This window comes from Oryx dammah, unplaced genomic scaffold (assembly GCF_014754425.2).
Source record: "Oryx dammah isolate SB20612 unplaced genomic scaffold, SCBI_Odam_1.1 HiC_scaffold_15, whole genome shotgun sequence".
Classification (NCBI taxonomy): Eukaryota; Metazoa; Chordata; class Mammalia; order Artiodactyla; family Bovidae; genus Oryx; species Oryx dammah.
In genome coordinates this window covers 42,804,912-42,872,529 of record NW_024070199.1, presented here as the reverse complement: position 1 = coordinate 42,872,529, position 67,618 = coordinate 42,804,912, and the positions used below count along the sequence as shown (strand labels likewise).

The 67,618-nt window shown below is 54.2% G+C and overlaps 6 protein-coding genes and 2 non-coding genes across 12 annotated transcripts; 7 read left to right on the top strand and 1 right to left on the bottom strand.

Annotated features, from left to right (window-relative positions):
- The first annotated feature begins 12,233 nt into the window (after positions 1–12,233).
- SLC29A2 (solute carrier family 29 member 2) lies at positions 12,234–21,213 on the top strand. 2 transcript variants are annotated; one of them, XM_040256368.1, is made up of 13 exons: positions 12,257–12,397; positions 12,724–12,926; positions 13,186–13,267; positions 15,059–15,219; positions 15,481–15,620; positions 15,983–16,117; positions 16,725–16,822; positions 17,038–17,122; positions 18,127–18,263; positions 18,530–18,635; positions 18,737–18,822; positions 19,566–19,765; positions 20,447–21,213. In XM_040256368.1, the coding sequence occupies exons 2-13, from the start codon at positions 12,898–12,900 to the stop codon at positions 20,556–20,558; spliced, it is 1,371 nt and encodes a 456-aa protein (XP_040112302.1). In that variant the 5' UTR covers positions 12,257–12,397; positions 12,724–12,897; the 3' UTR covers positions 20,559–21,213. The 2 variants fall into 2 exon arrangements, with proteins under 2 accessions (XP_040112301.1, XP_040112302.1); XM_040256367.1 differs by having other exon boundaries at positions 12,234–12,926.
- A 4,354-nt stretch (positions 21,214–25,567) lies between these two features.
- LOC120874735 (serine/threonine-protein kinase 24-like) lies at positions 25,568–27,289 on the top strand. The gene is given in 2 exon segments (XM_040256366.1): positions 25,568–26,712; positions 26,715–27,289. Coding segments are annotated over 2 exon segments (1,296 nt in total). The 5' UTR covers positions 25,568–25,671; the 3' UTR covers positions 26,970–27,289.
- Positions 27,290–28,833: 1,544 nt separating this feature from the next.
- LOC120874903 lies at positions 28,834–28,940 on the top strand. The gene has a single exon (XR_005723744.1). It is a non-coding gene; the product is annotated as a U6 spliceosomal RNA (small nuclear RNA).
- A 3,385-nt stretch (positions 28,941–32,325) lies between these two features.
- TRNAS-GCU lies at positions 32,326–32,407 on the bottom strand. Its single transcript has one exon. It is a non-coding gene; the product is annotated as a tRNA-Ser (tRNA).
- Positions 32,408–32,826: 419 nt separating this feature from the next.
- Positions 32,827–35,131, top strand: B4GAT1 (beta-1,4-glucuronyltransferase 1). The gene is made up of 2 exons (XM_040256361.1): positions 32,827–34,032; positions 34,259–35,131. The coding sequence occupies exons 1-2, from the start codon at positions 32,977–32,979 to the stop codon at positions 34,448–34,450; spliced, it is 1,248 nt and encodes a 415-aa protein (XP_040112295.1). The 5' UTR covers positions 32,827–32,976; the 3' UTR covers positions 34,451–35,131.
- A 268-nt stretch (positions 35,132–35,399) lies between these two features.
- BRMS1 (BRMS1 transcriptional repressor and anoikis regulator) lies at positions 35,400–42,478 on the top strand. Of its 4 annotated transcripts, XM_040256364.1 has the most exons (11): positions 35,434–35,704; positions 35,943–36,112; positions 38,266–38,411; positions 38,481–38,571; positions 38,728–38,855; positions 39,001–39,080; positions 39,156–39,252; positions 39,756–39,848; positions 41,023–41,087; positions 41,496–41,535; positions 41,933–42,474. In XM_040256364.1, the coding sequence occupies exons 3-11, from the start codon at positions 38,273–38,275 to the stop codon at positions 41,938–41,940; spliced, it is 741 nt and encodes a 246-aa protein (XP_040112298.1). In that variant the 5' UTR covers positions 35,434–35,704; positions 35,943–36,112; positions 38,266–38,272; the 3' UTR covers positions 41,941–42,474. The 4 variants fall into 4 exon arrangements, with proteins under 4 accessions (XP_040112296.1, XP_040112297.1, XP_040112298.1 ...); XM_040256362.1 differs by lacking the exon at positions 35,943–36,112 and having other exon boundaries at positions 35,400–35,704; positions 41,933–42,478; XM_040256363.1 differs by lacking the exon at positions 35,943–36,112 and having other exon boundaries at positions 35,402–35,536.
- Positions 42,479–42,541: 63 nt separating this feature from the next.
- RIN1 (Ras and Rab interactor 1) lies at positions 42,542–49,944 on the top strand. The gene is made up of 10 exons (XM_040256360.1): positions 42,542–43,548; positions 43,693–43,873; positions 43,972–44,086; positions 44,186–44,258; positions 44,404–44,495; positions 44,661–45,407; positions 45,692–45,997; positions 46,302–46,433; positions 46,560–46,711; positions 47,653–49,944. The coding sequence occupies exons 1-10, from the start codon at positions 43,463–43,465 to the stop codon at positions 48,133–48,135; spliced, it is 2,367 nt and encodes a 788-aa protein (XP_040112294.1). The 5' UTR covers positions 42,542–43,462; the 3' UTR covers positions 48,136–49,944.
- A 9,446-nt stretch (positions 49,945–59,390) lies between these two features.
- On the top strand, positions 59,391–62,023 carry CD248 (CD248 molecule). The gene has a single exon (XM_040256359.1). The coding sequence runs from the start codon at positions 59,424–59,426 to the stop codon at positions 61,743–61,745; it is 2,322 nt and encodes a 773-aa protein (XP_040112293.1). The 5' UTR covers positions 59,391–59,423; the 3' UTR covers positions 61,746–62,023.
- Positions 62,024–67,618: the final 5,595 nt, after the last annotated feature.

Here is a 67,618-nt window from a genome sequence, read left to right as displayed (position 1 = left end):
CAAGCAAGTACACCCTGTGGAAACCTTAGGCAAGGTGGAGGTCACCTTTTTAGGTAGCTGGCCAATGTAACAAGTCAGAACGCTTGATGTTGATGTCCACACAATTACCTGAAAGAATTTTTTCCTGTGTTTAAGGGAAAATGCTTTCGGAGTGACTCAGCCCTGGAGGACCCCCTAGGGTGTGAAAGCATACAACATTCCTGGCTCCTCGCCCTTCCTGCTTATGTCACAGCTGAGATCTGACCAGATTCCTAACAGCCGCTCAGACAGCCACTCCCCAAACGACAAATGCCACCTGGCTGGTTAACAGAAGGGCTTGTCAGGATCCATGGAACACAGACGAACACAGGCTGTCTCCTTAGGCAGAGCCTTATGCTAGTCTATATCATGGTGCCTGGTTCTTCAGAAAGAAAGAGCATAGAGAAAAAAAGAACTTGACTACCCAGACCCCCAAGACCTTAAAGATGCTTGTCTGGCAGGGCTGTGGACAGCTTGGAAAACAGCAGGAACTGTAGCCTCCTTAGATTCTGTGGGCCATGGATGCATGGGCACTGATGGATACCCTGGCAGGACCATCCTTCCCAAGGTAAAGCTGGGTCCTAAGCTAAATTTTTACTCATCTTTCTCCTTATCACACTGGAAAATTGTAGTAATGGGAGCGCAGTCTCAGGAACAAGACAGCCTGAGTGAAAGTCCTGGCACTTTCAACCTGTGCGATCACAGACAAGTGACCTCATTTCTCTATGCTTCACTTTCCTCATCAGGAAAATGGGGGCATTGACAGCATTTCTTTCTCTCATAACTGATTAAATGAGTGTAATAGAAACATACAAAGAGCTTACAGTAGTGACTGGCACATAGTAAATGCTCAACGAATGTTATTTTTAAGTCGTCAGGAGCCCACTCAGGCAGGATCTCTCGGACTGGGCACAGATTCAGCTGTCTCTGAGCACAGCAGGAAGCCATCCCGAAGCAGAAGCCGGAAATTGACATAATCCAATTTTCATTTTGAAAAGGTCACTTTAACTCTCAGTGCCTAGATCTTGGTTTCTAAATACCATTCTCCAGTAAAAGCAACAGGGCTCCTTGGGGGAATGACTAATTCAGGAACACAAACGTATGCATCCTCTGTTGTGTCGGACTCTTAGCAACCCTATAGATTGTAGCTCTCCAGGCTCTTCTGTCCATGGGGTTTCCCAGGCAAGACTACTGGAGCGGGTTGCTATTTCCTCCTCCAGGGGATCTTCCTGACCTAGGGATTGAACCTGTATCTCCCACATCTCCTGCACTGCAGGATTCTTTACCACTGAGCCACCAGGGAAGCCCCGATTCAGGGATAGGACAGGGAAAACACAAGCTGAATCTGGAGTATTGACTAGTATCAGAAAGCAGGGCAGTGCTCAGAGCGACAAAAGGATGGGGGCATCTCAAGGGGACACAGGAGGGGACTTCCCTGGTGGCCCAGTGGCTAAGACTCTGAGCTTCCAATGCTAGGGGTGTGGCTTTGCTCCCTGGTCAGGGAACTAAGAGCCCACATGCCACGTGGTGTAGCCAAAAAAGTATAAAAAACACAGAAAAACAGAACCCCCAAAGGGACATAGGAACCAACTTGAAAGAACTCCCAGTAGCTGAGCAACAAAGTAAATAACACAGTACTGGATTATAAATCAGAGTAAAAAGATATTGACTCATACCTGTGCATGAGTCTATAGTGATATAAATAAATCATGGGACAAGAGACAAATCTACCTTACAGAAGAATTCCAAATAACATATGTGGCTCCTCCCCCTTCCAAAAGGTAGAGCTTATCCCCACCTGTCTGTGGGCTGAGCTTGGTGTACTGGCTTCCAAAGAATCGAGTATGCAGGCACTGTGGAAACAGTAGTTTTACAGAGGATAGACCTGACAATGTGACCTCAACCAAGTGATCCAAGTTAACATCGCCAGCAATGTCTTGTTGATTTCCAGTACTCCTTGATATGTGGTGAGATGGCACTTCACTGCCAGGGTATTTTCCCCCAGAACATCAGTCTAGCTACAATCAAACAGAAAAACCCAATTTGGGGGACATTCTACAAAACTTCTGACAGTGCTCCTTGGAAGTGTCAAGGTCATGAAATAAGGAAAAATTGAGGCAGGGCCACAGGCCAGCAGAGGCCGGGGAATTTAGTTTATAGCACTGTACCAATGTCTGTTCTCAGTTTTGACAAATGCACTGTGGTGATGTAAGGTAACATTTTAGGTTGAGGGTATATAGGATTCTGCACTGTCTTAAAATAAAAGTTTTGATAGGACTTCCCTGGTGGTGCAGTGAATAAGAATCCACCTGCCAATACAGGGGACAAGGGTTCGATCCCTGGTCTGGGAAGATTCCACGTGCCTCGGAGCAACTAAGCCCGTGTGCCACAACTACTGAGCCTGTGTACCTAAAACCCAAGCTCTGAAACAAAAGAAGCCACCACGATGAGAAGCCTGTGCACCACAACGAAGAATAGCCCCTGCTCGCCTCAACCAGAGAAAATCTGAGTGCAGCAACAAAGGCCCAGCTCAGCCAAATAAAAAAAAAATTACTTTTATTAAAATGTTGATAAACAACAAGGTCTTACTGTATAGCACAGGGAACTATATTCAATATCCTGTGATAAAGCATAACAGAAAAGAATATGAAAAAGAATCTATATATATGTATAAAAATCACTTCGCTTTACAGCAGTAACACAATATTGTAATCAGCTATACTTCAATTAAAAATTTTGTGTTTTTTTAAGGTCACCTTGGCAACAAAATATAAAACACCTGAGGATAAAATTAACAAGAGGTGTGCATTATTTTATAAAGAAAATTTTTAAACTCTACTGCTGCTGCTAAGTCGCTTCAGTCGTGTCCGACTGTGTGCGACCCCATAGACGGCAAGCCCACCAGGCTCCCCTGTCCCTGGGATTCTCCAGGCAAGAGCATTGGAGTGGGTTGCCATTTCCTTCTCCAATGCGTGAAAGTGAAGACGCTCAGTTGGTTCCGACTCTTAGCGACCCCATGGACTGCAGTCTACAGACTCCTCCGTCCATAGGATTTTCCAGGCGAGAGTACTGGAGTGGAAAACTCTACTAAAAGACATTAAAAACAGACTTGAGCAAATAAAAGAGGCCAATCTTTCTTGGCTAGGAAGAGACAACATCATAAAAATGTCAATTCTCCAAAAATAATCTATACTTTGAACGTAATCCCAGTAAAAATACAAACAGGATTTAAAAAAAACTAAACAAGCTAATTCTGGAATTCAGTCGGAAAAATAAATAAACAAAAATATCAAGAATATTTCTTTTTCTTTCTTCTTATCTTTCTTGGCTGTGCTGGGTCTTCATTGTAGTGCCCAGGCTTTGTCTAGCTTTGGCAAGGTGCCTTGTCACATGCAGGATCTTAGTTCCTCAGCCAAGGATCAAACCCAGGTCCCCTGAGTTGACAAGGCAGATTCTTAACCACTGGACCACCAGGAAGTCCCAAGAATATTTCTGCTAAAGAAGAGAAGTCAGGAGGTAGTGTTCCTGCCAATGATTGATAAATGGAGTATAACCTATAAACATTTTGAATCACTATGTTGTACACTTGAAACTAACATAATGATATAAATCAACTATATCTCAAAAAACCACATATGGCATAGCCACAATAATGAAAATACAGTGGTGTTGGCACATTAGTAGACAGGTCAACGGACATATCAGAAAGCTTAAAAGCACACTCAGCTACATGTGAGAATTTAGTATGTAATATAAAGGGCATTTAATATTAGTAGGGTAAAATTGGGTGATTCACCAAACAGTGCTGGAACCCAACTGGAAAAGCATTTAGATTGGATCCTGTGATGGCCAGTTTCATGAATCAACTTGGCTTGGCTATCTTCCTGTTATTCAAGCAAACACTAACCCAGGTGTTGGCTGGGAAGATATTTTGTAGATGTGATTAGCATCCACAACAAACTGACTTTAAGTAAAGGAGATTAGGGCTCAGTGGTAAAGAATCCGCCTGCAATGCAGGAGAAGCAGGGGACGCCAGTTCCATCCCTGGGTCTGGAAGATCCCCTGGAGGAGGAAATGGCAACCCACTCCAGTAGTGGAAAAAATCCTGTGGACAAAGGACCCTGGTGGTCACAAAGAGTCAGACATGACTGAGCAACTGAACAGAACTGAACTGATCCAGTTAGTGGAAAGTCTTTAAGAACAGAACAAAGGGACTTTTCTGGTGGTCCAAGGCTAAGACTCTTCAACCCCAATGCAGGGGGCCCAGGTTTGATACCTTGTCAGGGAACTAGATCCCACCTGCCGTAACTAAAAGTCCGCATGCCACTTCTAAGACCCAGCACAGCCAAAAAAAAAAAAAAAGAACTGAAAGTTTCCCTGAGGAAGAAGTTCCTCCTATGAACTGCAGTGTTAGCTTCTGCTGGAGACTTCGATCCTGCCCTCCCTGATGGTCTGCTCTAACGGACTTACTATTTATCTAGCCAGGCCCCACAATTGTATAAGCCAGTTCTTTGCAATCAATTTATTAATCGGCTCTGTTTCTCTAATGGACCCTTGACTCATACAGAACCATACTTTATGCTTTATACCAGGATAAGTTCTGGATGATCAAAAATATCAATCTAAAACATCAAACTGTAAATGTCATGAGAAAATATGGGAGAATATTGAAAACTATTCTTAGAGTTCAGTTCAGTTCAGTTGCTCAGTTGTGTCCAACTCTTCGTGACCCCATGGACTGTAGCATGCCAGGCTTCCCTGTTCATCTTCATCCTTAGAGTGGGGAGAGTTTTTCTAAGTATGTTACAAAACTTAGGAGGAATAAAATAAAAGACTGATAAATTCAATTACATAACAAGTAAAAATATCTATTTGGAAAACCCACCATCTTGGGAATTTCCTGACAGTCCAGCAGTTAAGACTCTGAGCTGTAACTGCTAAGGGCACAGGTTCAGTTCCTGGTCAGGGAACTAAGATCTCACAAGCTGCTCTAGGAGGCAAATACAAACAAAAACAAACCACTATCATAAATCAAATGACAAATAACAAACTGGGACAATATTCACAACCTTGTGACAGACAACAGGTTAATTTCCTGCTAGTCATCATTAACAACAATACCAACCCAATAGAAAAAAGGGCAAAGAACATAAAGAAACAGCTCTCAGGGGGGAAAAAAGACCTTTAAATATATTAGCTCAAAGCATATGAAACTGACAATCCTGCCTGCTTTTGAGCTATAAAAATGGCAAGTTTATGTGATTAAATCCATAAAAAATACTAAACCACAAGAAGAAGATCAATGCCAATTAAAATCATATTAAGATACCATTTTTCACCTACAGTTTCTTTAAAACTGATAACATCCTGCCAACCAGAGTGGATGTAACAGGCACCAACATACAGTTGGCAGAAAAGTGTAAACTGGAAAGATTGCTCTGAAGGGTAATTTTGCAGCATCTATTAAAATTATAAGTGTATGTATCCTCAAAAGTAATTCTACTTCCAAGAATTCAATCTACAAATATGCTTTCAAAGGTTGTTCAGTGACACATTATTTAAACAGCAGAAGGTTGGAAACAATCACATCTGAATGTACACAGGAGAAGACTACTTAAAAATGGGTATTTGGTGTACAGTGAACAACTCTGCAGTTTTTGTGTTTTGTTTTTTTTCAAGGTTAAGGAGTCAGACAATATGATTCCAAGAAAACTGCTCCTGACATTGCACAAATAAAATCCTGGGGGAAATATAAAAGCATCTTTTTAAATGTGTTTATTTTTGGCCATGCTGGGTCTTTGTTTCTCAGTGGGCTTTTCTCTAGTTGTGTTGAGCGGGGCCTACTCTAGCTGCGGTGCTGGGCTTCTCATTGCAGTAGCTTCTCTTGTATAGGCTCTAGGGCACCCACCCGGGCGTCAGTAATTATGGCATGTGGGCTCAGTAGTTGCCGCTCCTGGGCTCCAGAGCACAGGCTCAATAGTTGTGGCTCATGGGCTTGGTCGCACTGTAGCACTTGGGGTCTTCCTGGATTAGAGATGGAACCTGAGTCTCCTGCATTGACAGGAGGATTCTTTACCACTGAGCTACCAGGAAAGCTCTAGAAACATCTTTTTGATGAATGGTTAAGCAATAGGAAAAGTAAGAAAAAAAGCTTATTTTTAAACTTTTTGGTTATAAAAAGTTTCAAACCTACAGAAAGATAGACAGGATAGCACAAAGAATATCCAGATACCCACAGTCTAGGTACAATTGTTGGTATTTTGCTACATTAAGACATTTATGCAGTAAAATAATATAAATATGTAATAAACTGTAATAAAGTCATGTCCGACTCTTTGTGATCCCATGGACTGCAGCCCGCCAGGTGTCTCTGTCCAGGCAACAATACTGGAGTGGGTTGCCATTCCCTTCTCCAAGGGATCTTCCCAACCCAGGGACCAAATCTAGATTTCTAACACTGCAGGCAGATTCCTTACTGTCTGAGCCACCTGATGGGACTAGATGCCTTGACCTTAGTTTTTTTAATATTGAGTTTTAAGCCGGCTTTTTCACTCTCCTCCTTCACCCTCATCAGGAAGCTCTTTAGTTCCTCTTCAATTTCTGCCATTAGAGTGGTATCATCCACGAATCTGAGGTTGTTGATATTTCTCCTGGCAATCTTGATTCTAGCTTGTAACTCATCTGGCCCACCTTTTAGCATGAGAGCTCTATGTATAAGTTAAATAAACAGGGTGACAATAAACAGCCTTGTCATACTCCTTTCTCAATCCTGAACCATCAGAAGTATGACAAGACTGTTTATTGTCACCCTGTTTATTTAACTTCTATGCTGAGCACATCATGTGAAAAGCCAAGCCGGATGAGTTATAAGTTAGAATCAAGATTGCCAGAGAAATATTAACAACCTCAGATGTATGGATGATAGCACTCTAATGGCAGAAATTGAAGAGGAACTAAAGAGCCTCTTGGTGAGGGTGAAGGAGGAGAGTGAAAAGCCAGCTCAAAATTCAATATTAAAAAACTAAAATCATGGCATCTGGTTCCATCTCTTCATGACAAATAGAAGAGGAAAAGGTAGAAGCAGTGACAGATTTCATATTCTTGGGCTCTGAAATCAGTGTGGATGGTGACTGTAGCCATGAAATTAGAAGACAATTGCTTCTTGGCAGGAAAGCTATGATTAACCTAGACAGTGTGTTAAAAAGCAAAGATGTCACTTTGCTGATAAAGGTCTGTATAGTCAAGGCTAGTCATGTATGAATGTGAGAGCTGGACAATAAAGAAGGCAGAGTGCTGAAGAATTGATGCTTTTGAACTGTTATGCTGGAGAAGACTCTTGAGAGTCCCTTGGGAAGACACTTGATCAAACCAGTCAGTGTTAAAGGAAATCAACCCTGAATGCTCTCTGGAAGGACTGATGCTAAAGCTGAAGCTCCAATACTTTGGCCATCTGATGCGAAGAGCCGTCTACTTGGAAAAGACCCTGACACTGGGAAAGACTGAGGGCAGGAGGAGAAGGGAGCCACAGAGGATGAGATGGTTGGATGGCATCACCAACTCAATGGACATGAGTGAGCAAATTTTGGAAAAGACAGAGGATCCTGGCGGGCCACAGTCCATGGGATCACACAAGAGTCGGACATGACTGGGTGACTGAACACCAAGCAATGTATATATTACTTATAAAAAATAAATGAAATAATGCCCTTTGCAACAACATGGATGGACCTAGAGACTATCATACTAAGTGAAGCAAGTCAGACAGAGAAAGACAGATATCATGATATCACTTATATGCAGAATCTAAACCAATGATACAAATGAACTCATCTACAAAACAAATCGACTGCTTTGTAAATAGAAAACAAACTTAAGGCTGCCAAATGACAGAGCAGGGGAGGGATAAATTAGGAGTTTGAGATTAACAGATATATATTCCCATACATAAAAAAAATAAACCACAAGGACCTCCTGTATAGCACAGGGAACTATATTTAATATTTTTTGATAAGCTATAATGGAAAAGATTTTGAAAAAAATATATATAGCTGTACTTCTGAAACTAACACAACACTGACAATCATCTATAATTTTAAAAAGAGGGCATTTGGTCCAACAGAACTGAGAACAAGGGCCTCAGAAAATCAGCTCTCCACTAGGGGCAGTTTTGCCCCAGGGCGCAGTTGGCGATATGGAAGACATTGATTATCATGCCTGGGAGAAGGTGCCACTGGCATCTAGTGAGTGTGGTCTCCGATAATGCTAAACATCCTCCAATGAACAGGACAGCTCCCACAACTACCCAGCCAAATATCTATAGCACTGAGGCTGAGAAACCCTGACCTATAGAAACTCGTGCACAAGTGCCCAGAAGACGTATGCAGTGCGTACAATACCACTCAGAGCCGTTGCTTAAACTAGCATAGAACTGGAAACAAGTCAAATGTGCGTGACATTTATCCACCAAGATAAACACCATGCTGCAGAATACTACACATCAGCGAACAGTGAGAGAACAACAGCCAAATGTATCATCATGAATGGATCTCAAAAACGTGTTGATTTTTTAAAAAGCAAATTGTGGAGTGTTTCGGTGTCCTGCAGCTTGGCCGGAAGTGTTGGCAGTTCAGCTTTTGGGAGACCAACTCCAGACGGATAAAAAAGGTTGAACAGTCTGCCTCCCATACTGAAAATTTCAAGCTTTGGACAGAACTGAACAGTGTGAACAAGTCTGGTGATGAAGCTCGGACTAAATTCTTAAAAGAATCTTAGTTTCACAGTCCCTTGTCCCATATAAATATATGAAGCACCAAAACTGGAGCCCAGGTCTGAACAGGTTATATAACAGCAAGAACTATAATTTAATCACATCATATCATATTACACTATGGAACATTCTATATTTGCCTGTTGATATGTAACATAATTGTGTTTATATGAAGTTCAAAACAAAGCTGAACAAAAATTAGTTTTGGATGGATGCCTCCAAAAGACTGTTAAAATTCAAAGCAACTGCAGTGACCTTTCAATAGCTTATTTGAACACCTTCCTCCTCTGTGTCCTATGTCAGGAGGAAATGATCCTTAGAAGGACAGTATTGACTCCTAGGGCATTTGAGGGCTTTTTTTTTTTTTTTTTTTGGTAGTCACAGGATGGTAATCAGTGGGTGAGGACAGGGATAATATTGAATAGTTATCTCCAAATGCACAAGACAGTCCCACACGAGGAAAACTTGCCTGTATCCTGCACAACTTGTAACTAACATCCTGGGCATTCATGTGGGTGAAAAAACACTTTTTATAGAAATTAGCTCAAAATAAATCTTAGATCAAAATGTAAAACACAAAGAGATAAAACATCTAGCTGAAAGTGTTTACCTACAACACCAAAAGAATGATCCATGAAAGAAAAAAATCAATAAGATGGACTGCATTATAATGAAAACCTCTGCTATGTGAAAGAAATTGCTGAAAGAATGAAGAGACAAGCCACAGAATGAGAGAGAATATTTGCAAGACATGTATCTGATAAAGGACTTATATCCAAAACACACCAAGAGCTCTCAAAACTCAACAATAAGAAAACAAACAACGCAACTCAGAACTGGGCCAAAGATCTGAACAAAGACCTCACCAAAGAAGGTCTACAGCTGGCAAATAAACATGTGAAAAGACAGTTATCATAACACATCATTAAGGAAGTGCAAGTTAAAACAATGAGAAACTACTACCTACCTACTGGAATGGCTACAACCTAAAACAAAGACAATATTAAATGCTGGCAAGGCTGTGGAGCAACAGGAATGCTCATTCATTGCTGACAGGAATACAAAATAGTATAGGCACTTGCAGGACAGTCTAGCAGTTTCTTACAATACTAAACATAACTATACCACATGACCCAACAATTGTGCTCCTGGGTGTTTACCCAGCTGAACTGAAAACTTATGGCCACACAGAACCTGAATGTGTGGCCATAAGAAACTTTATATGTGATCACCAAACACTGGAAGCAACCAATAGGTGAATAGAGAAACAAACTGGGAAAATCCAGAAGATGGAATAGTATTCAATGACAAAAAGAAATGAGCTATTAAGGCACAAAAGGACATGAGAAATCTCTAATGCATATTGCTACATGGAAGAAGATAGTCTGAAAAAACTATATACTATGTGATTTTAACTATATAGCATTTCAGAAAAGGCAAAACTATACTCACAGTAGAGATCAGTGGTTGCCAGGGGTTTGGGGGATGGAGGGGAGGGGTAAATATAAAGCACAGGGGTCTTTTAGGTCTGCAAAACTATTCTACATGAAACTGTAACGGTGGACACATGACACTATGCCCTTGCCAAAACCCATGGACTGAACAACACAGAGTGAATCTTAATGTGAACTACAGACTAGCTATATTAATATTAGTTCATCAGTTGTAACAAAGGTACCACACTAATACAAGATGTTAGTAATAGCAGAAATGGGGAATGAAATGCGAAAGTGAGTATGTGGAACTCTCTGTCCTATTGCTCAACTCTTCTGTGAATCTAAAACCGTACTAAAAATAAAACCTATTACTTAGTTTTAAAAATCATGTTTATAATTTTCTCTGCCTAGACTAACCACATTTTACATATGGATGCAATGTATTATTGGTAAGGTTCAAATATACACAGCACTTTTGGTAACACAGCTACTCTTTACGTAGAGGAGCAGCTGCACGTGGCTTTGTTTGGAACTTTGCCAAGACTTGGTCACCATTTCAGTAAATCACATCACCAAGAGCAAACTAGCAGTCTCGAAGTGGCTGGTTTGCCCACACTGTATGTACATTATAAAAACAGTAGCTATATAAAGAGGTGCCAGCATCAGATTGCTTCACTGTGCCTGCGCATTAACATATTCAAACATGTGTTCTTCCTTATCCGGGGTAGTACAATCAGGTATTTTATTGGCATTGATTTTTGTGTGTTTAGATAGGCTTTATGATAGGTGAATTTCATTGCAGGATAGTAACAGAATGCATATTAGGAGGATGACTGGACTTTCCTGGTGGTATAATGGATAAGAATCTGCCTGCCCATGCAGGGGACATGGGTTTGATCCCCGGTCCAGGAAGATCCCACATGCCTCTGGGCAACTAAGCCCAAGGATGGGCCACAGCTACTGAGTCTATGTTCTAGAGCCACAACTACCGAAGCCTACAGCTTGTGCTCCACAGCAAGAGAAGCCACCGTAATGAGAAGCCCGAGCACGACAACTGGCGAAAACTCATGCATAGCAACAAAGACCCAGTGTAGCCAAAAATAAATATGTAAATAAAATTTTTAAAAAAAAAGAATGACTGAGTCTGACTGCACGGAGAACTCCTCCTTTAAAATGAAATCCACACTCCTTACTCAGCACTCGGTTATAACTAGACCTGCTGTTGCAGAGGCTCTGTCCCCTCCTCCTGCCGTGCCTGCCAAAGGCATCTATTTGTATGTCCCTGAACGTGTTGGCATTCTCATGTCCATGACCTTGGTACGGGCTGTTCTCTTGGAGAAATGCCCTCATCGTCTTAGCTTACTGCCTCACAAATGCAGTGTTTCTCAAACCTCAGTTCTTCATGTCTTTCCATGGAAACCTGTCTCAGCTGTGCCCCCAAATGCAGCCCCAAACGGGGCTTCATTTTCTATAAATTGTCTATAAATGATTCATTTTTCATAAGTAAATTTATGTTAATTTATATTAAATGTATAAATGAATTCATCTTCAAGGAAAAGTATCTATTATAATAAATAGGAAACCAGCATAAGTAGCCCTAAAAATAAAGTAACTATAAAAACACAGAATGAAAGTTTTAATAAAATTTGTTAATCTCTATTTAGGTAAAATTGTCAGCAAAAGCTCTGAGGTCAGTTCTGTGTGTGTGTGTGTGTGAGAGAGAGAGAGATTACCTAAATAGAGATTAACAAGTGTTAAAACGTTGGCACCACAATTGAGACTTTCCTCTTTGTCATATTCTAAAAGGTTGAAAGCGAATTGAAGACACAGTAACTTTCTCAGTCACTGTAATTTAAAGCTGACTCTGTTCTCCGCTGTGCGCCCCAAAGTCCCGGCGATTCCCCAGGCACCCACTGCAGGAGAAGAGTTCATCTGTCTGTCTTCCAGATCTGCCCGCGGGCTCTGCCAGCTCCGACACCTGGCCCTCCCCTCTGCCTCCCAGGGGGGACCCAGCTCAGTGCAGCCAGCCAGGACCGCCGGCGACAGACGGTCTCTCTGGCTTCCCCCGGGGCTGGCCGCGCTCGGGTTACCACCCAGGGGTCTTGCACGTTAGCGAGCGCTAGCACCGCCACGGCACCACCTCCGTCTTGCCGGAGCCTGGAGAACTTCGCGCCAGGTTAGCTCCACAGCACTCCGTCGGGCAGGGGGCCGGGGCGGGGCGGACACCCCTACTACCTCCCCCCACCCGCCCGCACGGGTCGGGGCCGGGCGCCCGCAGATTCGGGGGAATCTTCCCGGATCACAGCCTCTCGGGGGGCACGGGGAGCGGTGGAGTCCGGGGACCAGGAGGTCAGACTCCAGGTGGGCTGGAGTCTGGAGTCCCTGGTCCTCGGGGGCCGGGAGGGGTGGGGCTCCCCACTGTCCCCGCCCCGGGGGCGGAGCCGAGGTCCGAGCCTGCGGTACTTGAGACCAGGCGAAACTGGCGTGGGGCTTCCTGCCTAGCTTCCGCCTTCCACTGCCCGGCCTCGGACCGTGGAAGACCCGACCCCGCTTCCCGTGTCCACCACCGGCCAGACCCAGCCTCCCGGGTCCCCGGCTTGGCCCACGGGCCCCGGGGCGGGTGCAGGTGCGGCGCCCGCCTCTTTCTCCCACCCCGGCTCATCCTGCCCGGCGGCCATGGCGCGAGGAGACGCCCCGCGGGACAGGCAAGTTGGGGACCATGTACGGTGCGGCGTATGGGGGCCGTGGGCAGCGCAGTGCCGCTCCCTTTGGGCTCTCTAAAGCGCAAAGAAGACTAATTGGAACTACAATTCCCGTCAGTCCCCTGCCTCGGGTGCCTGAGCCTGGGTGATGGGGGTTGTAGTCCGCTCTCCGAGCGGCGTGGGGGGAGGGTGCTGGTCTGGGAGGCGGAGGGGCCGCCAGAGAGGGAAGTCCTCCGAGTGACCTTCTGTCTGATCCTCACAGCTACCACCTGGTCGGGATCAGCTTCTTTATCCTCGGGCTGGGCACTCTCCTCCCCTGGAACTTCTTCATCACAGCCATCCCGGTGAGACTCGTGGCTGGAGTGATAGATCCAAGGCCACAACCACCAGCCGTCCCTCCAGCGGCCTTTCCCCACCACGCTGCCTGTGAGAGTCAGTCTCTCGGTCGGTCCAACTCTTTGCGACCGCAATGGACTGGAGCCGCACCGGGCTCCTCTGTCCATGGGATTTCCTAGGGAATTCTCATTGTGTCCCCTTTGTCGGCTGAAACAGAGGGCCGCAGAGAGGAGAGGACCCTCTCTCGTGGCTAGGATCCACAAGCTTTCAGGAATGCCCAGATCCTAGCACAAGGCCACCAGGTCAGGAGATCCTGTGGAGCCAGTGAGGAGCTACCCACCCAACTCCCCTTTGGCATTATTCCTGGGCTGGTCACTCCAAAAGTGGTTATCCAAGCCTTTGATTTTCTTTGAAATAGCATGAATTACATTCATTCATCCAATGTACACCTAGAGTTCCTGGCATTGGGGTTATAGGAGGAACTATAGCTGAGGAAGATTGCATCCTCACCGAGCTTACATTATTTCAAGGGAAGGCAGGAATCCGGGGCTAGTGTTCTCTTTGGTACGGGGTTATTCTTGTATATTAACAGCAACAATTTCCAGATGCCTCTTCAGTGCCTAGCTCTGTGCTGGGCCCTGGAAACCCAAAGATGAACCAGCCCCTGGTCTTGAGAGCAAGATAGGTGCCAAGGAAATGTTGGTAATGTAACATGACATGTGCCATCCCAAGCCTGGAGCAGAGTCCAGTGGGTCCCCAGGGGAGAGAGCAATTCTTTCTGATTAATAATAAGGTGATCTGTAACTTGGGAGAAGGGTAGGTAAAATATTTGTGTTGGGAATGTGAGTGGTCAGAGAGGGGAGGGCATTTCAAACAGAGCCAGCAGCCTAGTGAAGGCAACGAGAGGCAGAGAGTGCCAACCTGTACAGAGAAAGGGCCAGAGCTTGGGGTGCCTGGAGCTTAGCAGGATGGAATGAGAAATGGGCCACAAAACAGAAACTAGTTCGGAAAGGCCCCAAATGCTGTTCCATAACCTTAGGGCTTTGCCCTGCAGGCCACAAGGAGCCATGGGTGGGGAGAGGGGCAGTTAAGCAGAGTTGTGGCAGGATGTCCCCACTCCAGTGCTCTTGCCTGGAAAATCCCATGGATGGAGGAGCCTGGTGGGCTGCAGTCCATGGGGTCGCTTACAGCTGGACATGACTGTTGGACATGACTGAGCGACTTCACTTTCACTTTTCACTTTCATGCATTGGAGAAGGAAATGGCAACCCACTCCAGTGTTCTTGCCTGGAGAATCCCAGGGACGGAGGAGCCTGGTGGGCTGCCGTCTATGGGGTCACACAGAGTCGGACACGATTGAAGTGACTTAGCAGCAGCAGCAGCAGCAGTAGCAGGATGTGTGTTCCAGAGAGAAAGCAGTTGGTCAGCATCTGATCCAGAGCCTGGCTTACAGTCGGAGCTCCATAAATACCCAGGAATCTAGAAATTGCTGCAGGAGTGGGGGTGGGGGCCGCGACCAAGGCACGGGAGAGGAGGGGTGATCCAGAGATGGAGCACGGCCCAAGTTGGGGGCTCCTGGGCTTGGGCTCAGTCTCAGACTTCAGTTCAATTCCGTGCACGTTCATCAAGCTCCGACTACGTGCCAGGTACTGGGGACAGCGCAAGGACAGAGACAGTCCCGCAGAAGTTAACGGAGCGATCCCGGGTGTGGGAGGAGGCAGAGGAAGAAGGCTGGGGGGTTCCCGAGGGTAGGTAGGTTGTGGGGTAACCCTGTACCCTACCCCCTGGCCTCCTGACAGTACTTCCAAGGGCGGCTGGCGGGGGCCAACAGCACCGCCGAGACCCTGGGCACCAACCACACGAGCCCCGCAGATACCTTCAACTTCAACAACTGGGTGACGCTGCTGTCGCAGCTGCCGCTGCTGCTCTTCACACTCCTCAACTCCTTCCTGTACCAGTGGTGAGAGCCCCGCCCCGGGGCTCAGTCCCAGGCCCGCCCCCTGGGTCCCGCCCCCTTTGCTGAGGCAGCTCCATCTGGGCACTGGGCGGTGGGGGGCGCGGGGCGGGGCGGCGAGGGGGAAGCCCTCCCATCCTCCCTCCCCTCCCTCTGGGTCCTTCCCCGGCCCCCACTGTCCAGCGCTGGGATGAAACTCTTCGCCCTCCTCCCCTCACCTGGCCCGAGCCCAGCGATGCCCACTCTGCCCCTCCCGCTTCCAAACAGCATCCCTGAGATGGTGCGGATTCTGGGCAGCCTGCTGGTCATCCTGCTCCTCTTTACCCTGACGGCGGTGTTGGTCAAGGTGGACATGAGCCCCGGGCTCTTCTTCTCCATCACCATGGCCTCCGTCTGGTTCATCAACTGTGAGCACCTCCGCCCCTCCCCTGCCCCACCAGGGCTTCAGCCGAGCCTCTTGTAACTGAAAGGGCCCAAGGTATCGAAGGGAAGACAGAAGAAACATCACCCATATCCCCGAGGAGAAACCGAGGCTCAGAGGAGAAGAGAAGTCACTCGTCCCAGGCCCCGCAGTGACCTGAGAGCAGGTCTTCTGGCCCCCAGCCCCTCACTCCCAGGGCTGCACCCCGGAAGAGGGATGCCTGTGGGGTGTTACACCAGAGTGTCCAGCCTAGTCCAGAGTCCCCTGTGCACCCAGCTGACACCCTCTCCAGGGAGCCCTTGGGGCCTACCTAGCTGAGCAGCTGCCCCCAATCCTGTCCTTCCACAGCCTTCGGTGCAATTCTGCAAGGCAGCCTCTTCGGACAACTGGGCACCATGCCTTCCAAGTACAGCACCCTCTTCCTCAGTGGCCAGGGCCTGGCCGGGATCTTCGCTGCCCTTGCCATGCTCATATCCATGGCCAGTGAGTAGATTTGGGTGGCAGTCTGGGATTCTGGGGAGCAGAGCGTGTGCTAAGGATGAGATTTTGGGGCTGTGGTCGAGACAGAGGTGATGGGGTGATGGGGGAGCTGGGGATTGGGTGTGGGGCTCTTGAGTCCTACCATGAGAGAATGATGGGTGAGGACTGGGTTAACTTGGGGCCCAGGGCAGGATTCCTGAGGCCAGCCCTGGCCTGTGGCAGTGGTTGAGGTTGAGGCAAGGGGAGACAGGTGTGGGATTCAGAAAGACTTGGGCCTGAACTCCGGTTCCACTGTTCTCTAGCCAGGGGCATTGGATAAGGCACTTACCTGTGTTTGCTTCCCAACCTGAATGATTCTTACAGCTCCATACTCAGATTGTAAGAAGCATGCATTTATAATGAGCACATAGTAAGTGCTCAACAAAAATGACAGAGTGAGAGATGCGAAGGGCCAGGCTAGGGCCCCCTGCACAAGGGTCCTGAGTGTCAGTGGGAAGAATGGAAGAGGCTGGGAGGTGAATCTGAGATGTGTGTACTGCGAAGTAGGACAAGCTCCCTGCGGGAGCTGGTGGACAGTCACCTCCCTTCTGCAGCTGAAGTCTCTGCACAGGTGGTGTGGATGCCCAGACGTCCGCCCTGGGGTACTTCATCACGCCCTGTGTGGGCACCGTCATGTCCATCGTGTGCTACCTGAGCCTGCCCCACCTGGTGAGCCTGGTATTGGGCTCGAGGCCCACTTTGGAGCATCACAGATACCTCCCTGAGTCTGAGGCCCTGAGAGAAGCCAAAGGAGGCAGAGGGGCCCAGTCCTGATCCCCAAAGGAGTCAGCCACTGGGGGACCCCAGCCTCTAAGTCAGCAGGGTGGGGAGGGATCCAGGCACCTCAGCCCAAGCCAGGCAGGGACAACGCTTTCCTTCTGCAGAAGTTTGCCCGCTACTATCTGGCCAAGAAACCATCGAAGGCGCAAGGTCAGGAGCTGGAGACCAAAGCTGAGCTTCTCCAGTCTGGTGAGCCCGGGACCCTGCCGGGGAAGTGGAAGAGCCAGGGGAGGCTGGAGCCATCTCCACAGGGAAGCATTTCACCTCTGTCCCCAACTAGACCCCTCATCTCTAGGAGCCTCAAGTGAGCAGAGGCAGACGATCTTGAAGGGAAGTCACTGGGATTGAAGTCATCCCTTCAATTGCCCTTTGGGCCTCAGTTTCCTCCTCCATAAAATGGGGAGGCAGCAGAGCTTCAGGCCTGCAGGTCCTAGATCCAGGTGTATCTGAGTTTAAATCCTAGCTTCAAGACATCCAAGCTGTGTGACCTCAGTCCAGTCACATAACCCCTCTGAGCCTCAGGGGTTTTTTTGTTTTTGTTTTTTATAAAGCAGTGGTGGTGTAATAATCCCTCTAAGGTGTTTAACTGTGCCTGGTACATGTAGAAAGTGAAGTCGCTCAACCGTGTCCGACTCTTTGCGACCCCCCTGGACTGTAGCCCACCAGGCTGCTCTGTCCATGGGATTCTCCAGGCAAGAATACTGGAGTGGGTTGCCATTTCCTTCTCCAGGGGATCTTCCCGACCCAGGGATCGAACCCAGGTCTTCCGCATTGCAGGCAGACACTTTAACCTCTGAGCCGCCAAGGAAGCATGTATGTACTTAATAAACAGTGAAGGTGAAAGTGTTAGTTGCTCAGTCGTGTCTGACTCTTTGCAACACCATGGACTGTAGCCCACCAGGCTCCTCTGTCCATGGATTCTCCAGGCAAGAATACTGGAGAGGGTTGCCATTAGGGAAGACCCAGGGGATCTTCCTGACCCAGGGATTGAACCTGGGTCTCCTGCATTGCAGGCAGTTCTTTACCAACTGAGCCACCAGGGAAGCCTAATAAATAGTAGGTTGGCATATTTCCATTAATTCTCTTGGCCTGCACCAGGGCTGGTGGAGGGTCACTTGTTTTAACTGCTTGGAATCTCCCCTCCTCCGGCCTGGTTGTCACAGGCATGACCCTGCCCTCTCCTCTTGCCCCAGATGAGAAGAATGGGATTCCCAACAGCCCCCAGAGGGCAGCCCTGACTCTGGATCTTGACCTTGAGAAGGAGACAGAGGTGGAACCAGAGGAACCCCAGAAGCCAGAAAAACCTTCAGTTTTCATTGTCCTCCGGAAGGTTTGGCTTGGATACAACGCCCAACCCTCATCCCTGGGGAAGAGAGAGCTGCTCTCTCCAGCCTACCCCAGAGACTCTTAGAATGGACTAAGACCTTAGTACTCAGCTTGTCCACCCCGAGGTGACAGGGTCATGGTGGGTCAGGGACACGCTGGGCCAGGCTCCAGCGTCCCGCTCCCGGGGCCAAGGCTTGGGTGGAGGGGTTGTGGCCACATGTTGGGCTCCGAGTCTGGCCGCCCCCTCACACCCCTTCCTCTGGCTCCCAGATCTGGCTGACGGCACTGTGCCTCGTGTTGGTCTTCACAGTCACCCTGTCCGTCTTCCCGGCCATCACAGCCATGGTGACCAGCTCCACCGGTCCTGGGAAGTGGAGTGAGTAGTGGGAAGCGGCAGAGGACAGGGCAATGGGGGTGGAGGGGAGGGAGGGGAGCGGGCAGCCTGGACCAGGGTGAGCCCCTCTGTCCCTGACCCAGGTCAGTTCTTCAACCCCATCTGCTGCTTCCTCCTCTTCAACGTCATGGACTGTCTGGGACGGAGCCTAACCTCTTACTTCCTGTGGGTGAGCACGTCTACTGGGGTGATTGGATGTTTGGAGAAGCGGTCAAGGATCAGAGAGCGTGAAAAAGCGCAGAAGGGTGACTTCCCAACACTGACTGGCCCTGGTCTGGGTTTGGTAATGGAACAGCCAATTAGCACAGAGCACCAGCCCCTGGAGGCATGCAAGCCAGGGCTTGGACTAAATTCTCCGAAAGCAGAAGCCATGTCCAGTTGACCTCTGTCTCCAGCATCCAGCTGAGGGCCCAGCCCCTGGTACGTGGAGAGTGTTTACACAGAGGTTCCTGCACCATGTGAGAGGTCAGGCAGGATTCCTAGCATTTGGATTGTTTTTCGCCACGATGCTGCTTCTTTCAATGAAATCTTCCAAGGACACACAACAAATATAGTAGATCAAAGAGGAGCTGCTCTGATCGGGTCTGGGTCCCCAGTTTCCAATCCCATCAGCCCCAAAGGGTTCTTTGGAACCCCCAGGGGTGCTCAGTGCAACCACCTTTGAAAACCGGAGACGTTCTTCTAGTTCTGCCACTGAAAGAGCACAGACTGGCTCTCAGGAGAGGCAGAGGCTGGGTGCTTATGGGCGGGGTGGCCTTGGCCCTGCCCCTCGCTCTCCAGAGGTCCCCATGCTGGGTCCTCCCTGGCTCACGTGGGGTAGGTCGGGGGAAGTGATAGTGGAATCTCTCGAGGGCGGCCCAGAGCAGAGGCGCTGCTCCTGGGGACCGCCCTCACCCCCGCCTTCCGCTGCAGCCTGACGAGGACAGCCGGCTGCTGCCCCTGCTGGTCTGCCTGCGCGTCCTGTTTGTGCCGCTCTTCATGCTGTGCCACGTGCCCGAGAGGTCCCGACTGCCCATCCTCTTCCCCCAGGACGCCTACTTCATCACCTTCATGCTGCTGTTCGCTGTCTCAAATGGTTACCTGGTGTCCCTCACCATGTGCCTGGCGCCCAGGTCCAGGGGATGGGAAGGCCAGGGGAGGGCTTGGGAGCAGGCAGGTGGGCTCACTCTTGAAGAGGGACAGCCGCCAAGAGTTCGGCTTCTGGCCAGCCCGGCCCGAGCTGTTTCTCCAGGCCTCACTGGTGCCCTGCCGTCAGGCCAGGCCCTCACTGATGAACTGGCCCCAGGCCAGGAGCTGAGGAGCAGGGGACTCAGCTGGGAGGTTCCTACCTAGTCAGGCAGCCCAGGCCGATTCTGGGGCCTCGGCTCTGGTCCTCAGTTTCCCCCTCTGGGAGCAAGCAGGTTGCACTGTCATTCCTTAGGGCCCAGCTATTCTCCCACATTCTCAGTTGCAGGGGACCCAAGGTTGAGGTCACAAGCAGAGTTCCTGGGCTGCTCACCCTGGGGACAAGGGAGCGTAGAGAGGATAGGAAGACCAGGTAGGGGACACTTTGCCAAGAAGGAAGGCAGGGGCATCTGGACCCCAGGGGCGTGAGAGACATCCGTGTCCAGTGGCCCCATTTTACAGATCAGGAAACTGGAGTCCAGAGGGAAGGGCCTCATTACAGTGGCCCAGAAGTTGGGCCAGCCCAGACTAGAAATCTTCTGTCCTGTTGTTAGAGGGGCAGAGGGCAGGGGGCTGGGTCCAGGGTGGGCCCCACATTTTTCTCAGAGGTCCTCTCCTGTGTGTTCCAGGCAGGTGCTGCCACAGGAGAGGGAGGTGACCGGCACCCTCATGACCTTCTTCCTGGCGCTGGGGCTCTCTTGTGGCGCCTCCCTTTCCTTCCTCTTCAAGGCGCTGCTCTGAAGCGCTCCGTCAAGGGCTCTCCCAGCGTGTCTCTTCAGAGCTGAGGCCCAGCACTGGGGGAATGACGGGCCAGGCTCAAGCCTCCACCGGGCCGGGTGGGCGGGGGCCCTGTGGCCTGAGGGCTCCAGCAAGAGGTGGGCACAGCTCTCCTTCCAGGGCTGGCGGCCACCGGGAGTGCTGCTAGGAAGAATTCACCGCCTGCCATTCCAGCCCTCACCCAGGAGTGGAGCTGACGCACTGTCTGGATGCACATAAAACCTCACTGAAAGGGTGATCATCAGGGAAAAGAGGGCCGAGGACCATGGCCCATCCTCACCGTCAGGACTGCGTTCGTTAATCTCTACAAACCCACTGGCGAGTCGCCAGGACTCAGAGGCCACAGGTGGAGTCTTGCCAACCGTGTGGCTGGTGTGGACGCGGCCTCAGAGTCCGTGTGGGGCTGGGGGCCAGTCCAGGGCAGGACCTCCTCTTCTCTCCAGGCCTCAGCGACCCCTTGGTCGGGTCTCTCGAACTTCAAGAACAGAGGAATCCAGGGAGATTGAGGGGACGGGGGAGAATGAGTTAGGGATCTGAGGGATTTCAAAGGACCCTCCAGGCCTCAAACAATGTCTACGTCGCCAGTGCTCACTGTGTCCCCTCCCCGGAGCCCAGTTGGGCCCGGGTCCCGGAACTGCAGTTAGCCTGCAGGCATGAGCTGCATTTTACAGTCTGCAAAACTCTTCCGACCTTGCCCTTTCACTGAAGCCACATTGAGGCCCTTGGAGGGAGGCTGGCAGGGACTGTGCCCCTCTCTGTACAGGTGAGGAAACCCAGTCCCGAGGTAATGACCAGTTCTTGGCAGAGCCAGAACCCAGTCCCCACCTCCCTGTAGGTGCTCTTCTTCCTGCCTGCTTCCCCTTTCCTCCAGGGGTTCAAGGCAAGAGCCCTGAAGACTACACGTTTTTTTGCTTGTGTTTCCCTCAGACCCTGCTCCTGTGTCTAATAACAACCGTCTTCATTTGTACAATGATCTCACTGAATCTTTATTTCCAAAGCGCTTTCAGTTCTGTTTACTTTGATGAGCTGGGTGAGGTGGGGATGATTGTACCCATTGGACAGATGGGATGACCGAGGCCCTGAGAAGGGAAGGGATTTGTGGGCATCCCTGGGCTGGGCCTTCCTGGCCACATGATGGCCAAGGGGTACTGGCTTGCAAGGAGCCCTGTGCTCCCAGACAGACTGCCTGGTTGCATGGATCACTATGATTCTCTCCCCGCACCAGCATCCTCTGCCTCCCCAGGCTCCTGCCTTCTCAGAAATGGAGCCTCAGAGATACAGTCAGCCAGTTCTATAGAGGGATAGAGGAAAAGCCTGCTTGGCCACACATCTGTGCCACCCTGCCCAGGGCAGGGAAGAGCAGAGTGTTTGAGATTACCAGCACAGACCTTTCTGCCCATTTGCCCTCCTGCCTCCCATGGCCACTCAATGAACAACTGTTATATACCAGGTGATGAGTCAGTGCCAGGCCCTGCTCAGAAGCCAGAGGCTGTTTTGCAACCAAAGAGGAAAGTGAGGCAAGATATGACCTTGGGGACCTCCCCAGTGGTCCAGTGGTTAAGAGTCTACCTTGCGATACAGGGGATGCTGGTTTGAATCCTGGTCGGGGAGCTAAGATCCCACATGCCCAAAGGCAACTAAGCTCATGCTACAGCTAGAGAGCCTGAGTGTCACAGTGAAAGATCTGGCATACCGCAATGAAGATCCAGAGCAGCCACACACACACACAAAAGACAGGATCTTGGGAACCGAAATAAAGACACAGGCCAACTCCAAGTGAGGATTCATTCCTTCGACCATTAGTCACTGTGCCAGGTTCTGGGTGGTCTGACGGCCCTGAAACAAAGGAGCTATGACCCTGCTCCTAAGGCCATGGGAAATAGAATGTAACATGTGATAGGGCTTGTGAGGACCCTGCAGAATGTGTAATATGAGATGCTAGAGGAGGGGGCCATTGATCTTACTGGAAAGTTCAGGCAGGCATCCCTGAGGTGGTGTCCTCTGAACTGGGCATTGAGGGATGAATATGAGTTTGCTGGGCTGAGTTGGGGGTGGGGGAGCAACCCAGGCAGATGTACCAGAAAATGCAAAGCATGGATGGATATGGAATATTCAGGGAACAGTGGGGACTTCTGGTAGCAGGGCAGGGGGTGTGGGGAGTCCTAGGGTGTGAGAGAGGGGGAGGGGAGAGGATAAGGCTGGGGCAGTGGGCTGCAGACAAATGCTGAAGGGCCTTAGGGGTGAGGCCTAACTAGGGAATTAGAGAGAGGAGGAGACATAAAGGAGAAGAGGCGGCTCCCTCTACAGAAGCCATTTGACTTGGTGATTTAATTGCATGTCCCCTGACCCAGAGTCCTGGGTTTGAAGTCAGGCTCTTTCCCAGCATGGGGAATAGGGATTCCTGAAGACTGGAGTCCTGGAGAAAGCGCTGGAGTACAGGTTGACATTTTCTAAATGGTAGCTGTAGTCCTGGGAATATTTTGTACAGACCACTAAGCCTAACTGTACCCTTTGGCTGGGACTGGTGGGAGCAGGACCCCAATACTTCCTAGGCCCCCTTCTCTTCTTCACCTTCAGGGACTATTGTCTGTTGTACTCAAAAGCTCCCTAGACCTGCCAAACCCAGCCATCCCCAGGAACCCAGTCGTGCTGGTCCATGGCCACCTGGTGCAATCCCAGGTGGGGCTGAGCAGTGGAGGATCGGTCCAGAAAGAGAACACCCACCCCTCAGGTGCCCTTATGATATCACAACCTGGAATTCCTTCTGCCGGTCCTCCTCCCCAGTATACTCAGCCCAACTTTCTCGTCAGATCAGGATGCAGCTGGGTTTAAGGTTAGAGACAAATACTTGAAAATTTTTAAAAAATAAAATAAAAGGGTACTTCTCTGGTGGCCCAGTGGCTAAGACTCTGCGCCCCCAATGCAGGGGACCTGGGTTTGATCCCTGGTCAAGGAACTAGATCCCACATGCTGCAACTAAATGCCTGTGTGCCACAACTAGGACCCAGGGCAGTCAAATAAATAATAAAACCTACTTTTAAAAAAAGAAACAAATACTTGGGCTGAGGGGCTACCCTTGCTGGTTCCTCTGCTGATGCCCAGCACTACCCCCCTACCCAGCCACTGCCACCTCCCCAGCCTGACACAGCTCTGCCAACAGGCCTGGTTTCCCTTAGAAGCAGCCAGTGTCCACGAGCAAACAGTTGGAGAGGGCTCTAAGTAGCGGGCACTGAGACAGGCTCATGGAAGGACGCAAACATTGGAAGGCCAGTCTTTATCCTCAAGCTGCTCACCTTTTCATGAGATGGACACTTCCTGGTTTTGTAAATGGATTTGGCTCTCCAATTAAAAGTCAGAGATTGGACTTTTAATGTGAAAAGCATTGGCCGGTGGTTGAGAATCAGCCGGCCATTGAAGGGGACACAGGTTAGATCCCTGGCCTAGGAAGATTCCACTTGCCATGGGGCAACTAAGCCCGTGGGCCACAACTACTGAACCCCGAGCACCCAGAGGCTGTGCTCGGCAACAAGAGAAGCCACTACAATGAGAAGCCTGAGTAAACTAGAGAAAAGCCCACAAAGCCAGAAATAAATCAATTTTATTAAAAAGGAGTCAGAGATTGCCAGAACGGATTTTTTAATGATTCAACTACATGCTGTCTACCACTTTAGAGTCAAAAACACAAATAGATTGAAAGTGAAAGGATGGAAAAAAGGTATTGTGTGCAAACGTAAACAAACGAAGGTTCAGGTGGATATGCTAATATCAGAAAAACAAAAAGACTAATTCAAAAATCATTCAAGAGATAAAGAAGGATGTTATATATTTATAAAAGAGTAAGTCCACCAAGAAGATATAATAATTATATACATACCTAAAAACGAAGTCCTAAAAAATATGCAGCAAAAAATGACAAAATTGAAGGAGAAATAGACATTTATACAATAATAGAGACTTCAAGATTCCACTTTCAATAAAGGATAGAACAACTAGAGAGAAGATCAACAAGGAAAACAGAGGACTTGAGCACACATGAACCAAATAGGCCAAAGAGACCTATACACACAACCCTTGACCTAAAAACAGCAGAATATACCTTCTTCCCAAGTGCACATGGAACATTCCCCAGGAGAGATCATATATTAGGCCACAAAACAAAGCTGCAATAACTTTTAAAAGAGTAAAATCACACAAAGCATCTTTTCCACTCACAGTGGAACGAAACTAGAAACCAATAATAGGAAAACTGGAAACTTCACAAATACGTGGAAATTAAACAACATTCCCCTAAACAACTAATTGGTTAAAAAAGAAATCAAAAGATAAGTTAGAAAATGCTTTGAGACAAATGGAAATGGAAACAACACACTAAATTTTATGGGATGCAGCAAGAGCCAGGCTGAGAGGAAACTTAGAGGTCTCAATGCCCAGATTAAAAAGAAGAAGGAGCTCAGGCAAATTAAATCCAGAACTAACAGAAGGAAGGAGATGCTAAAGATTAGAGAGGAGATGAACAAAATGGGGATAGAAAAACAACAGAGAAAAATCAATGAACCCAAATGTTGGTTCTTCGAAACAACCAATAAAATTGACACACTTTTGAGTTGTTTAAGAAAAAAAGAGAGCTTAAAATTACTAAAATCACAAATGAAAGGGGTCATTACTATTGGTTGTACAAAAATAAAAAGCTTTATAAGAGAATCCTATCACTCCAGCTCCAGGCGCCAGCGCGGGGGCCCAGGCCGCCCGGTTCCAGTCCAGCAGCTGCGGCGGCGGCGGCAGCAGCAGCAGCAGCAGCAGGGCGGCCGCTAGCGGGGAGGCCCCGCGCTTCTCTCAGCCCCTCCCCCGCGCGGTGCTTGGAGACGAGGCCCGCCGCCCGGCCCAGGACCCACGGGGGGCTAGGGTGGCCTCGGGCTCCGGCCCGGGGGCTAGGGTGGCCTCGGGCTCCGGCCGGCCGGCCTCCCATCCCCGCCTCCGGCCGCCCGAGGAGGGCTGCGCGCGGCCCGCGGGCCTCGTCGCCCGCGCGGATCGCCGCGGCCCGGCCGTCCCGTCCCGGGAAGTGGCCCTCCTGACCGCCATGGCTCACTCCCTGGTGCAGTCGGGCCTGCCCGGCATGCAGAACCTAAAAGCAGATCCAGAAGAGCTTTTTACCAAACTGGAGAAAATCGGGAAGGGCTCCTTCGGCGAGGTGTTCAAAGGCATTGACAATCGGACTCAGAAAGTGGTCGCCATAAAAATCATTGACCTGGAGGAGGCAGAAGATGAGATCGAGGACACTCAGCAGGAAATCACAGTGCTGAGTCAGTGCGACAGTCCCTACGTAAGCAAATATTATGGATCCTACCTAAAGGACACTAAATTGTGGATAATAATGGAATATCTTGGCGGGGGCTCTGCACTGGACCTTTTAGAACCTGGCCCTTTAGATGAAACCCAGATCGCTACTATATTAAGAGAAATACTGAAAGGACTTGATTATTTGCATTCGGAGAAGAAAATTCACAGAGATATTAAAGCTGCCAACGTCCTGTTCTCTGAACACGGGGAGGTGAAGCTGGCGGACTTTGGAGTGGCGGGCCAGCTGACAGACACCCAGATAAAGAGAAACACCTTTGTGGGCACCCCTTTCTGGATGGTGCCCGAAGTCATCAAGCAGTCAGCCTACGACTCAAAGGCAGACATCTGGTCTTTGGGCATCACGGCCATCGAGCTTGCCAAGGGGGAGCCGCCGCATTCCGAGCTGCATCCCATGAAGGTCCTATTCCTTATCCCAAAGAACAACCTCCCGACCCTGGAAGGGAACTACAGCAAACCCCTCAAGGAGTTCGTGGAGGCCTGTTTGAACAAGGAGCCGAGGTTTAGACTCACCGCTAAGCAGTTACTGAAGCACAAGTTCATAATCCGCAATGCTAACAAAACCTCCTACTTGACCGAGCTTATCGACAGGTACAAGAGGTAGAAGGCCGAGCAGAGCCACGAAGACTCCAGCTCGGAAGACTCAGACACGGAGACGGACACAGACGGCCAGGCTTCCGGAGGCAGCGACTCGGGGGAGTGGATCTTCACGATCCGGGAGAAGGATCCAAAGAGTCTGGAGAACGGAGCTCTCCAGCCGTCGGATCTGGAAACAAGATGAAAGACATCCCAAAGAGGCCTTTCTCTCAGTGTTTATCTACAATTATTTCTCCGCTCTTTGCAGAGCTGAAGGAGAAGAGCCAGGCGTGCGGAGGAAACCTGGGTTCCATCGAGGAGCTGCGCGGGGCCATCTACCTGGCGGAGGAGGCCTGCCCCAGCATCTCGGACACCATGGTGGCCCAGCTGGTGCAGCGGCTGCAGAGATATTCTCTAAGTGGTGGAGGAACTTCATCCCATTGAAATCCCTTTGGCATTTGGGGTTTTGTTTTTCCTTTTATTTTTTTCCTTCTTCACCCTCTTCCTTTTCAAAACTCAACGAGAGCCTTTGCTGATTCCGCTGAAGAGGCGCACCATCGGGGGGCCGTTCCTGCCACAGGGTCGCCTGTCCAGGGCCCCACAGCTGTTCGCTGCTGGCCTGGGGCCTGATGGACTCCGGATGGGGTGGGGGAAGGCCAGCTCCTCCAAGCGATTATTTTATTATTCTCGTTTTTAATTTTAACCGTAGTGCACATATCAAGGAAAGTGTCTTTGAAAACAAAAATAAACCCTGAAATGTAAAAAAAAAAGAGAGAATCCTATGAACACTTGTATGCCAACAAATGAGAAACCTAGATGAAATGGACAAATTCTTAGAAATATACAAACTATCAAAAGTGACTCAAGAAGAAATAGAAAATCTGGATGTATCTATATCAAGGGATGAGACTGAATCAGCAATCAAAAACCTCTCAGGAAATTCCAGACCAGCTGACTTCACACGCAAATTCTACCAATCATTTAAAGAATTAATACCAACCCTCAAACTCTTCCAAAAAATACAAGAGGAGAATACTTCCTAACTCTTTGTATGTGACCAGCATTACCCTGATGCCAAAGCTAAATAAAGATATCACAAGAAAAGAAAACTGCAAACCAAAATCTCTTATAAATATAGGTGTAAAATTCCTCACAAAACACTAGTAGACTGAACCCAGCAACACAGGAAAGAATTATACACCATGACCAAGTGGGATTTATTCTAGAATGAAGGTGGTTCATTGGAATGAACCTAACTTTGGACCTGGAATGTTAGGTCCATGAATCAAGGTAAATTGGAAGTAGTCAACCAAAAAATGGCAAGAGTGAACATCAACATTTTAGGAATCAGTGAATTAAAATGGACTGGAATGGGCGAATTTAACTCAGAAGACCACTATATCTACTACTGTGGGCAAGAATCCCTTAGAAGAAATGGAGTGCCCGCATAGTCAACAAGAGTCCAAAACGCAGTACTTGGGTGCAGTCTCAAAAATGACAGAATGATCTCTGTTCGTTTCCATGGCAAGCCATTCAATATCACAGTAATCTATGCCCCGATCAGCAATACTGAAGAAGCTGAACTTGAATGGTTCTATGAAGACCTACAAGACCTTTTAGAACTAACACCCAAAAGATGTCCTTTTCATTATAGGGGACTGGAATGCAAAAGTAGGAAGTCAAGAGATACCTAGAGTAACAGGCAAATTTGGCCTTGGAGTACAGAATGAAGTAGGGCAAAGGTTAATAGAGTTCTGCCAAGAGAACGCACTGGTCACAGCAAACACCCACTTCCAACAACAAAAGAGAAGGCTCTACACATGGACATCACCAGATGGTTAATACCAAAATCAGATTGTTTGTATTCTTTGCAGCCAAAGATGGAGAAGCTCTATACAGTCAGCAAAAAACAAGACCAGGAGTTGACTGTGGCTCAGATCATGAACTCCCTATTGCAAAATTCAAACTTAAACTGAAAAAAGTAGGGAAAATGACTAGACCATTCAGGCATGACCTAAATCAAATCCCTTATGATTATACAGTGGAAGTAACCAATAGATTCAAGGGATTAGATCTGATAGAGTGCCTGAGGAACTATGGACAGAGGTTCGTGACATTGTACAGGAGGCAGTGAGCAAGACCATCCCCAAGAAAAAGAAATGGAAAAAGGCAAAACAGTTGTCTGAGGAGGTCTTACAAATAGCTGAGAAAAGAAGGGAAGCTACAGGCAAAGAAGAAAAGGAAAAATAAACCCATCTAAATGCAGAGTTCCAAAGAATAGCAAGGAGAAATAAGAAAGCCTTCCTCAGTGCTTGCTTCAGCAACACATATACTAAAATTGGAATGATACAGAGAAGATTAGCATGACCCCTGAGCAAGGATGACACGCAAATTCGTGAAATGTTCCATTCAAGTTGATGTATGGCAAAAACCACCACATATTGTAAAGTAATTAGCCTCCAATTAAAATAAATTAATTAATTTTTTAAAAAAAGAAAAAAGAAAGCCTTTCCTCAGCGATCAATGCAAAGAAACAGAGGAAAACAATAGAATGGGAAAGACTAGAGATCTCCTCAAGAAAATTAGAGATACCAAGGGAACCTTTCATGCAAAGGCTCAATAAAGGACAGAAAAGGCATGGATCTAACAGAAACAGAAGATATTAAGAAGAGGTGGCAAGAATACACAGAACTACACAAAAAAGATCTTAATGACCCAGATAAACACAATGGTGTGATCACTGGCCTAGAGCCAGACATCCTGGAATGCGAAGTCAAGTGGGCCTTAGGAAGCATCACTATGAACAAAGCTAGTGGAGGTGATGGAATTTAAGCTGAGCTATTTCAAATCCTAAAAGATGATGCTATTAAAGTGCTGGCATACTCAATATGCCAGCAAATTTGGAAAACTCAGCAGTGGCCACAGGACTGGAAAAGGTCAGTTTTCATTCCAATCCCAAAGAAAAGCAATGCCAAATAATGTTCAAACTACCACACAATTGCACTCATCTCACACGCTACCAAAGTGATGCTTAAAATTCCCCAAGCTAGGCTTCAACAGTACATGAACCAAGAACTTCCAGATGTTCAAGCTGGATTTAGAAAAGGCAGAGGAACCAGAGATCAAATTGCCAACATGTATTGGATCATCGAAAAAGTAAGAGAGTTCCATCTATTTCTGCATTGTTGACTATGCCAAAGCCTTTGACTGTGTGGATCACAACAAACTGTGGAAAATTCTTCAAGAGATGGCAATACCAGACCACCTGACCTGCCTCCAGAGAAATCTATATGCAGGTCAAGAAGCCACAGTTAGAACTGGACATGGAACAACAGACTGGTTCCAAATCGGGAAAAGAGTATGTCAAGGCTGTATATTGTCACCCTGCTTATTTAACTTATATGCAGAATACATCATGGGGAATGCCAAACTGGAGGAAGCACAAGCTGGAATCAAGATTGCTGGGAGAAATATCAATAACCTCAGATACGCAGATGACACCACCCTTTTGGCAGAAAGGGAAGAGGAACTGAAAAGCCTCTTGATGAAAGTGAAAGAGGAGAGTGAAAGAGCTCGCTTAAAACTCAACATTCAAAAAACGAAGATTATGGCATCTGGTCCCACCACTTCATGGCAAATAGATGGGGAAACCATGGAAACAGTGAGAGACTTTATTTTCTTGGGCTCCAAAATCACAGCAGATGATGACTGCAGCCATGAAATTAAGAGGCTTGCTCTTTAGAAGAAAAGTTATGACCAACCTAGACAGTATATTAAAAAAGCACTAATGAAAGATAGAAATACTCAACAAACAAGGCATAAACAAGAACTTTCTCAATCTGAAAAAGCGTTTATGAAAAGTCCACAACTAATGTCATGCTTAACTGTGAAAGAGTGAAGTTTCCCTGAGATCAGGAAAGAGAAGGATGCCTACTTTTCACTATTTCATCTGTTCAACTTTGTACTGGAAGTTCTAGCCAGAGCAATTGGGCAAGAAAGAGAAATAAAAGGCATCCAAATTGAGAAGGAAGAAGTAAAACTATCCGCAATCATAAATGATATACGCACATACAGAAAATCCTAAAGAATACACACACACACACACACACACACACACACACACACTATTAAATAAACAAACTCAGCAAAGTTGCAGGGCTCAAGAACAATACACAAAATTCAGTTTACTTCTATACATACACTTTTAAAATTTTCCTTACTTAAAAAAATTTTTAATTGGCGGATAATTCATTTACAATATTGTGTTGGTTTCTGCCATATATCAACATGAATCAGCCATAGGTGTACATATGTTCCCTCCCTCTGAGCTTCCCTTCCACCTCCCACCCCACCCCACCCAACCTCATCCCTCTAGGTTGTCACAGAGTACCTGATTTGAGCTCCCGGCATCATACAGCAAATTTCCACTAGCTATCTATTTTACATATGGTAATTTATACGTTTCCATGCTACTTTCTCAACGTGTCCCACCCTTTCCTTCCCACATTGCATCAAGTCTGTTCTCTATGTCTGGGTCTTCACTGTGTGTGTGTATGTGGTCAGTTGCTCACCTGACTCTTTCGACTCTTTGGACTATAGCCCACCAGGCTCCGATGTTCCAGACGAGAATACTGGAGTGGGTCTCCATTTCATTCTCCCGGGTATGCATACCATTTGGACATAAATTTTGATGCCTAGGTTTGTTTGGTTTATTTTATCCTCCCCTCCTCCCACCCCGCCCCGCCCCATCAAGCAATTCTCTGACACCAGCTCAGTGTCCTACAAATGCAACTCAATTCTGACACTACCTTCCAGGAGACAGGTTCAGATTCCTAACTCAACAACCTTGGTTCACTACTGCCTGTGGAGCAGCAGGCAAACACCTTAAGCCGACACTCCAGGCCCTCCCTGGGACGACTGAAAGCTCCTTCCGAAGATTCACGGCGCTGGAACACATTACCGATGGAGGTAATTGCCTTCTGCACAGCCTCTCCTCCTCTTATAGAGTCCATGGGTCAATCATTCCAGAAACACTTATTAAGCGCCTTCTGTGAACACTGACTGGTGTTGAGCGTGTGTGGTTGTGTGTGTGAGGGAGGGCAGCAGGTGTGTGGACACATGCAAGGTCTCTGCCCAGAGAGAAGTGCTGGAGGAAGGGGAATCAGTGCGCTGAATAATTTAAATGGCACCCCACTCCAGTACTCTTGCCTGGAAAATCCCATGGACGGAGGAGCCCGGCAGGCTGCAGTCCATGGGGTCGCTAAGAGTCAGGCACGACTGAGCGACTTCACTTTCACTTTTCACTTTCATGCACTGGAGAAGGAAATGGCAACCCACTCCAGTGTTCTTGCCTAGAGAATCCCAGGGACGGGGGAGCCTGGTGGGCTGCCGTCTATGGGGTCGCACAGAGTCAGACACGACTGAAGCGACTCAGCAGCAACATCGCCTCCACTGCCACCAGTTCTACTTCTGCGGGCAGTTTCCAGAGCAGCTCCTCCAGGGGGTCGTCTCTAGTTCTTGGACCCCAGTTTGCATTGATCAGAATTCTGGCTCTGGTTTTTTGCTGCCACCAAACCCTTGGCCCTCTTTCTATGGAGAAGGAAAAGCACAGCTCCGACTTCCTCCCACTAGCTCCACATACTTGGAGTACGAACCTGCCGGAGCTGCACGTTGAACAAACACAGAAAGGAGACCCGGCTTAGACTGAATCGTGCCCCATCCCCAATTCAGTTCTCTTCAACCCACTGCCCCAGACACCAGGATGTGAAAATTAAGAACCACCTCCAGCGTAAAACACGAACGACGAGGATGGGATTCGAACCCACGCGTGCAAAGCACAATGGATTAGCAGTCCATCGCCTTAACCACTCGGCCACCTCGTCCTACGCAGGGTATGCTCTTCCACATGCCCTTATCTCTCATTCCGGAGTGTTCCGGGACCCCTGCAGCCGTTTCTCAATACAGACCTGATAAAACTTAGAGAGGCGACGGACAGAAAGGGGCTTTTGTGTTCCTTTCCGCCTGCCGCAGCCAGGAACCGCGCCATCCTTCACCATTCTGCAGTCAAGTTCGGTCACAGTTTCCGCTCCCTGATTCTGGGGCGAGAGAACCAAGGTCTCAGGACGCAGTTAGTCCATGAGGTCGCGCACTGACCCAGAGGAGGGGGTGCAGGTCCCCCGGAACACAGCAGGCGCGGTGGCTAGCAGTTTCCAGCGTTTGCAAAGCGCGCGGCGAGGACCGAGGCTGCAGTAACTCCTCCCGGGGAGCAGGGGGCGAGCTGGCTCGCCGGAGGCCAGCGCGGCCGGCCGGGTGGGCGGGGCTGCGCGCGGGGCTCGGTTCGCCTCGGCTCGCTTCGGCCGCGCTCGGCAGGCTGCGGTAAATCCGGGCTTGCAGAGGCTGGCAGAGTTTGCGGCCCGGTGGTCCCTGCTGCGCGCCCCGAACCCCGAGAGCCATGCAGATGTCCTACGCCATCCGATGTGCCTTCTACCAGCTGCTGCTGGCCGCGCTCATGCTGGTGGCTATGCTGCAGCTGCTCTACCTGTCGCTGCTGTCCGGGCTGCATGGGCAAGAGGAGCAAGACCAATATTTCGAGTTCTTTCCCCCGTCCCCGCGGTCGGTGGACCAAGTCAAGGCGCAGCTCCGCACCGCGCTGGCCTCCGGAGGCGTCCTGGACGCCAGCGGCGACTACCGCGTCTACAGGGGCCTACTAAAGACCACCATGGACCCCAACGATGTGATCCTGGCCACTCACGCCAGTGTGGACAACCTGCTGCACCTGTCGGGCCTGTTGGAGCGCTGGGAGGGCCCTCTGTCGGTGTCGGTGTTCGCCGCCACCAAGGAGGAGGCGCAGCTGGCCACGGTGCTGACCTATGCGCTGAGCAGCCACTGCCCCGATATGCGCGCCAGGGTCGCCATGCACCTTGTGTGCCCCTCACGCTACGAGGCCGCCGTTCCCGACCCCCGGGAGCCAGGGGAGTTTGCCCTGTTGCGTTCCTGCCAGGAGGTCTTTGACAAGCTGGCCAGGGTGGCCCAGCCCGGGGTCAATTACGCGCTGGGCACCAACGTCTCCTACCCCAATAACCTGCTGAGGAATCTGGCTCGTGAGGGGGCCAACTATGCCTTGGTAATCGACGTGGACATGGTGCCCAGCGAGGGGCTGTGGAGAAGCCTGCGGGAAATGCTGGATCAGAGCAAGCAGTGGGCGGGCACAGCACTGGTGGTGCCTGCCTTTGAGATCCGTCGAGCTCGCCGCATGCCCATGAACAAAAACGAGCTGCTGCAGCTCTACCAGGTGGGCGAGGTGCGGCCCTTCTATTATGGGCTCTGCACCCCCTGCCAAGCGCCCACCAACTACTCCCGCTGGGTCAACCTGCCAGAAGAGACCTTGCTGAGGCCTGCCTACGTGGTGCCCTGGCAAGACCCCTGGGAGCCATTCTACGTAGCTGGAGGCAAGGTGCCCACCTTCGACGAGCGCTTTCGGCAGTATGGCTTCAATCGTATCAGCCAGGTGCTCTTAAGGGAGAGGGAAGGGGGCAGGAGGGATGGGGGAGTCAGGGAGGTCTGGATGGAAAAGAGTCAATGAGGCAGGGGGGATCATAGTTCAGGAAGTGGTTGAATGGTTGGAAGATCCAGGGTGCCTCCAGAGGACTAGGAATCCTGGAGCGAGCCGGGATGTCAGTCTCTGCTCTAACGGAATGTCATCACACTTTGCTGATCTGTCTCTCCCTCCACAGGCCTGTGAGCTGCACGTGGCAGGATTCGATTTCGAGGTGCTGAATGAAGGTTTCCTGGTTCATAAAGGCTTCAAAGAAGTTTTGAAATTCCATCCCCAAAAGGAGGCTGAAAATCAGCACAATAAGATCCTTTACCGTCAGTTCAAACAGGAGTTGAAGGCCAAGTACCCTGACTCCCCGCGTCACTGCTGAGCCCTTCCCTCACCTAGTCTGAGAAGTCTCAGACCCCTCCCTCCTTAGGCCGCCCCTCAGGCCTGACTGGGGTAAGAAATGTCACTCCACTTTACAGTGGTGGCTGTGGTGTTTGAACACTGGACTTGAATATGGGGTGCTGGGGTCAAGTCCCAGCTTAACCACTAACTAGTTGTGTGGCCTTGAGCAAATCCCGTTCTCTCCCTGAGCTTCAGTTACCCCGTCTGTAAAAGGGAGGTGAGAAATACCTACCTCACAGAACTGTTGGGAGGCTCAGAGGAGATGCTATATGTGAAAACACTCTGTAAGCTTCGTACAAATGTGAAGTATTATTAATATTATTACAGTATTATTATTGTTGTTATTATTGTTATTCTTATTAACAATCTTGGGTGGGTGGACAGTAGGAGAGCGAAAAAGTATGAATGGGGCAGAGCCGAGAAGTCAGTACTTAACAAAAGGGGCGTTTTGGAAAGAAATCAGATGAAGGCGTTGAATTTAGTTCTTAGGTTTTCGGCAGCTTTCTGGTAGTCTAGGCCTCCGTCCCGGGGGCTCTGGAGAAGGGAAAGGTCTGATAGGTTCTGTGTGTTAATAGTCTGAGATCTGTACCCTTGAATAGGCTGGGCTGGGTAATTTGCCTACCGATTACAATGTGTAAATAAATAAGTGTTGACACCTATAGTTGGCTTCATTACTCTCCTGAACCGGGCGGGGATGGGAGAACAGGTCGCAGGTTGTCCTCTTTTCAAGCCGGGAGAGTTGGCTGCGGACCGAGCCGCGCGGGCTTCAAGGCAAAGAACGCACAAGGGCCTTTCCTGCCTGTTGAAAGCCTGTGCAAATTTCGATCGGTTGCTATGGAAACCGGCCCGCGGTATCCCAGCATGCCTCACCCCCAGCTGCCCGATTGTGAGAGCTCCGATAGGCGCCACCTGATGACACATGCGGAAGCGCGGCCAGGCCCCCGCCCCAGAAGGAGAGAGACCGGCCCAGCGCTTCCGGGAGCCCTGCGGCGGCGCCCAGTGTCCGCATCCTCCGGGGCCTCTCAGGGAGTTTTGGACGTGAGGTCAGAGGCCCCACTCCCCGCGGGTGCGTAACGCCAACCCTGGCGCCTGGTTTGCCCTCTCCGGTCAGTCGGTCGGAGCCGGCCCAATCTCCAGGGCCGAAGCGGAGACTTAACCGGCCGGACGCGTGCGGGGACCGCGGGACCAGAGCTGGCAGCGGAAGAGCCAGTGATTCTCCCGCCCGCGCCTGCACGTACGGAGATGGAACTGGGCGGGAAGCTCTCGGTGCGCCGTGGAGGGGCTGGGTTGGCTTCTTCGAGACTGTGGCAGAATCTTCCTTCCTAGGAGGCCTCCCCTCGACGTGCTCACTTTCTGAAAGATAAATTGCAATATGCACAGTGCCTTATGATTTGCTTTGCCATTCCTTACCGCTTACCTTGCAGCCTTTACAACTCTGAGAGTGGCAGTGTTTATTCTCTTTTTATACCCAGGGTAAGGAGTAGACTCAGAGACTGCTGGAGAGACTTTTTCCCAACCCCTCATCCTTTCTGGTCCAGAAAGATAGGCTTTACCAGTGAAGAGGAATTGCAAAGTTTGGAAAATGCGGGAACTGAGGCTTGAGATTGGGAAAGAGGCTGGTTTGGTGAACCGACGCTTTCAGGTCAGGTTGAGATCATTTGTGAAATCATTGAGGGATGTTTTGAAACTTTGAAAGTGTTAGTCACTCAGTCGTGTCCGACTCTTTGTGACCCCATGGACTGTAGCCCGCCAGGCTTCTCTGTCCATGGAATTCTCCAGGCAGGAATACTGGAGTGGGTAGCCATTCCCTTCTCCAACGGATCTTCCCCACCCAGGAATCAAGCGCAAGTCTCCTGCCTTGCAGGTACATTCTTTATCATTGTGTCACCAGGGAAGTCCACTTTGAAACTTAAGCCAATTACTTTATTCAAATTGATGTTTGCTACCTTTGCAGAAGCCAGGGGCTACTGAGAAGTAAAAGCCAATCCTGCCCTACAAAAGTTTTTGTTTAACTTTTGTATTTGCAAATCCTCCAATCATCAAATGAGTCGATACAAATGGGTGATTAAAGCACATGTGCAGCCCTGCCCTGGTGAGGCTTACAGGCTGGTTGGAGAGACAGATGTGAGAATGGGCAAATAGACATGCAAATAAGTCAGGAGGGGTGACTGCACAGAACTAAAGGACTACAAAGAAGCCCAGAGAAGGTATCACAGTGAAACAGAAGCCCCCAGTAGGCAAAGAGATGATCTGCTGAGAAGACTGTTTATTCTTCCTCTTGGGTGATCTTTTGGCCACACTTGGCACTGTCACTTATTCATTCTGAAATTCTCTCCCCAGCTTTGAGTTTTTCCTCCTCCATCTCTTGCTGATTTTCTTCTTTTTTGGAGGGGTCTCATCGTCTGCCCCTTCGGTAACCCTGGAGTTCCACCATGAGCCCCTTCTCACTCCACACTTTCTGCCTTGCTGGTGGCACCCTCTCCCAAGGTCTGAAGAACTCACTCAATGTGATGACCAGATCTCTGCAGCCCAGATTTCTCTCTGAGGCTTAGACCCATGTGTGCCCTCCCCTGCCCCTTCTCTCCTGTCAGGGTCTTTGTTCATGCCACTCACTCTCCTTAGAATGCTTTCTCTTCCTCAGCCAGCTCATGGGTTTACCCCATCATCCTCTGCAAGCCCTCACTGCTGCAGCAAGCTCCAGGTTTCATTTAGCTGCCTCTCCCATATGCCCTTGGTCTTAACTCTTCTGCTTCCTGGCCTCTCTCTCCCAGGAACTTGTCAACTCCTTGAGATCAGAAACTCTCTGTCTGCCGCACTTGAGCCAAGCTCCTACCATAGTGTCTGATGGTACCTAGCATATATTAGATTTTTCAGTAAAGATTAAGTCAGTGAGTAAAAGGATGTTTAACAGTGTTCTTTGTTGCTGAGAAGTCAAGATAGAGACCAAAAAATATTGGCATCGGGTACAAGGAGGTCATCTGTTAACTCCACAGGATCAGTTTCAGCTGAGAGCAATGATATGGAAACAGATTGGAACAAGTGGAAGGTGAAAGAGTAGGAAGAGCACGTGTTTACAAGGCCTTGCAAAGATGGGAAATGGGGGGTAATTGAGTGGAGTGGGATGAAGCTTTGTGTTTCTGCTTTTTCTGTATGTTGGGAAATACTTAAGCATGTCTAAAGTTTCCTAAGAGCTGCCAAGAGGGAAAATTGAGCATGCAGAAGAGAGAGTGGAATACTGATGACTTGGGGTCTTAGAGGAAGCAGAAGGAGGTAGGATTTGAGCATAGCAAGAGGACCCGAGCATTGTAGGGTGGGAAGAGAAGTGGAGGGCTTTATAGGCAAAAGAACAGCACAGTGGGCAGCAGGGGCTGGGGAGGAAGTGTGTGGTGTATTTGAGAATTGGCTGTTAGATGTAGGGTGAAGGAGCTGGACAGCGGTTCAAGTCCAATGTGCAGGGCCTCGAAAGCCTGGGTCAGAATTTGGGCCCAGTCCCGTAGGCAGTGGGGAACCCATCTTGGCCTTTCTCATCTTACAGATCATCACCTTGGCCAATATTATGGGGATTGTGATCACCAACAATGTCCAAGGGGATGGGCATTTCTGTGGCTCCTAGATTTCTGGGAGATGTGTAGATGGTTCCATTTGTACCTGCCCCACCCTGCATGTCCCCAGGGCCCAGCGAGTCCAGTCCAGTCCCTCCCCTGGTTGTCCCCATCCACAGTGAGGCTTGGTTTGACCACTTTGCCACTCGGAGCTGGGGACAGGGGCGAGTGATGGCTCCACTGCTCCTCCCAGCACCCAGATGCCCGTCCAGCCTCCAAGCAAGGACACAGAGGAGATGGAAGCAGAGGGCGACTCAGCTGCCGAGATGAATGGGGAGGAGGAGGAGAGCGAGGAGGAACGGAGTGGCAGCCAGACCGAGTCTGAGGAGGAGAGCTCAGGTGAGCCCCACACGCCCTCGAGCGCCCTGCCTGCCCCCGCAGCCGGCCCTGACTGGCCTCTTGTCCCAGAGATGGACGAGGAGGACTATGAGCGGCGCCGCAGCGAGTGCGTCAGTGAGATGATGGACCTGGAGAAGCAGTTCTCGGAGCTGAAGGAGAAGTGAGCGAGGGGCCCGGGGCTCGGGGCCCAGCTTCCAGGAGGCAGCGGCGGGCCTGGCGCTGGCCAGGGCCGGTGTGAGCGAGGGCCTGACCCGGGGCGCTGGGCACATGTTTGACGGATGGGCACACGGGCGCACGGCTGCCTTTCGCCTCCCAGGTTGTTCAGGGAACGACTGAGTCAGCTGCGGGTGCGACTGGAGGAAGTGGGAGCTGAAAGGGCGCCCGAATACACGGAGCCCCTGGGGGGACTGCAGCGGAGCCTCAAGATTCGCATTCAGGTGGCAGGTCTGTGGCCCGTCCTGTGCCCCGTCCCCTTACGAGAACCCACGGCTCTCTGTCCCCTTCCCCTCTCACCCGTGCCCTGCCTCGCCCGCCTTTGGGCAGCCAGGGCCCTGGCCAGGCCTCGCCGCCCATTGCCCTCCCTCTGCAGGGATTTACAAGGGCTTCTGTCTGGACGTGATCAGGAACAAGTATGAGTGTGAGCTGCAGGGAGCCAAGCAGCACCTGGAGGTGAATGTGGGCACGCTGGGTGGGGAGGAGGTGGCTGCCCCGCCCCGCCCAGCTGAGCCGCTGCACCTCTTGCAGAGTGAGAAGCTGCTGCTGTACGACACGCTGCAGGGCGAGCTGCAGGAGCGTATCCAGAGGCTGGAGGAGGACCGCCAGAGCCTGGACATCAACTCTGGTGAGGCCAGCAGCCGGCCAGCACCCCTGTGCTTCCAGTGCCCGTTCCCCGTCTGGGCCTTGGCTTCCCCGCCTGCACGGGGGTGGGTGTAGGAGGGCCTGCTCCGTGCTCACCGTGGGGACTGATGGAAAGCAGGCGGGGAAGGGCCCCGCCCGGTGCCTGGTGCACAGTGGTGGCTCGGGGGTCCCCTGCTCCCGTGCTGGTCCCAGAATGGAGGCATCATTCTGACACACGTGCCCCTGCCATGGCCACAGTGTGCCCATTCCCACAGGGCACTGGGGAGGGAGGGACTAATGATCTCACACCCCCGTCCATGAAACAGATGAGGAAACTGAGGTTCACAGAGGAGGATTGAACTCGGCTTCCAAGCCCAGGCTTCTCTGCACTGCCCTGGGGGGGTTGATGGGGACGGGCTGGCCTGGCCCACGTGCAGGACACAGGCTACAGGGGTGGGGCGTCCTGGGAGGACAGCACCCCGATGCTGACTCTGGTCTGGGGTGCAGAGTGGTGGGATGACAAACTGCATGCCAGAGGCAGCTCGAAGACATGGGACTCCCTGCCACCCAACAAGAGGAAGAAGGCGCCTCTCGTTTCCGGTATCCTTCCCCATACAGTGGCCTGAACTGGGCAAGAGGTCAGGGTGGAGGCACATGGGGGACAGAGGCAGACCAGACTCACTTAAGGTCATCTGGCCTCCTGTGGCCATGTCCAGGCAGATGAGCTGTTGAATTTTCTGCAGGGTCCTCCTGGGCTGTGTGGACCATGGCAAAATAGAAGCATTCATCCAGAGATTTCCCCATAGTTTTCTGAGTGAGGTCTCTTCTGAGGCCCTTCTGGCTTCCTCACAGTGTCCCGGGCATGTCCCAGGCTCTCCCACCCCCATGCCTTTGCTGACTTTACACTCCCCTCTTGGCTGCCTTTACCTGTCTGCTTGCTCGGTGCCCATCAATTGTCACCTCCTCCGTGAAGCCTCTCCTGGTTTCCCCAACAATGGCTATGGCTTCCCTCTCCTCTGCACCCCTTTACCTGAACTGGGGCACCTGCCTCCCTTCTGGACATAGTCACCTCTGCCGCCCCCCAGGTGTGAGCCCCTCTTGTTCAGGGCCTGCTGTGCCGGCCTCCCCCCCTCGCATAGCCCAGCACGGAGTTGAATTGAATTCTCAGGTATACACACCCCTCCATATTTCTGCCACAATCAGATTATCAGGAAGTTGACCTCCTGGTGATGGGGATCATGTTCAAGCAGGGAGGGAAGAATCTGGACTGCAGAGACTTGAGCGGGGGTGGGCGGTGAGGGTGTGGAGATGTCAGGGGGACAGAGTGGCTAGTCCCCAGACGGGCAGGTGAGACCGATGGAGGGTGGTTTTCAGGACAGAAGAGATGAGAGTCCCCGTGTAGGTGGGAAAGGGGCCAGATGAGGGAACAGGGGGCCGAGATCCCTGAGTGGGTGGCCTGGGCCTTAGCCTTCTGACCTTGAGGCCTGAGAGGAGGTGAGGAGGGAGCCAAGGGGTGGTAAGATTGGGGCTGGATGCCCTCTGTGGACTGGGTGAAATTGAAATAGGCCGCAGCCACGCACTCCACCCTGCTAAGAACCCAGGAGCCACGAGGTCAGAGGTGGAGCCTGAGTGCTACCCCAGGTGCTCGGCTCCACCCCGCCGTCCATGGCACCGCCTCTTCTGAGTGCTGGCACCTCCCACCCCCTGGGCTGGGGGCCCAGGCCCATCCCCTGCCCCCTCCCCAGGCCTCCTGCTTCCTTGACCCCCATCTCAGGCCCTTACATCGTGTACATGCTGCAGGAGATCGACATCCTGGAGGACTGGACAGCCATCAAAAAGGTGGGTCCAGCGCTGCCTGCCACAGGGTGGGGGCTGGCGGTGCAGCGCCCCCTCCCCAACCAGACCAGCTTTGGTCTCTGCAGGCCTTCCCCTGGGGAGCTGTCTTGTCAGACCCCGGCACCCTCTGCTTCAGCTCAGGCACCCTGGCTTTGCTTGGCCTCCCAAACCTCCTGTTTGCGTCAGCCCCTTTCTTGTTTCCAGGCAGGTTTTGATGGGCTGGGAGGAAGGAAGGCAGCCAGGCTGCCTGGGTCTCTGACAAGAGAGCACGTTGATCCTTTGCCTAGAAGGGGCGTTAAGCTCCCCTCAGCCCCTCTTGAGCAGCCCCCCATCCCAGAAAGGCTGCTGTGGAGGGGGGACTTCGTAAGCTGCAGGCAGCCTCTCAGCGGGCATTTCTTCTTACCCACCCAGGCGAGGGCAGCTGTGTCCCCTCAGAAGAGAAAATCAGATGGTAAGAACCACCAAGGGTGTCCCGCCTACCACCACCCCCTCCCCCAGGCCAGCCTCCAGGAAAGGCGCCTGGAAGGAGGCCGGGGCATATCAGATCAGTTAGGATGCTCTGGGTTTGAGGGTAGCTCTGGGTTCGAGGTCATGGTGGGAATTGGGGTGGGGTTAGGGCCAGGTCTGGTTAGAGAGGATGGAATGCTAAGCCTCCGCAGCTGGCCTGGGGCCTAGAGGACCAGGGAGCCCGTGAGTAAGGGCTGTGGGGCTGCCCTGTCCTCCTGGCCTCGCCTGCCCCAGGCCGGACTGAGGCCGCTCCTCTCGGTCCACCATATGAAGTGCCTCCCTTCCTCTTGGTTTGCTTTCCTCTCACCTGCAGTGATTTTTCCCTTCCTGTGTACCCCCAGGACCTTGACCCTGCTCTTCACAGCCAGGGGGGCCCTTGGAGCAGCCGGCACCAAACCCAGGACTTGAACTTTGCTGCTGCAGAAAGGCAGGCTGGCAGGCCCCTCAGGGTCTGCCCAGCCATCTCTCCAGTGCTGCTCCGGGGTCCTCTGCTGCAGCCATCACTGGTCTGGGCTCCTCCTCTGCCCTCCCTGGGGCCTGAACAGCCAAGGCCTGGAGCTGCCCGAGGCCAGCCAGATGATCTCCTCCCTCCCCAGCCAGCCCACCACGCCGCCCCCAAAGGTTGCCCTCCTCGGAGCCCTCCCTGATGAAGGCATGCCTGTCTTAAGCCAGAGCAACACCCTTTCTTTGGACCTTGGACCCCAATCACTGAGTTGGGTCCCACTTCGCAGGAACTCTGAGCCGGAAATTATATTTGGGGGGCCTGTGTGTCCTGGCTGTTGCTGGAGAGACAAGGCAGGCTCCTCGGGTCTTCCTTTTCAAGGAGGTTCCTGGTGTCTGCCTCCCACATTTCAGGCACTGGAATTAAAACCTTTCCTGGGACTCTGGCATGACCTGCATGTGTCTAATTTACCTTGCAAGGGAATCAGGGCTCTTGTGGAGAGTGCTTGAGACAGGCAGTCTCTGCTGGGGGCCCTGGTATCTCCTCCAGTGAGCGGAGCCTTCCCCCTCTGACTTGGGGTATAGGCTGGGGAAGGGGGCATTCCCCCACACATCTGCTCCAGGTGTGGGGGGCTGGGCCCTGGACTGCCTGGTGCTGGTGAGCAAAGTCTGAGGCAACTTGTGGCACAGGCCGAGCACGTGGCCTGGGTGCTCCGTGCCTAGAGACTGGATCATGTCTGCACCTGCCCCAGTCTCGGCAGATTGGCAAGGCAGGCTGGCAGATCCTGTGTGCGTGGGAGGCAGCCAGCAGCAGCACCATGTGCTGACGACCTCACAGCCAGACTCCCCCCCCCCCCCGTTTAGCGCTGAGTGTCAGAACCACCCCCAGAACCTCCACTAAGCAAAGGGGTTAGTTTCCATGGAGACACAGCATCCTTCCTCCATGGCAACCTGAAATCCCCAAAACCAAGTTAAGCTCAGGCATGAGTCATCTGTGGCCAGTAGGGGGCACTCTCCCAAAAGGCTGACCTTAGGGCCAGGGACAGATGAGCGGTTGACCACAGACTTGAAGGTGCCCCAAGGGTGAGGCCCGCAGAGACCTTGGCGGGCCCTGCTTAACCCCTTCCTTCCCACCTGTGCGGTTCAAGGAGTCTGGCAAGGCTGCAGGAAGCGCCGTGTGGAGGTGGCAGCCCCACAGCTGGAACCCTGGGCAGGCCACCTGCATGGAGTGGATCCCTGCCCCCAGAGGCTGGGCCCAGAGCAGAGGAAGCAGGCACTGCCCGGGCTGAGTGGACACACAAGAGTTAACTGGCGGGTGTGACAGGGCGAACCGCCCTCAGGAAGTGTTACTCACCATTGGGAATGTGAGTGCTCCCGCCTTGGGGGCTGGCTTCTCTGAGTCCCGGGAGAGACTGGAGGAGCTCCCAGCCATGGAAACCCCCGGGGAGCCAAGAACAGGCCCCCTTGGAGCCCCCCACCCAGCCAGCTTCGCTTCTGGGCACCTGGAGAGAGAAAAGTTAGTGAAGTTGGAAGGGCAGCCCCGGTGGGGTGGGGTGGAAGTGGGGGAACCCGAGCTGGGCCTGTCCCAGGGCAAAGGAGGGGGAGACGGTTGGGCAAAACCCTGCTCAGGTCTGGTGCCCCTGCCCCGCACCCCGGCCAGGCCAGCCCAGGACCCGTGGTACGATGTGCCTGGTGCCGGCGGGGCACAGGCAGGTGGATCGCAGCGGCCAGGGCGCACCGTCAGCCTGCGGGAGCGCCTGCTGCTCACCCGGCCCGTGTGGCTGCAGCTGCGGGCCAACGAGGCCGCCGCGCTGCACGTGCTGAGGACCGAGCCCCCGGGGGTGAGTCTCTCCCCACCCCTGGGGCTGGAGGCTGAGGGTAGTGGGGGCGAGGGGCTGGACACAGAGGACCTGAGCCTCTGATCCCTGTCCACTCACAGACATTTCTGGTACGGAAGTCTAACAGTCGCCAGTGCCAAGCCCTGTGTGTGCGGCTGCCCGAGGCCAGTGGCCCCTCCTTCGTCTCTAGCCACTGTATCCAGGAGACCGCTCGGGGTGAGAGGGACTGGCCCAGCCTAGCCGGAGGGGCTGGAAGCATCAGGTCGGGGCACAGGGGGGTGCTCCCAGAGAACAACTTCACTTCCCATCCCTCAGGCGTCTCCCTGGAGGGCTCAGACCTTGTGTTCCTAGACCTGGTCCAGCTGATCTGTGCCTACTGCCACACCCGGTGAGCCTGCCTGCAGGGTGCCTGCTCTCCACAGGGCCCTGCTTCCCTTCCTGGGACGCCTTGTCCTCCTTGCCCACGGGCACTCCCGGTGCCCACCACCCAGAGCTTTCCTCACTGCCCACTTTTTGCTCCCCTCTGGCCTCAGGGACATTCTTCTCCTCCCGCTTCAGCTCCCCAGAGCCATCCGCCAGGCAGCCACCCACAAGGAGCTGGAAGCCATCTCCCATCTTGGCATGGGTAAGGGCTCCCGGGCTACCCACTGCACAGATGGACAAGCTGAGGCCAAGAGGGAGAGGGAAGGCTAAGGCACACAGCCTGAAGCCTGGGCCTTTCCCCCAGTTGGGTCCCCTCCCTGAGCCCTCCCACCCCCACCCCGAGGCCCAACCTGTTTTTCTTCCCTAGAGTTCTGGAGCTCCTCCCTCAATACCAAGGCTCAGCCAGGCCCATCGGAAGGCCCCCCGCTGCCCCGGCTGAAGCCCCGGCCCCCACAAGAGCTGGACCAGGGCACCGGAGCTGCCCTGTGTTTCTTCAACCCCCTGTTCCCAGGGGATCTGGGCCCCACCAAGCGGGAGAAATTCAAGAGGAGCTTCAAAGTGCGTGTGTCCACGGAGACCTCCAGCCCCCTGTCTCCCCCAGCTGTGCCGCCTCCCCCAGTTCCGGTGTTGCCAGGGACAACCCCCAACCAGACAGAAAGGTTGCCCCCTCGCCAGCTGCTACGGAGGGAGAGCTCGGTAGGGTACCGTGTGCCAGGGGGCACCAGCCCCAGCCTCCCGCCGCTGCCCTCCCTCCAGGAGGTGGACTGCGCCTCCCCCAGCAGCTCAGAGGAGGAGGGGGTGCCGGGGTCCCAGGGGAGCCCAGTGACCTCACCCCACCTGGGCCACCAGCGGCGGCGGCGACCCCTGCTTCGGTCCATGAGCGCCGCCTTCTGCTCCCTGCTAGCGCCTGAGCGGCAGGTGGGCCGGGCAGCTGCGGCGCTGACGCAGGACAGACACACAGCTGTGGGACAGCTGGTGCAGGACCTGCTGACCCAGGTGCGTGCTGGCCCCGAACCCCGGGAGCTGCAGGCCATCCGCGAGGCCCTGAGCCGGGCCCGAGCCATGCTGAGCGCGGAGCTGAGCCCGGAGAAGCTGCTGCCACCAGACAGGCTGGGTGAGACTCCAGCCCGGGGTCCACTGGTGCAGCCCTGTCTCCAGAATTCAGCTTTTCTGCCTTCCTCTCTCTCTGCCTCTCTGGGCTGGCCTGTCTGTCAGTCTGTTCTTCCGTGTACACCCACCTTGTCTCTGCATCATTCAAGCAACTTCTACCCACCGCCTCTCTCCCAGTCACAAAGATTCTTCCTCGTTTTCATCCCTCTCCCCTCCCGATCATGCCTTTCCTCCCTGGTACTCACCCCTCCTCAGTTCCTCTGACCGCTGCCTGCCTCTCCCCCACAGAACATGTCCTGGAGAAGTCCCTGCACCGCTCAGTGCTGAAGCCACTGCGGCCCATCCTGGTGGCCCGTCTGCGGCGCCGGCTTTCAGCCAACAGCTCCCTGGGCCGCCTGGCTGAAGGCCTCCGCCTGGCCCGGGCCCGGGGCGCCAGCGCCTTCGGGTCCCACTTAAACCTGCCCTCCCCAGTAGAGATGGAGCAGGTACGTCAGAAGCTGTTACAGCTGCTTCGCGCCTACTCACCCAGCGCCCAGGTCAAGCGGCTCCTGCAGGCCTGCAAGCTGCTCTACACGGCACTGAGGACCCAGGCGGGTATGCCCCCTCCCACAACCTCCCACCGGCCGCTGCCAAGTCAGAGGCAGGCCACCGGGCTGAGGCCCTAGGAATGGCATAGCAGGGAAAACAGAGAAAAAAAAAAAATATATATATATGTATATGGATCCACCTCCCCATTTCACAGATGGTAATACTGTGGCCCAGAAAGCAGAGCATCCACTCCCCATCCATTGCCCCTGGTTGCCAGAGAGACCACATTGCCTGGCAGGCAGAGGGAGGGTCGTTGTCTAAGATAAGTAGCTGAGGATCCTGACCCTGTGGCCTCATCCACCACCTACAGGGGAGGGCGCGGGGGCCGATGAGTTTCTGCCATTGCTGAGCCTCGTGCTGGCCCACTGTGACCTTCCTGAGCTGCTGCTGGAGGCCGAGTACATGTCAGAGCTCCTGGAGCCTGCCCTGCTCACTGGAGAGGGTGAGGGACCCCACAGGCCCCCGCTTCTGTCTGGGTGGGGCTGGGGCACCCTGACTGAGCAGGGGAGGCAGGGAGGAGCAGTGGCTCACACTGAGCCTGAGCCACAGCCCTCCCCTTGTGTCCCAGGCGGCTACTACCTGACCAGCCTCTCGGCCAGCCTGGCCCTGCTGAGTGGCCTGACCGAGGCCCACGCCCTGCCCCTGAGCCCCTCGCAGGAGCTGCAGCGCTCGCTCAGCCTCTGGGAGCAGCGCCGCCTGCCCGCCACCCACTGCTTCCAGGTAACGGGACTGGCCAGCCCCGGGGGGCACCCGGGGTCATCTGGCGCGGTCCCCTCCTTTGCCCAGTGAGACTCAGAAAAGGCAGGGAAAGGGGAAGGGCAGGCCTGTGTCGCCGGGTGACAGCGTCCCACACGCAACGCCCGTCCGAGCCAGCCCTTCTGGATGGTGCGTCTCACCAGCTGACACAGCTCAGTGCTCTGGCGGCCCAGAGTCTTCACAGAAACTGAAGTGGGGTCATTATGGTGCCCATTTTACAGATGAGGAAGCAGACATGGCCTGGGAAGGGAAAGGGGCACAGGCAGGCTCAAACCCCAGATCCTGGCTTCTGGCTGCCACCTGGGCTCGGGCTTCCAGCCCATGCCCCCTTCACCCTCGGTCCCCGCCCCCCGTACCCCCGGCTCAGGCGAGGTGCTCTGAGAGCCAGAGAGTAACTCTGCCATTCACCTCCTTCCTTCCAATCAAGGGACCCTTCCTTCCTTAGCCTTGGCTAAGAGTCCAGATTTTGTAGCCAGATCCTGGGTCCAAATGCTGGCGTTTCTGCTTTCTGGCTGTGGGAGTTTGGGCCAGTTAGATGTCCTCTTTGTGCCTCAGTTTTCTCGTCTGTAAAATGGGGTAATAGGACCTACATCCTGAGGTTGATATTGGATAAAATGGGTTAATTCAGAACAAGCACTGAGGGCGCAGAGTAAGCTCGACCTGAGTGGGATCGATAGGCTATAGAGGCCTGCTGGGCCGTCCTTCCAGCCCGCGGCTCTGACCTATGAGCCCAGGGACAGCCCTCTCATCCACAGAGGCCCCCTCAGAGCTCAGATTCAAAAAGCTTTGGCTGCTGGTTCTACCACTGGCTCTGTCCCATCCACCCCGTCACTGCAGAGCCTGGACTGCGACCTTGAGCCTTGCAGGCGGGACTGAGTTCTTGTTCTTGGCTTCTCCCGGCACAGCACCTCCTCCGCGTAGCCTACCAGGACCCCAGCAGTGGCTGCACCTCCAAGACGCTGGCCGTGCCCCCAGGAGCCTCGATTGCCATGCTGAACAAGCTCTGTGCCACCAAGTTCCGGGTGACCCAGCCTGATACTTTTGGCCTCTTCCTGTACAAGGGGCAGGATTACCAGCGCCTGCCCCCTGGAGCCCTGGCTCACAGGCTTCCCACCGCCGGCTACCTCGTCTACCGCCGGGCAGAGCAGCCCGAGACCCCGGGGGCCTCACCTGGGGCTGACATAGGGGAGAGCAGTGGGGGGCCAGAGGCAGGGGACAGGGAGGAGGAGAAAGGGGGCCAGGGAACTGGGGACACCAAGGCCAAAACCAGGCCCAGGGATGGCAGGGGAGAATCTGAGACAGTGGCCGAGGGGGCCGAGGGCCAGGCCAGGGGCCCCACTCAGCCAAGGGGGCCGGAGACTGAAGAGAGCCATGCCGCAGAGGAATAGCTGGGAGTGGGCAGAAGGGCCGCGTGGGGCAGGAAGCTCGGAGCCTGCTGGGACGGCCTTGCAGAATGTCAGCCTCGCCGGCCCAGGCCACAGCCCCCAGAGCCTCCCCGACTCCGCTCCCTGTCTGCTGCTACCTCTGACCCTCCAGCACACCGATCACGCCTGCTGGCCATGTCCAGGGCACTTGGGTGAAGCCCAAGGGGTCTGGGGGGCCCAGATGAAGGTCCTTGGCCTCTCCTCCTGCTCCCCCAGCTGGAGGCCAGGCAGCCCACAGTGAGGAGTGTGTCCAGCAGGGGAGAAATCCACCAGGGGCCCCAGCTCTGGCGGCAGTGGGGAGGGGTGGGTGGTTCAAGACCTGGAAAGACCCCACCAATTTCCAGGTGTCAGGAGTATTCAAAGAAGCAGCAAGGCCTCAGGCCTCAGTCCTGCCCACACCACCTGCAGAACAAGCACCTCCGAACCTCAGTGTCCTCGCCTATAAAGTGGGGGTGCTACCGCTGCCCTGCCGTCTGCCAGAAGCCTTCCATGGCTCAGAATAGATGGTTTTGTTGCAGAGCAGGGCACAACTAGGGAAAGGGGAAAGAGGCTGAATATTAGCAAAACCCCAGCTTGCATATACGCACGCCTCTCTGAGGGTCCATTCTCCACCCTCACCTAAGGGAGAGATTCTCCAGGCGGCCCTGGGGGACATCCAGGGGGTCAGGCTCAGCCAAGGGAGCACTCCTGTTCCAGTCTTTCCCCAAGAGAAGTCCTCCCAGGCACGCTTCTGTCCCCAGGGAAGTGGACAGGTGAGACAGCCTTCTGAAATGGAATGAGGACTCGGAAACTCTCTTCCGCACTGAAGTCTCTTGGACCTCACAAGAGGTTTTCAGGAGACAGGGTCTGATTTATTACCCACCGAGGCTGGGGAAAGTGACTCCTAAGACACCACACAGCAGACCATTAGACCAAACCAGGAGTCAGGTTCCAACTATGCCTTGTATTCTAAGCCACCAATAAACTAATGCTCAGCGATAAAGAATCTGCCTGCAGTGCAGGAGATGTAGGAGATGGGGGTTCGATCCCTGGATCCGGAAGGTCCTCTGGAGGAGGAAATGGCAGGCAACCCACTCCAATATTTTTGCCTGGGAAATCTCATGGACAGAGGAGCCTGGTAGGCTACAATCCATGGGGCCGCAGAGTCAGACGTGAGCGACTGGGCGGGAGGTCCAGGCAGACAGCAAAGAAAATACCAGGGACCACCACAAGAGGGCACACGTGGCTCAGGAAGCGGCTGAGAGGGCGACCTGATAGACTGCAGCTCCAGGGCGGCAGCGGTGCAGGTGGTCCCGGGGTTTGCAATCTTGCAGCCGCCAAGCAACTAGGGGACATCGTAAGAGCCAAGCCTTCTGGCCCTCAGCTCTCTAGGGAGTCTGAGGTCTGGATGAGGCTGGCCTCCAGGGACCACTCCCTGGGAAGGAATTAGGTCCCAGTGGAAGGAGGACCCTAGCCAGTCTCTGAGGGGCTCGCTCGGGCCCTGAGCACAAGGGACAGTGGCCCACATATTAGACATGGCGGCTGTGAGGCAGAAATCACAGCCTTTGGGATTTCAGACCCTCCAGGTACAGCCCGGATGCAGGACTCCCAAATTCCTCTAGGCCATCGGCGCTCTGCCAACTTCCACCCTCTCCCACGCACACACACAAGCTTCTCACTGGCGACGGGTCTCCCTCACTCTTTTGTATGTATTCCCCACCAGTCCCGCACCCACCCCAGTGCCTTGTACAGTACTGGGCGCCCCACAGGCGCTCAATAAATGTTGTCCACTGATTGGAGTTTGAAAACTTAGAGCGAAGGGTGGTGAGGTGGGAGGCTAAGGGAGGGCTGGGTTCTGGGAACCAAACACAGGATGTCTCAAGTTCAGTCCCAGAGGAAGGTCCTGGCATGATGTAGGAGGTGTTCAGAGAGCCCCAGGGCCGGATGTAGAGCCAGTCTCATGGGAACTATGACTGCTGGAGGCTTCTGCCCCCCCCCCCCCCCCCCCCGCAAGGGGGCCTCTGCAAGCCCCTCCCACTCCCCTCCAGGGCTCAGTGCTAATTCCTGGCTCTGGGAATTCAGCATGCCCCCAGCAGTGGCTCACTGGAGCATTGCCAGGCCCTGCCTGCTGCCTGAATCTCCCGGTTTATCTTCTGAAGAGATTCTGATGGTTCAGGGGTCCCGACCAGGTAAATCTGCAGGAGCAAGGGTCATTGGACAGGGCTTGGGGCTCCAGGGAAGGGAACAATAGGTCAGTCTAGGATTGATCTCACTATCCCCATTTTACAGATGAGGAAACTGAGGCTTGCTCAGGGAAAGTGACTCGTTACAGGGCAAAGGACTCAGACACCAGGTTTTGTGGATCTTCAGATTATACAATCCTCCCAGAGAGAAGGATTCATGTACTCATCCACTCAGCAGTAACCCATTGTGTCCAAACCGGCTAAGCACCCACAGCCCCAGCTGGAGGGAGTCAGGTGTGATGTGGGCAGCCTAGTGTGCACTTGGGTCTGTACTGCCCCCGACTCCCACCCCTGCCAACCACCTATGACCCTCTGAGGGAAGAGGAAGTCAGGGCTCTGAGAGGGGCCACGCTGAGCCCAGCGTCCACTGCTGCAGGGCAGGGCTGACCCTGATGCTTGGATCTCTGGAGAAGCAGCCGTCATTTCCTCACTTGCAACTGTTTCACTTCCACCTCACAGTAGTTCTCTGAATTTGTTTACCGTCTGTCTTCCTCACCCGAAGGCCAGAGACAAGTCAGCCTTGTTCCCTGCTGAATCTTGGGGACCTCGAACAATGCCTGGCCAGGAACTGGCACTTGCTAAGTGTGTACGGAATAATTGATCCAGGAAGACTCAGCCTACACCGTTCATCCTGATTCTTGGGACTCGAGGCAGCGGTGCAGCCTCCATTATGCCACTAGGGGGCGAGCGTGCCCTGTTGCCCATCATTGCCAAGGTCCCTTTTCTCCTGAGGCCACCCAGGGACCCAGGGCACTCCCTTCGAGGATGGCGCAGGGCCTGGTGCCAGGAGGGAAGCAGCTCTGCAGAGGGGACCTGGGACCGCCCTGCGAACAGGATCCTGCTAGCGGAGGTTGGGAAGGGAATGCGGGAGCGGCCACATCCCCTCCGGGGCTCTCTTTCCGGGCAGGCCCAGGAGCCGGGCCCGTGGGGTGGCCTGAGAGAGGACCCTGCCAGGGGTGGGGAGGAAGGCGTCACTGGGATCCACAACGCCCTGACTCAACTTGAAGACAAAGCGATGAACACCCTGTGGGGACCACGTTCATGGGCACAATCTAACACACAAACACCCTGACTCATTTGCACACGGGCTGGGTCACACCTCACCTGCCACGGTCACTTACCGGAATGGCTGAGCGCCGCCACCCTTAAGAGGAACACCCAAAGCGTTAGGAACACCCTGACACTGTGAGCCAGTCGTGCCCTGCAGGACACACACGGCCCCTCCTCTGAGCCACACCCTGACACCGATGTCCCTGGGTCTGCGAACTCAGAGATATTCCCTCAACACCGTCCCTTTCGGGTTGAGAATGTGACTCCCTGACACACACAGAGACACGGAGACATGTGGTGATCTGCTCCACAAGGACTCCTTGACACACACACACCCCTGCCGGGCTGCCACGGACACACCCAGGGCCCCAGACGGGCTTCCTCCTTCCTACGCTGCACAGGCGGAGAAGTGTAGACGCTCACACACACAAGTGCAGACAGACGCGGACCCACACGGCTGGGGCCTATCCCAGCTGCCACTCAGCCGCCCCACCCCATGGTGGACCCAAGTGGGGGCTGTGAGTTGCTGAGAAGACCCTCGTGGGGGGTGTGGTGACCCCACTGGCCAGGCAGGAGGCAGAGGCCGGCAGCACTGGGCGGGGAGGCCTGAGCTCATCAGATTCCAGCCTGAGTGATTCATGGGAAGTGCCTGGGGAAGGGGGGCCGGGGGAACGGTCCAGGGACCTGGGGCTTGGGAGGCCCAAGCGGGCCTGGGACCAGAGGGTCTTGGGACCAGAGCAAGCCTCTAGTCTGAGACTGGGGAGGCTTTTGGGCAGGGAGGTGGCCCCGGCCTAAAGGGGTGTCTGCTGGGTCTGGCTCCTGGACGGGGCTTAGGACATGGAACTGAGTCGCAGAATGAGACAAACAGTCCCTCCCACCCATCCCGCCCGGGGCCTGAGCCCCTGACCCCATGCCTTCCCGGCCCCAACAGCTGGGTGTCTTTAGCAGGGGTTAGGCCAAGGGTGGCGGGGCAGGGGTGGGGTGACCTTCACAGCCATGTTGGCCCCTTGGGCCCTCAGGCAGGCAGCCCCGTGGCCTCTAGAGGCCTTGAGTGGCTGGGCCAGCCTGACGCAGTTGGGGCCCACGGGGTTACAGACCCTCGCTGCCCTGCCAGGCAAGGCCTCTGCCAGAGAGAGCTGAGGACCCGCCTGTCCCAGCGCTAGGGATGTTTTCCTGCTGGAGTCCTCAGCTCCTGCTCCCCCTCGAAGCCCCCGGCCTCCCAGGCGAGGACCCAGCTCCCCCTGCAGGGTGACAGGAAGAGAGGATGGGGTTGGGGACAGGCGGCGGGTGCAGGAAGTGCCTTTCTTGGAACTCGGCACCAAAATAGCCCACTCTGGGTCTCAGTGTCCCACGGGGGAGGTGTGTGTCGCCAAGGAGACCCTCATCAGGGCGGGGCCTGAGCTGACCTCAGCCTGGCTCCGGCCTGCCTCTCTCCCACCCCTCCCGCCCCTTGACAGCCCTCACCAACCCCCGCCTTGGGCTCTGCTCCACTTTGAAGTCCTAACATAAATATCATGTCTGCTTGGGTTCCCCCTTCCCGGTCTGGTCGCAGCCCCCAGACCTGGCTCCCACCCCAGCCAGCCCTGGGGCTTTGAGCCAGGGGAGAGGGGGAAGGCCTAGACCACCCAGGGAAGGCAGTGAGCCAGAGACCCTGGGACAAGACGGGGAGGCTCTAGAGGGGAGACACTGAGGAGGGCCGAGAACAGAGAGACAGACCCCAAGAACGGAGAGACAGACTCCAGAGGCCAGCAAAGGGACCATTCTGGGGACAGGAGAGGAGACAGAGGGAACCCAGAGACAGGCAGGGGAGCTAGAGACACCGCCCCCCCCCCCAACAGAGAGGAGAGAGAGAGGAGAAGAGAGGAAGACACCCTACAGTCAGAGGGAGGGAAGTGGGACATGGAGGTCCCCGGGGATTTGATCGGGCAGGAAGATGGTGGATGCAGAAATGTCCCTGGAGACGGAAGGACCAACCAGCCTTGTTTGTGGGGGCGAGGAGGCTGGGGTCTTGCAGCACTGAGACCAGGCAAGTCCTCACAAAACCGGGCAGAGCGGACCACCTGGCGGCCGGCCTTTCCCAGACACCACAGGGACCAGAGAGCTCACCGCCGCAGGCACCCAGCCACAGACGAGGTAGCTGTGGCCCGAGAAAGGCCAACCAGGATGTCCCTTGAGCACATGGCAGAACCAGGCCAAGGCCGCTCGGTGGAGCCCCCCAGCCAAAGGGCCCCAGAGAGGAACAGAGCAGTCCTCCGGTGGTCCCAGGACCGCCCCCCCACTTCCCTGCCTCAGGTACAGGCCTCCACCTGTGTGACCTGCTACGAGCTTGGTCTCTCTCTGGGGCAGGGGGAGCACGACTGCGCTCCTCTGTCTCTCGTGGGGGCTCCAGGACTCGCAGCCCCCCAGCCAGATATGGCCAGATGTTCAGGTCCGGCCTCAGCCAGGAGAAGGAATGGGGCTCCAGCTGGGCCCAGGTTGGGCCATCCCAGGGCCGCCACGTGCTCTGTCCTCAGCTGCGGGCACAGGTGCAGGCCCTCGGGGACACGTGTCACCCAGCTGTGCACACCCACAGCAGTGCCAGGCTCGTGAGAGTGCACGCATGCACACACGCACACGCACAGTCGTGCATAAACACCAAGGTGACACCCACAAACACACTCACGGTCTCTATGGCAAAGCCACCTCCACCCGGCCTCAGCCCCCTCCAGCTGTCAGAATCCTTTACCCCCAGGGGCCAGGCCTGGAAGACACCCCTTCTTCCCGGGCCCCGCCTTCTCCAAGCCTCCCTCTCTCCCACCCGTCCGGTCCGGCAACACCCCCTTCCTATGGGGCTTTCCTATCCAGAAGCACGCAGGGCGTGGCACCAGCACGTGGGGCAGGGGAGGGGCCGCCGTCAGCCCTGCTCGCTCCCCATTCCTGCCCTGGGACCTCTCCCACCCAGGACCAGGTGCTTCCCGCCCACCCGTTGGCCCTTCCTCCAGAAGCCTGAAGGCTAGGGTGGTTTGGGAAGAATTTAGACACGGAGGGGGTAGGGGAGGGGGACAAAAGTGGAAGGAGGAAAGGAGGTGATTCTTGCACAAAGCAATGTGCTGGCTCAGCGGCCCATCGTGCCAAGGCTCTCCAGGACGCCTGCCCAGGGGGCGCCCCCCAATCACACTCAGCCCCCCCATCCTGGCTGTTCCACTGGGCCCTCTTTGGGCCAGCCTCCTCTGCAAGCTGCCTTCGCCGCCACCCCCATGAGCCCCGCCTCCAAAACCACCGCCTGGCTTGTCCCAGGAGCTGGAAGCCAGTGCTCCTCCTGGGGAAGTGGGCTTCTGTCCCCGCATCCCTCCTGAGGTGAGCTCTCCCCGTAAAGGCCACGGTGAGAGCAGGGAAGCCCAGCCTCCTGACTCCCAGCCTGAGCCACGCCTGGTGTCCTGAGCTGTCCCCACACGCCAGCCAGGGAGACACACTGGCCTCAGGCCCCAACAGAGAAAACCGGCTGGGTGGTAACAGGGAGGTAACAGCCATGCTCCCTGCTGGGGGTGGCCCCAGGCATCTCATCCTCCTGGGCTACACTCCTCGAAACCCCCAGAGTCACATTCTGATGGTGCCACCCATCATGGCGGCAGCTAACCATAAGTGAGCAATTCTGACACTACCTATACCCAGCCAGGCATCTAAACGTTTTCTCATCCACACACCCTCCTACTTAGCCATCTATCTATCCATCCACTTGCTCATTCCTCAGTCCTTCTATCTATCCATCTTTCCACCCATCCATCCATCGATCCGTTCTCCTGTCTAAACCGCGCTTCCATCTCTCCATTCATATCCCCACCTACCCATCCTCTGAAGCATTCATTGCACCAGCGTCTTCTCTGGGCTCTTGGTGAACCAAGATGAGTCAGGCTGAGCAGGACTGGCCAGAAGACCACAACAAGCCCCTCTCTACCCCTCACCCAGATCCACGATGCTTGCCCACCACATTCCCCATCCGGATTAGGGTGGGAAATTCTTGGGTGGCTTCCACCTTACCTCTCCTCACCTGGCCGGGGGCACAGGTGAGTGCAAGATGCCCACCCAAACTGGCGCCCTGGTGCCTCTCCAAGGCTCATGCTCTACCTATCAAACCCTTAGTCTGCGGGCAGTCAAGGGTGGCCCCCTGCCCCCACCACCGCCAGCCACCCTGGCTCAGGCTTCCCTCCACTTGCCCAGTGGGGCCATCTGGAATTTGGCCCTTGACCCTCCTCCTCCTGGGTCACTTGCCTGCTCCCCAGTGCCTCACCCCCACTGAGGCTATAGTCCTGACCCCGGATCTGACCCACACACTCGCCAGACGGCCTGCAGCCTCCCCTCAGACGCCCCAGCACTGGCCATTGCCCGAATCATGACTGGGCCCGCCACACCCTTGGACCAGGCTCCGGCCCGCCCCTGAGGAGCCTCCAGAGGCTGCCTCCCCCAGCCTGCCCCGCCTGCTGCCCGGCTCTCCAGCCAGCTCCCTCCCCACTCCCAGACTATTGCAACAACCTCCTAACTGGTCCCTGGCCTCCGGCCCCCCCTCCATCCACTGCACACCAGCCACAGGGATTTCTCATCATTCCGCCTCTGCCCCGTGCCCCTATGATGGAGACCAGCCTTCCAGGAGCAGCTCCACCACCTCCCAGGCCAGGCCTCTACCCCCTTTCTCTCTCCACTCTCCGTTGTCCCTCTCATCCTAACCGCTCTCCAGACCCAGCAGCGTCCTTCATATTCTCCAAACTCATCGGGCGCTCTCCCAGCTCAGTAACTTTGTTTCAGCTCTGCCTTCGTCCCATCATACCTGCCTTCCTTCCTTACTTCTTGATGTCACATCCATCTCTCAGACCACTCCAATGACTCTTCAGGGTGCTGCAGGAAAAAGGGAACTAGAAGAAGGGTCTAAGGCCTTGGTTCTAGTCCCAGCCCTGCCACCGACTCGCTCTAGGACTCCCTGGGCCTCCTATGCAAAAAAAAAAAAAACTTGTTGATTTCCTGGAATCTCTCAGGTCTAGGATGGATGACTTCTGGAGGAAGCTGGTAAATGTGGGAAGCAGGTGGGCTTTGGCTACAGGTAGAATTCCACCATCCCCACTGTGTTGCCCTGAGCCAGGTTCTTCACTTGGCTGAGTTTCATCCCCACATTCCTTCCTTCCTTCTTTTTTTAAAACGTCTTTGGTTTATTTGGCTGCATGAAGCATGTGGGATCTTAGTTCCCTGACCAGGGATCAAACCCAGGCCCACAACACTGAGCGCATGGAGCCCTAACCACTGGACCACCAGGGAATTCCCCTTTCATTCATTCGTTCATACAGCAAACCCTGCTGAGCGGCACCTGTGGGCCAGGAGCTTTCCTGGCTCGGGAAATACAGGAAAGCAAGACAATGACCCTACAGGAATGGAGCTTCCGGTCTCCTGAGCAGGGATTCTCTACCTGGGGCAATGCTGCCCCCAGGGGACATGACATTTGGTGACGACTGGAGTCCTTTGATTGTTCCACCTGGAGGAATGCTACTGGCGTCCAGAGAGAAGCCAAGGATACTGCTAACACCTTACAATGCACAGAACAGTCTCCACAAGTATCACTACCCAGCCCTGAGTCTCAGTCATGCCGAGGCCGGAAAGCCCAGCTACTGGGGAATTCAGGAAGTGAAAAAAGCGAAACTATTAGTCGCTCAGCTGTGTCCAACTCTTTGTGACCTTATGGACTGTAGCCCGCCAGATTCCTCTGTCTGTGGGATTTCCCAGGCAAGAATATTGGAGTGGGTAGCCATTCCCTTCTCCGGGGATCTTCCCGACCCAGGGATCGAAGCCAGGTTGCCTGCATTGCAGGCAGATTCTTTACCATCTGAGCCACCAGGCCAAAAAGGAAACCTATACTATGTCAAATAATGGTAAGTGCAACAGAGAAAAATGGAACAAGACCAAGGTATGGTGGGGCCAGAGGAATGTGGGATGCTGATACTTGAGCCGAGACCTGAAGAAAGTAAAGAAGCAGAGACTTCATCTCTTGCAGGAAGAGTGTTCTAGGCAGAAAAACAGCCAATGCAAAGGCCCTGGGGTAGACACATGGCCTGGTGAGCTTAAGGAACAGCCACAGGCCAGAGTGGCTGGCGAGGCAGGAGGGAGGCGAAGGAACGAGGGAGAAGGCAAGAGAGGGACTAGAGGAGAGGCTGTGCAAGAATCTAGATGGACAAGTGTAGCGGCTTGGGCCAGACATAGGTGGCAGAGAAAGTGGTGAGAAGCAATCAGATTCTGGATCTATTTTGAAGGTGAAGCCAACAGGATTGCTGAGAGATTGGACGTGGGGTGTGGGAGAAAGAGGAGTCAAGGATGATCTCAAGGCTTTGGGCCTGAGCCAATGGAAGGATGAAGGGCCCCATATTGACTTTCCTCCCCTGAGAAAGGGGATAAATCTCTATACTTCACAGATGGAAACCTTGAAAGAACCACCTTCCTGGAATTGGGCAAGCCCTTCTGAAGCCTTGGCTCTCCAGGCGACTGGCCGCGTCTGCAGGGCCAGTCCTGCCACTGCAAGAAGGTTAGCAATGCTGCCCTGGTTCCACCTCCCAACCCAGATTTGCTCAGAAGACTAAGGAACATTCGTCTCGTGCTTTGCAGCTGACAAAGCACATTTGCGCACACTGAGTGCAGTGATACAATAGCCCTGCTGAGCTGAAGGGCCCTGGCACGTTCCCCTCATTTTGTAGGTAATGAAAATGAGGACCCAGAGAAGGTCAGCCACTTCCTGCCATCACACAGCAGGTCAGGGGCAGAGTGGGAAGCCGAGCCGGTCCGGGGTCAGCACACGGAGGGGCAGAACTTCTCGGTGTCTCCAGCCCTGGCTCAAGTTTCTGCTAGGAGTGCAGTGGGTGTGCAGGGGTTAATCTGGCAAACAGCTCCCGGGGGACCATCCTGAATGATGGTGCTCAGCACACATGCCTCTAGAGGCTTCCAGGAGGGGCGGGAAGAGGACCCCGGCCAGGCCTACAGAGCAGGCCCTGGGGGGAGGGAGGGCGCCACACACGTGATGCCTGTGTCACACACATGTGTGCAACACTGTGTGCCCCGTGCCCATACACGGCCTCTCCCGGTCGGTCCCAGCCAGCCCTGCTCACCCTGCCCGGCCCCTCCCCCACGCACCCAGCCCTCCTGCAGCAGGAGCCCAAGCGAAGCATTTCCTGTTTAGGGGCCGCCTCCGCCCCCTCTAAGCCCAGGTTCCCAGGGCCCTAGGCTGAGCAGAGGTGAAGGGAGGGCAGCCCCCTGCCCCTCCTCCTTCCCCCCAGCCCCCACCCCCAGTCCAGCTGGAGCCAGGAGGCTTGAGGGCAGAGGTAGCGGCAGGAGCCCTGTAGAGAAATGAGGCCGGAGGATGCCGGCGCCTGGGTGATCCAGGTGGTTCCCACACCCCGGGGCTGCACGCGACCCTGAGGAACTTTGCGTCTTAGGGCCTGTAGATGCCACCTCCCTTTCGCAGGGACACCTAAAGGGGTCAGCGTGTCAGAGCGGAGGCCGATCTGGGGCGGAGGGACAGGGTCTGAGAGAGAGCGCACACACGTGTGTGATGAGAGGGCCTGAGTCAGAGCGTGTTTCCACCCACAGGACGGGAGGTTGTTCACGGGTGTGATGAGGTCGCTGTGTCCCCAATCGGATCTCCGTCAGTCTCTGGGAACGACCTCCCCCCACCGCCAAGAGCCCCAGAGGGCGCAGGACGTTTCTGAGGGTCCTCCCACCTCCTACCCGGACTCCCCAACCCGTTAGCTGAGCCTCCTTCCCTCCCCAGCACCCCACCCCACCCCTGCCCCCCGCCCGACGGCTTCCTGCTCTGGCGGCCCCGGGGGAGCGGGAGCAGGGAGCTGGCAGCGGCCCCAGCCCCACTCCTTACAAGGCCCGGGCCCGCCCCCGGCCCGCCCACCAGAGGCCCCAATCCCTCCCCCTGTCAAGAGCCGCCGCCGGCCGGGCCCGGGCCAGTCGGGGGGCGTCGCGATGCTGCTGCGCCTGCTGCTGGCCTGGGCGGCCGCGGTGCCCACACTGGGCCAGGCCCCTTGGGCCACCGAGCCCCGCGCTGCCTGCGCCCCGGGCAGCTGTTACGCACTCTTCCCGAGGCGCCGCACCTTCCTGGAGGCCTGGCGGGCTTGCCGCGAGCTGGGGGGCGACCTGGCCACCCCGCGGACCCTCGAGGAGGCCCGGCGTGTGGACAGCCTGGTGGGCTCCGGGCCGGCCAGCCGGCTGCTGTGGATCGGGCTGCAGCGGCAGGCCCGGCAATGCCAGCCCCAGCGCCCGCTGCGCGGCTTCACGTGGACCACGGGGGACCAGGACACTGCCTTCACCAACTGGGCCCAGCCTGCCACGGGCGGGCCCTGCCCAGCCCAGCGCTGCGCCGCCCTGGAGGCAAGCGGCGAGCATCGCTGGCTTGAGGGCTCTTGCACGCTGGCCGTCGATGGTTATCTGTGCCAGTTCGGCTTCGAGGGCTCCTGCCCCGCACTGCCTGAGGAGGTGGGCCAGGCCGGCCCAGCCATCTACACCACGCCCTTCCACCTGGTCTCCGCGGAGTTTGAGTGGCTGCCCTTTGGCTCTGTGGCTGCCGTGCCGTGCCAGGCTGGCAGAAAAGCCTCTCTGCTCTGCGTGAAGCAGCCTGAGGGTGGCGTGGGCTGGTCGCGGACCGGCCCCCTGTGCCCCGGTACCGGCTGTGGCCCTGACAATGGGGGCTGTGAACACGAGTGCATCGAGGCGGCGGATGGTCAGGTGTCCTGTCGCTGCAGCGAGGGCTTCCGGCTGGCAGCGGACGGGCACAGCTGCGAGGACCCATGTGCCCATGCCCCGTGCGAGCAGCAGTGTGAGCCTGGAGGGCCGCAGGGCTACAGCTGCCACTGTCGCCTGGGTTTCCGGCCTGCTGAGGATGAGCCGCACCGCTGCGTGGACACGGACGAGTGCCAGATTGCCGGCGTGTGCCAGCAGATGTGTGTCAACTACGTCGGTGGCTTCGAGTGCTACTGCAGCGAGGGCCACGAGCTGGAGGCTGATGGCATCAGCTGCAGCCCCGCTGGGGCCATGGGTACCCGGGCGTCCCAGGACCTCGAGGACGGGTTGCTGGATGAAGGGGATGAGGAAGAGGATGAAGAAGAAGCCTGGGAGGCCTTTGATGGTGGCTGGACAGAGATGCCTGGGATCCCGTGGATGGAGGCCACACAGTCATCCGACTTTGACCTGGCCTATAGACCTAGCTTCCCAGAGGACGGGGAGCCAGGGATGCCCTACCTGTACCCCACCTGGCCACCCCCACTTAGTGCCCCTGGGGTCCCCCACCACTCCTCAGTGCTCTCTGTCACTCGGCCTGTGGTGGTCTCGGCCACGCACCCCCCACTGCCTTCTGCCCACAGACCCGCTATTATCTCTGCCACACGCCCACCCCTGGCCCTGGCCCCCCAGCCCCCCGTGATCCCTGCCATACACCCAGCTTTGCCCTCTGACCACCAGTTCCCCATGATCTCAGCCAACTATCCAGACCTGCCTTCTGCCCACCGACCTCTTGTTATCTCTGCCGCACAGCCAGGACCGACCCCTGCCCACCAGCGCCCAGTGGCCTCAGCCAAATATCCCAAGCTCTTTCCCGCTCACCAGTCCCCCATGTTCCCAGATACCCAGGTCACTGATACCCAGAACACCACGCCTTTGCCTCGAATCCCAGCTAACCACACCCCTCTGGTCACCACTTCCAGTCCCCCTCAACCCCCTGTGACCCCAGATGTCCCGATCCTCAAAGCCCAGGCCGGCCACCATCCCATTACTTCTACTGTCCAGCCTTCTCGGACCACTGCTTTCAGGTCCCCTGTGCCCCCTGCCCATCAAGTACCTGTGCCTGCTGCCTCCCAACCCCCAGCCTTCCACACTCCTCTGCCCCCTCGGAGCGCCACTAGCCAGACCTCTCTCACCAGCACTCCACACCCCTACTCCAAAGCCCCACAAGTCCCAAGGGAAGGTACTCTTGACCCCAGTCTGGCTCCGTGGCTGTCCTCGGCAGTCCCCACATCAGCTCCTCCAGCCCTGGGGGAGGCCAGTCCAGCTGGCCGAAGCCGGAGGGATGACCGGTGGCTCCTGGTGGCACTCCTAGTGCCAACATGCGTCTTCTTGGTGGTCCTACTTGCACTGGGCATTGTGTACTGTACCCGCTGTGGCCCCCACGCGCCCAACAAGCGCGTGACCGACTGCTATCGCTGGGTCACCCACGCCGGGAGCAAGGGCCCAACGGAACCCGCGCCCCACCGGGGCAGCCTCACAGGGGTGCAGACCTGCAGAACCAGCGTGTGATGGGGTGCAGCCCCCCCCGTGGGGTGAAGGGGAAGGGGCATGCATTGGACTTATGGCCCAGGCTGCACCAGGGACCCATGGGGGCTCCCCAGCTGGACAGAAGGCTTCCTGCTCCCCCGGGCCCAGCCAGGCTCCTCTCAGTCAGCCACTAGACTTGACTCTTGGGAACTGTTTTCTTGGCCCAGCACTCACAGTGGAGGAGACGCCGAGGCCCCCAGGACCTCAGGGGGTGGGTGCTGGGGACTTCTCCAATAAACGGGGTGCCAACCTCACCCAAAGCTTCTGATCCCCATTGGTGCCTGAGGGGAGGGTCTGGGAGGACTCAGAAAAAAGGAGGGCATCTTCCTTCAGCTTGTTTGGGCCCACAAGGAAATAAGGTAAGACTCCTTAAGGGAGGGTATGTTTTAGATATTCTCAAGGAAACAGGAACCCAGGGAGGGCAGAACCTTGCCCAAGGTCACACAGTGAGCCTAGGAGTGGGAGGTTTGGCATGAAGAGAATTTCATGTTTGTTCTCTTTTAAGCAAAACTCTTAGAAGGTGGGACTGAGTCTGACATGAGGGTTTCTGCTGACCTGGAGCCAAACTGGGGCTTAGGGGTCGGTCAAAGGTAAGCTCTAGGACTGGTGATTCTGGGGAGTGCAGGGGGCCCAGAGGGTGAGCTTCTCCTGACTTCTGCTGGAACGTTTCTTCCTCTCCCTGAAGGCTGCAGAAGTTGGTGGCTGGGGCTCAGATGGTTTGAGTCAAGGGTGTTGTCACCTCTCTGGGTTGTAGGTGCTCAGGAGGCACTCCTCTGGGAGAGCCTAGAAGGCAGGGCTGAAGAGAGCAAGGAACCCGGGAGAGAGATCCCATACCCAGCTCCCTGGGCAGCCTCCTAAGCAAGGCCTCGGTCGCTTGAGCCGCACAGAGCCCTTCTGTGTGCATGGTGCTGGGTCAGGGAGACCCCAGACTGAGAAAGGTTCGGGCTGCTCCAAGCTGAGCTGTCCCGTGAACGGGAGGAGGGGATGGTAAAAAAAAAAAAAAAAAAAAAGTCATCACAGCCTGTGGGGACCCAGCAGCCGCCCTCATCCTGGGCTCATTGCCTTGGGGACTGCGAGAGGCGGGACCTGGGAGGGGGAGGCGCCGGTTCCCACCACCTCTGTAATTTTTCAGTTGCAACTTCTAAGGGACCTCTAATCAGGACGGAAGAGAACCACCACGACCACCCGGGCTGGCGAGGAGGGGTGGTCCAAAGCTCCCTTCCCTACGCAGTGCCCTTTGCTACCCTCTGATCCGCAGGGGCTGAGCCTGGGCTGGAAGGTTCAGCTGGGCCCCACAGGACCCGGAGGGGAGAGATGGGAGTTGGGAAGAATGGGGGCGCGGGGTGGGGGGGCGGCGCGGAGGGGGCGGAGGGAACGCTGCGCACCGCCCCTCCCTCCGCTCTCACGTTCCTCTTAACTCAAACCAGACGCCCCCACCAGATCCCGCCCAAGCTTTTAAGGTCGGAGGTGCAGCCAGAGAGGTTCACTGGATGGGAGTGGGGGGTCAAGGGGTGTTCCAAAGAGTTAGATCGGAGGAGAAGGTAGGGGGCATGGCCTGTGGGGGTGGCAAAGCCCGCCAGGACGTGAAGGACTGGAATTCCCTCCTGTGACCCTGGGCAGGCGATCCAGAGCGCCTCGAGGACAGGAAGGAGTTAAAAGCACTGCTGTCAGAGGGCGGGGATGGGAGTGGGGCAGGGGGCCCAGAGCCGGCTTTTTGTCATCCTGTAATGAGCACCAGATGCGGAGCTGCGTGCGGGCCTAAACAGACGGCCTCCCAGGGCAGAGCCCCCACTAGCGCTGCATTGGGGCTCCGCCTAGACCCGGAGCTGCGCTCAGGCTCCTCCCACTGGCTCCGGCCCCGCCTCCTCCAGGCGCGCCCGGGGACTGAACTATCAGCCGGGTCTCTCGGAGCTTCGAGCTACGCCCACCCACGGCAGGCTAGCGTCCCCTTGGGAACTCTCCGGAGGTCACGCCCACCAAAGCCGCAAGCCTCGCCCCTGCCAGCTCAGAGATTCTTCCGAATGGTTGACCCGCCCCTCCGCTCTTCAGCTCCGCCCAGGCCGAGGCGGTACTAGGTCCCGCCCACCTGGGCCGTAAGCCCCGCCTCCTAAGCGAGGCTTGCACTGGGAGACGGGCAATTATTATTATTATTATTTTTTTTAATTTTTGAGACTGGCAATTATTAGTTCTCGCTTCAAGGTGCTCTGAACTCCTTCCAGAGTTAACACACTTTCTTCACGCAGGTCCGCCATTTGCTGAGCTGGGGACTAGGTCCATCAGTGCAGGGAGTCCCGCAGAGACACTAACTCTGTCCGGGAGGGAGATGAAAACTCCGCCCTCCACGAGTTTACTCCTTCCCTTCCTCTTCAGGCTACGCCCCAACCCCGTTACAAGCCACGCCCCCTCCCCGAGTCTGAGATGGATGGCAGATAGTGAGTGAAGTCACTCAGTCTTGTTCGACTCTTTCTGACCCCATGGACTGTAGCCTACCAGGCTCCTCAGTCCATGGAATTTTCCAGGCAAGAGTACTGGAGTGGGTCGCCATTTCCTTCTCCAGGTGATCTTCCCAACCTAGGGATCGAACCCGTGTCTCCTGCATTGCAGGCAGACCCTTTACTGCCTGAGCCACCAGGGAAGGCTCCCCGAGTACCCACCCCACCACCGCCGCCAAATCGCAGAGGCGGGGCCCCAAGCCGGCCTCCCCAGGGAAGAGCTCCGCCCACATCTGGCTAACACGCCTTCCCTTCACACTGAGATAATGACCCAACTCTAAAGAGCCCCAGGTCCCTCCCGCTAAAAATGCCCGGGAGTCCCGCCCACCCAGAGAGGGCTACTCTCTCGGGCTTTGAACATGGGCATCAGCCACGCAGAGAACGGAACCTAACCTCTCCGCTCGGGTTCCGCCTCTCGTTAATTACAGCCCCGCCCACCGTCAGGCCCCGCCTTCTCGGGACCGAAGTCTCGGCCGCTCCGGACCCGGGACTCTCCGAGGTCGCTCACTGCCGGTGGGTGTGATCAAGGCCAGGATGCCGTTGGAGCCGGCCCTGGTGCTCTCTCCTTCCCTGCCCCCCGGTTTCCAGTCTTCGAGATCGCGGGTTCTCTGGAGTGCGCTCGGAGTCAGTTGTCAGGAGTCCCGCGGACGGCGTCCAGAAGTGGGCCTTTGGCGCCACCTGTCTTCGGTGCTTGCAGCCACCAGGAAAGCACAGCACTGCTCAATGAACAATTGCTAGACTGGTTAAGTATTTGTGTAACTCTAATATCTGCCGACTCCCCCCAGCAGAACAGCAGATCTGCTCTCATCGTATTTGGAAGACACCGAGAGGGCTTCACCCTGGCCCTCAAGCTGAGTGGTCTTTGTGTCTTTATAGCAGCTTGGGGTCCTTCCTCTTGAATCCCGTTTCCCAGGGACAAAAGCACAACCTCTCACCTGGAGGCCAAGAATTGTTAGAGGTAGGTCCCTCCTCCTCACTAGCTTGCAAGTGTCCACACCTTTCTTGGGGGGAGGTGTGTATGGCGGGAGGGAGTGGGTTTGGGAGCTGAGAGTCACAGATTTTGGAGTAGGATTGAACTCAAGGACGTCCTCTTTATCAGTGCTCATCTCTACATTTGAAAATATTAGTCTGCTGACTCCCACGCTAGTTGGGAACTCCAGGAAGCCAGGAGATTCAAGTTCAGTGAGTGCTACGAACTCAGTGAAATATTCAAACAATATTGGGACAGACCAGGGAGCTAAAGTTGAGAGGAATGAAAGTAATACCTACTGAGCACAACTAGGTGCCAGCACCCCCTGCTTCAGAGCCACCCCGGACAAACTCGGGGTGTGGGATGGCTTTCAGGGGAGATTCCAGTCCTGGTGTCCTGGCCTCTACCAATGCACATGGGGCTTGGTACCAAATAATAAAATGATAGCAGATGCCTGCAGCACTTATTTTATGCCTAGCCCAATTCTAAGGGATTTGCATTTAAGAATCATATAAGGACCATAGCATTAAAAAAATATTTAAGAACCGTAACAGTCCCAAAGAAGTGCTAGTTTTGCCACAGTTTATGGATGAAGAAGCTGAAAGCACTTGCCTGAGTACCTGTGTTAAGCCCTGCCCAATTTGACCGAGTTAGTAAGTGGAGGTTTGAATCTGATTCTGTGATTTCACCCCTAGAGCAGAGCCAGTGAATAGTGACAGCCATGTCTCTGGTCTGGAAATGCCCGCCTCCCAAGGAACTTGCTTTTGGGGGTAAGGCTGCAAGATGTGGGCTCCCAGGCTGATCATGCTGTGATTGGGTGTGGGCAGCAGGTGAAGCCTTCTTCACAGTCAGTTGTGGTTTTGATGAATGATAATGCTAACTGAGGCATTGCCTGTGACCTGGTAGGATCCAGACAAGGGGCCCAGAACAGGTGCAGCTTTAGGGTCTCTGAGACTGGCCATGATTTTAGCGTGGTTTTGGTTGAGTTTGGGAATTCCTCTCCAGGAGACAAATTAGCAGTGGTTAAGACCAGGCACTCTGCACCAGACAGGCTTGCTTCCATTCCAGCTCTACTGCTTGAGGGTTGCAGACTTTAGGCAGATTCCCTAACCGTACCTCATTTGAAAAATGGGCATACTATAATACCCATGATAGCCACAATAATCTGCTGGAGAAAAGAAAGAACTCTATGAGGAGAGACAGGTCTCTTTCTGGAACCTAGTGAGGACCTTCAAGGTGGCTGCATGAACCTCCTACAGGAAGTGCTATCTGTTTTAGCTGGCAGAATCCAGAAACTGATTGTGGGAGAGCTGAATCCCCAGAAACTGACATCTCACGCCCACCAAGTCCCTACAGGAAAGGTTCCCTAACATTATCAGTTTACCATGTCCTGAGTGTTTCACTCGATTTTTTCATGGAGTCCCTTGGTCACCCAACAGTTCCGTAGTTAGTAACTAGTTAAATATAAACAATGTAAGAAATGCTTGTGTTTTAATACTTCAGTAGTCATTTGAGAAAATCTCTACTAATATAGAGATATTGGAAGATACAAAACTATTTTATTCTTAAATGACCACAGTCTCTTGCCGGTGGGGTGTGTGCACCACTGCTCAAAACTTGGAATCCGACTGGACATCGTCACCTTCATTTCCTGTTCGGCATTGATTTTCACTGCAGTACTTGCTTTTTATCAAGTACTGCCAAAAATCCAGCTGTGCAAAGAGATTATGTCATCGAAAGGAATGTAGTGCAATCCGATGTTGAAACTGTGAACGGCCTTAAGCTAGCAGCTTGCCAGTTGTCTGACAGATGTCCAGTGTCTCTGTCTTTCCCTCAAAGTTCTATCTTTCATGGCACCCCATGAGTTTGCTGCAGTGCCTGGGCCCTACATCAAAGAAAGGATCTTGCTAGATGCCAGGATTCTGACTGAGGACGCGAACAAGGACAGAGAAGAAGGTGTGTGAGGTTGGGGGTGCCTGTAACCACCTCCGCCTCCTCGCTCTACTCTGTTGCCAGGTTGATCCCATGGTAGCTAAGGAGAAGATGGAAAATAAAAACAAAATAGGTGTGGGTGGTGGGCAGAATCAAATTAGGAAGATACATCACACCCAAGGGGAATGACAGAAGCCTATGGCGAGGAGGCAGACCTAGCTTTGGGGGATGAACTCTTAAAACCAGGCAGCCAAAAAGTAAAGGTCTAGGTCTTGACTCATGCATGGTCTCAGAGGGCGTTATGGGAAGCTGCGTTTTCTTACTCTAATGCAGGCATCCGGCAGAAGCTTTGTCAGAGGACTCACAGCAGCCCCGACTAAGCACTGGCCCCATGTTGGGAAGAGTCAGGCTTCCTTGGAACAATACAGAGGAAAAAATTCCAAGCCTTAGGAGAACAGAAT

Bases quoted from the DNA above. Each gene is read 5' to 3' on its own strand.
- SLC29A2 (XM_040256367.1), top strand. From the start codon at position 12,898: ATGGCGCGAGGAGACGCCCCGCGGGACAG. The intron at 15,220-15,480 runs GTGAGAGCCCCG...GCTTCCAAACAG, and splicing joins AACTCCTTCCTGTACCAGTG to CATCCCTGAGATGGTGCGGA. The intron at 18,636-18,736 runs GTGAGTAGTGGG...TCCCTGACCCAG, and splicing joins CACCGGTCCTGGGAAGTGGA to GTCAGTTCTTCAACCCCATC.
- B4GAT1 (XM_040256361.1), top strand. From the start codon at position 32,977: ATGCAGATGTCCTACGCCATCCGATGTGCCTTCTACCAGCTGCTGCTG. The intron at 34,033-34,258 runs GTGCTCTTAAGG...CTCCCTCCACAG, and splicing joins GCTTCAATCGTATCAGCCAG to GCCTGTGAGCTGCACGTGGC.
- BRMS1 (XM_040256362.1), top strand. From the start codon at position 38,273: ATGCCCGTCCAGCCTCCAAGCAAGGACACAGAGGAGATGGAAGCAGAG. The intron at 38,412-38,480 runs GTGAGCCCCACA...CTCTTGTCCCAG, and splicing joins GTCTGAGGAGGAGAGCTCAG to AGATGGACGAGGAGGACTAT. The intron at 38,856-39,000 runs GTCTGTGGCCCG...CTCCCTCTGCAG, and splicing joins GATTCGCATTCAGGTGGCAG to GGATTTACAAGGGCTTCTGT.
- RIN1 (XM_040256360.1), top strand. From the start codon at position 43,463: ATGGAAACCCCCGGGGAGCCAAGAACAGGCCCCCTTGGAGCCCCCCAC. The intron at 44,087-44,185 runs GTGAGAGGGACT...CCCATCCCTCAG, and splicing joins TATCCAGGAGACCGCTCGGG to GCGTCTCCCTGGAGGGCTCA. The intron at 44,259-44,403 runs GTGAGCCTGCCT...CTCTGGCCTCAG, and splicing joins TGTGCCTACTGCCACACCCG to GGACATTCTTCTCCTCCCGC.
- CD248 (XM_040256359.1), top strand. From the start codon at position 59,424: ATGCTGCTGCGCCTGCTGCTGGCCTGGGCGGCCGCGGTGCCCACACTG.